At 42.7% G+C, this 71,192-nt stretch overlaps 3 protein-coding genes, 3 long non-coding RNA genes and 1 pseudogene across 13 annotated transcripts; 2 read left to right on the top strand and 5 right to left on the bottom strand.

Annotated features, from left to right (window-relative positions):
• Positions 1–11,713: 11,713 nt before the first annotated feature.
• LOC139837778 (uncharacterized) lies at positions 11,714–18,914 on the top strand. Its single transcript, XM_071827046.1, has 8 exons — positions 11,714–11,762; positions 15,169–15,575; positions 15,672–15,822; positions 16,798–16,902; positions 17,029–17,127; positions 17,368–17,444; positions 17,896–18,029; positions 18,790–18,914. Exons 1-5 carry the CDS (start codon positions 11,714–11,716, stop codon positions 17,043–17,045), a joined length of 729 nt encoding a protein of 242 aa, XP_071683147.1. The 3' UTR covers positions 17,046–17,127; positions 17,368–17,444; positions 17,896–18,029; positions 18,790–18,914.
• A 4,191-nt stretch (positions 18,915–23,105) lies between these two features.
• Positions 23,106–30,470, bottom strand: LOC139830073 (uncharacterized). Of its 4 annotated transcripts, none has more exons than XR_011754569.1 (10): positions 30,353–30,470; positions 29,462–29,674; positions 28,571–29,065; positions 26,257–26,350; positions 26,072–26,151; positions 25,846–25,980; positions 24,916–25,038; positions 24,038–24,180; positions 23,814–23,950; positions 23,106–23,565 (listed from the first exon to the last, which is right to left on the bottom strand). XR_011754569.1 is itself a non-coding variant. In XM_071827778.1 (10 exons), the coding sequence occupies exons 1-10, from the start codon at positions 30,437–30,439 to the stop codon at positions 23,461–23,463; spliced, it is 1,617 nt and encodes a 538-aa protein (XP_071683879.1). In that variant the 5' UTR covers positions 30,440–30,470; the 3' UTR covers positions 23,106–23,460. The 4 variants fall into 4 exon arrangements, 3 of the variants coding, with proteins under 3 accessions (XP_071683879.1, XP_071683880.1, XP_071683881.1); XM_071827778.1 differs by having other exon boundaries at positions 23,814–23,955; XM_071827779.1 differs by having other exon boundaries at positions 23,814–23,955; positions 24,062–24,180.
• A 7,548-nt stretch (positions 30,471–38,018) lies between these two features.
• On the bottom strand, positions 38,019–40,477 carry LOC127325604 (uncharacterized). The gene is made up of 4 exons (XR_011754566.1): positions 40,389–40,477; positions 39,390–39,576; positions 38,663–38,783; positions 38,019–38,473 (listed from the first exon to the last, which is right to left on the bottom strand). It is a non-coding gene; the product is annotated as an uncharacterized lncRNA (long non-coding RNA).
• Positions 40,478–40,489: 12 nt separating this feature from the next.
• On the bottom strand, positions 40,490–43,974 carry LOC139838361 (uncharacterized). The gene is made up of 3 exons (XR_011754565.1): positions 43,789–43,974; positions 42,458–43,295; positions 40,490–40,689 (listed from the first exon to the last, which is right to left on the bottom strand). It is a non-coding gene; the product is annotated as an uncharacterized lncRNA (long non-coding RNA).
• An 8,666-nt stretch (positions 43,975–52,640) lies between these two features.
• Positions 52,641–56,535, top strand: LOC139838360 (uncharacterized). 3 transcript variants are annotated; one of them, XR_011754563.1, is made up of 7 exons: positions 52,641–52,677; positions 53,651–53,755; positions 53,882–53,980; positions 54,221–54,297; positions 54,750–54,883; positions 55,642–55,717; positions 56,459–56,535. It is a non-coding gene; the product is annotated as an uncharacterized lncRNA (long non-coding RNA). The 3 variants fall into 3 exon arrangements; XR_011754564.1 differs by lacking the exon at positions 56,459–56,535 and having other exon boundaries at positions 54,755–54,883; positions 55,642–55,766; XR_011754562.1 differs by lacking the exon at positions 56,459–56,535 and having other exon boundaries at positions 55,642–55,766.
• Positions 56,536–59,525: 2,990 nt separating this feature from the next.
• On the bottom strand, positions 59,526–64,783 carry LOC139837777 (protein-tyrosine-phosphatase PTP1-like; annotated as a pseudogene).
• Positions 64,784–65,048: 265 nt separating this feature from the next.
• On the bottom strand, positions 65,049–68,515 carry LOC127325598 (probable receptor-like protein kinase At5g18500). Of its 3 annotated transcripts, none has more exons than XR_011754568.1 (8): positions 68,150–68,515; positions 67,870–67,960; positions 67,620–67,771; positions 67,106–67,367; positions 66,682–66,901; positions 66,470–66,593; positions 65,580–65,791; positions 65,049–65,184 (listed from the first exon to the last, which is right to left on the bottom strand). XR_011754568.1 is itself a non-coding variant. In XM_071827777.1 (6 exons), the coding sequence occupies exons 3-6, from the start codon at positions 67,758–67,760 to the stop codon at positions 66,425–66,427; spliced, it is 792 nt and encodes a 263-aa protein (XP_071683878.1). In that variant the 5' UTR covers positions 67,761–67,775; positions 67,870–67,960; positions 68,150–68,515; the 3' UTR covers positions 65,869–66,424. The 3 variants fall into 3 exon arrangements, 1 of the variants encoding a protein (XP_071683878.1); XR_011754567.1 differs by having other exon boundaries at positions 67,620–67,775; positions 68,150–68,514; XM_071827777.1 differs by lacking the exons at positions 65,049–65,184; positions 65,580–65,791 and having other exon boundaries at positions 65,869–66,593; positions 67,620–67,775.
• Between the last annotated feature and the right edge of the window lie 2,677 nt (positions 68,516–71,192).

Below are 71,192 nucleotides of genomic sequence, written 5' to 3'. Positions count from 1 at the left end.
ATAGAGACCGCATGGCCAAGGCTGGACGCGTCAGCTTTCCCAGCTTCCGGCGTTGGCCGCGGGGGCGGGGGCGGGCAGGAAGGGGAGGAGCTGCCCGCGCGGAGGGGTGACTTCGAGGAGCAGCTGGTCTATGTCAGAGAGGGAATGGCGGCCGCCGTCGCCTATGTCCGGCTGCGCCTCAATGGGATGAAACAACACGGGTCGACGGCAGGGACAATCGTGCCCTTGTACAATAGGGGCGGCGCGGCGCCCGCGTGGTGACGGTCTGTCAGTTCAGAACGGGAGCTGTGTCGATCATGGCGCTGATACGTCCGGTGATCCACCTCGCGTGGCCAACCTCCATCATGGTGCAAAACACGATTGCCCAAAAACAACTGCCAGGGTTCCTCAAGTTTCTTGAACAAGCAATTTCTGAAACTCCTCGAGCTCCGACACTGTTAATCACTTGACCCTATATCTATATGTTTGTGGCGAATCAAGTTACCACGGCCGGACGGTTTCAGGGAACCAGCCGTGATGCAACTCTCAAGCTCGATCTTCTCTCTTCCCCAAGGGAAAAACAGAGGATAGTTGCGACCAATCTTATTCAGACACATAGGTGTACAAACTCCAGGTTCCATTAGGAGTTCAGACAAACCACTAACTTACTAGTGTTTCAAATGATCAAGACAAGCAAAGCATCTACATCACTAGGTCATTTTGTACCTTTCCATGCAAACTTCCTAGTATCAAGGTTGTGACAACAAAGTCACATAGCTAAAACGATTCATGAATTATCCACAAGACAACACAATCATTATTCGTACCTATTAATTACATGCTAGAACCCTCGATTAGCCACGGGAACATCCTCCCTCGTCAACCTCCTTCTCACAGGGCCGCGCGCCTCCCCTGCAGCCAACACGAAGTTGATAAGGCGCATATAGATTGTTCGACGACCAAGGCGCATATAAGATGACGACGTCCACTATCCCCCGTATGCACTAAGCTGCAGCAGCTACATGTCACAGCTACCCTGGCTCGTCGTTGTCCTTGCCGATCACATATCTTCGTTATGCACAATAACTATGATCTAGCATGCATAAGTACACGCGGACCTTGCATCGCACAACCTCACAATATGAAGGAATAAAAGAATTCGCTTTCCTAGATCTGTCGCATGTCATGGACATCGGGTGATCATTGGAACTGTGGGTACATACTCCATAGAACCAAACCTTGCACCCGGACCGAGCCCGGCGTTGGTTGGCCAAGCCACGACCAGATTGTTGTCAGCAAACATCAGTCTTGATGAACAAAGGAGTCTTCACAGGATGCTGGCCGGTCACCGGAGGGTTCACATCTTCCAGGAAGTAATACACGTGGCCAGTAATCATACCCTAAAACGACAACAAGGTCACTGATTTATTTTAGACGCTAGAGCATACCCAAAATATATAAAAAAACAGTAGCAAATTATCCACAATTAGCTAACCAAACAGTTGCCAATTAGAGTTCATGTACAGCAGGACAATTATTGCTTTCATTTTTATTACTTGAAATAGGTCAGAAGAGGCAGCGGGAGGCACTGCGGGTAGTTATCGTTCCCGTCCCGGCGCAGACCGAGTGGGCTCCTTCCTGATCCATCCTCGCCAACACCACCACCGCCTTTGGCTGCTTGTACCACCACCAGACCCAAACATGAACCCAGAAGAACAGATGAGTTAAGCTAAGGCTTTTCACAGCAACCACAAAAGAAAAGCGTAGCATCAGCAAAGGAGGAACAAATGGCTAGAAAAGACAAGTATCCAGATTATTGCCACTCCTCATTATTAGATAGATAAACTACTACAAACAATAACATTGAACACCACATAATTTTCAATTGCAAGATCAGCACATGTGACATAAGTGCAAACACTCTAGGACTACTAGTGAACTACTTTGAAACCGAAATAAGTCGGAAAGGAACGAAGTCCATCCTGGGAATATTGAGTAAGGCCCATGCAAGACCAATGAATTTATCAATCCATGTATAATGAAGAAATCACTAGATGGCTGCAAGACAATTTAGCAATGCCTGGCCATAATGAAGAAGTATGCTGCTCAGTTTACGAGGAGTGGTTATTAGTAAACAAGTTACGATTAAATACAGCTTCAAATAAACAGACAGATGTGTCAACCAAAAAATGCAGATGCGGTAATTCCAGAAATTCTATGAGCGAGTGGACTTCCAATGCAGCGCATGCACAAATGATCATGAGGATATACGAGGATTAAGTTGGAATAAAGCTTGATGGGCAGAATCTCACATTTCAAGAAGGCATCAAATAGTTTTCGTAATGCCTTCAATCTGTATCACCAATTGGATGAGTGCGGATACAATTCCCATATTTCACGTCGGGTTCTTCCTACGACCTTTTCCATCCTAACTTTAGGCTCCTCATAAGTGTCCTCCGCGCGCAAGGACAATGCAGATAGTGTCTTTCCTCTTCTTACCTACCAAATGTACCAACCAGAATCAGACTACAGCAGCGACATTACGTGTAAATAAGTTGATCGATGGCCATCACGAAATAAACTAGCAAGCGGATGAGCCACTCTAGCAAGTGGAAGTTCCGACAATGATATAAACATTTAGGCCTAGTACAATATGAATATATTATACTCATACAGTCTAAAAATCAACACAGCAAGTGGAGAAGACTTTGAACTCCAAGTGAGGAAACCGGCAGTAGAAATATTAAATGAAGAAGAACCTTTCATCTAATGTTAAATAACAGAGCCCCAACATGCCGGTACTCACATCTGAGACCCCACCCATCCAAGATAAAATCTAACCTCGCACCGAGCCCAGCAGAAAGCCAAAGCTTAATTAAACAATTTGCAGGGCTAAAGACGTTGCAATCCAAGGTTCGAATTAATCATCTGTGGACCAGATGGCACAGCCTCGTAACTTCGTTGAAAAATTCAAAAAAAACAATGAACTTGGCACCACATTAGCACTACTACTACATAGCACTTGCAATGCCAAACTAACTCGAACCATCGATTGGTTTGCAAGACATTAGGCAGCACCAAATAAAACATGACAGATTCATCGGTGGAAGACGGGCGGGCCGCGGGAGGAAACCTTACGGCGACACCCCGGCGGAAGACGGGCGGTCTGTCGTTCTTGTAGCCCGAGTGGAGGAAGTCGCACACAGCTAGCTATGGTTTCTGCCCCACAACCACATACATGCAAGGAAAATAACGCAGCAATCCAGCATGAACATAGATGAGGTGGAGAAGGGAGGTGGTGCTCACCGGCATGCAACAGCAGGAGTTCGGAGTTCGTGGCAGGGAGGTGGTCCGTGTGTGGAGAAGGGAGGTCGGCCTCCCTTTCCGAGCAGCGCCGGCGCACCTGGAGGAGCCGGGTCTCACCGGACCAGCCCACCTTCGGCCGGGAGCAGCAGGAGGTATCTCACGCCGCGCAGCCTGCCGACGAGGGAGGCCGTCGTCGTCGGAGCCGGTACGGCCGGACCTACCCAGACCGGACCGCCGACGTGCGGGGGCTGCTGGGCACGGGCCGCCATTGATTTTCCAGAAAAGTGAATCACAGCCTCGATCCAGCACAACACTAACAAAAAGCCTAATGAGCATACAAAAACAAACAAGCTCGGGAAGATTAGCACATTAATGTCAAGATTCATAACGCAGTGCGGTACAAGTAATCCGTAGAAAAGGCGAAATAATACAACCAAGCTATAATGCATCAGAAACAAACAAACAAACATTCAGTTCAAAATTTTCTAATGCATTTTATGGACAGATCAGAGTTTGATATGCTAAATAATAACGGAACTTTGTATTCCTTTCCAAGACTGGGATTGCCAGGATAAATACATGGAGACAGGCATAACACGGATCAGCAACCAATATAATCTAAGTTGAACCATTTATGCTGAAAAAAACTATCATAATGATGTTTCACGATTTATAGCAGAGCGATCCTGCTAGTACATGTTGGAAAGTTCAATTCTCGATGTGAAACCGAGCTTGAACAGCAAATGCTATTATGCGCCGAAGGAACAGAGAAAAAATGTGAACAGCAGTAGTACACGGGAACTGCATATCTTTATTAGTTCACAGAATCTAGCTAGTAGTCAATCACATCGACCAGGAACACTCACACGGGCAGATCAGTTTTATTTCACACGAAAACCAGACAACAACACAGGCCCATTCATTCCAATTTTCCACATGGCCTTCCCAGATTTTCTAGTACATTCAGGCCAAGACTACCCACCCATGCAAGTCAGCAAACAAAATGAACACGCAAATGAATCCCCCGACCACCAAGGTCGCAAACAATATGCCGTGGCCGTTCCAATCTTCCAAACAGCAGCCAACAGCCAGCAGCGCCACCCGACCACCAACGTCGCAAACGCAAACACCCCAGCGAGGCCTCCTCAACACCAGGACGGCCATCCGCTCCCCTACTAGCAGATGATCAACTACAAAACTAGAGACTCTAAGCCATCAATGGGCTCAAACAGATACATACATCGATGTCTACACGATGCACCACCAGAGCCAGAACGGCTTTACCTAAGCACCCGGAGGCAAGCCGACGCTACCAGCGCCAAGCACGTCTGCGAGGGACTTCGGTGCGCAAGGCCAAGACCCTACCGAAGATGGATGCACAAATACATAAAGTAGAAGAATCTATCAGGTCTGAAATAAAAATAACACAACATCTTTTAAAATGGTGCAGACCAGATATAGAACAAACAGCTACAGATCGTGCCAATCGAACCAAACAGGCACGGACCAAGCCTCTGTGAATTGGCAACAAACTGCAATTGATACTTGTACAAGTATACAGAGAGAAACAGGCAGCAATACATGCTTCTACGGGCTAGCCATCTGTAACAGGAAAACAGAGATAACTATTGCATGTATGGAGTAGAGGCTTAAATCATTCTAAACTGACAGCTTCCTGGGGCTCTAGCTCTTGTACCGCAACCTGAATACAACACACTACTAATCATTTACTCAAACCGCGATGATAACACAATAGAAAACAAAGACACGGTTGCCAACACATCCTTGAGCTAATGAATCAGCTACATCAGGTCACGAAATTTTTTTGGCATGGAATCCTCTAAATTCTCAAACATCCGCATTGATAACATAGCAGCAAATACAGTGAGCAAGTCGCACAAGACCAACTCATTTGGCATCCAAATATGCACAGGTCAAGAAAATCTGCCATAAATTTAAGCTTCATTTGACAGAATCCACTATATCCAAGAAAGCAAACTTCACCTATATTTGAGGCCTATAAATACTACACAAGACTAGGAAATCATAGAGAGGAGCTAGATACTAACCCATAAAACACATGGAGTCGAAGAAGAAGGGGCCACTACGGTCGCTCAGTCCTCCTCGTTATCCTCGGACAAAATAAACAGAGCATGATAAGCAAAGCAAATACAGATATTTCGAAAGGACTGCCAAAATAATAAGGCGACGATATTGTACACAACAGTTCAAGCATGATCGCGGAAGCGCGCGACGATTGGATCAAACGGAACCATGCGACGATTGGATCATACCAGCAGTGCATGCACCTATACTCACAGAGATGCTCAAGTACATATACCAAACTAAATAAGGAACCAAAAACAAATGTATGTGCATTCTGATCCTACATAAGTACAGATACTTATCATGGTAATCTAAATAATCCATGATACAGAAACCAGGGACAATTAACATTATTCCTTAAGAAACAACAAATGTACTAGTTCAGCTAAATCAAGAAACAAAGTGGAGCAAGAAAAAGGCATCAATATTAAATTATGTCAAATCACAAGCACAAAGATTCAATGAATAGCAATCATTTTCGAACTGGTTCGCTTCGAGAAAATATTAGGATTTTAATGGACTATATATACTTCACAATATTAATCTGCATCTAGCAAGTTTGGTAATTATAATGACCATCAAATGAAACACATGAAATAAAATCTACAGGAATCATCTCAAATTATGCATCTTGGAATATACCAAAATAGCAAACGGAGCAGGGAAGCCGGAAGCACCACAAGAGTAAAATTCATGTGATTCCTACCATCGTTCAACTAGAAAAAAGCGACCGAATTTATATCAGCAGCTACCATGTTTTTCAGAATTTCAAGCCCTTCACCAACAGTATCCAAACCTTCACCCTGCACAAACATTGCCAAACAGTGGTCCAGTTAGACAAAAATCTCAATGCATTCTGATCCTACATAATTAGAGATTAAATGCGTATCATGGTAAAGTAAATAATCCATGATAAGAAAACCAGGGACAGTTAAGATTATTCCTTAAGAAACAAATGTACTAGTTCAGCTAAATCAAATCAAAGACAAGAGTAACAGAAAAGAGCTTTCTATGAAGTCAAAAGAAGCTTTTACTAATTAGCCAACAATCATCATAAGCCCATATTACCTATAAGCTCAAATTTTACAAGATAAAATTAAAAGCGGCAAGAAAACCTAACCAATCTGGTTGAAGAAAACAACACATAATTCAAAAGAAAAGCAATTATCTCAAAGGGAGAAGATCGTCAGAAGAACATGTACAGCAAGAAAGGTAAAAAGATGACCATGGTATCTCCCAATCTTTCGATTCCCCAAGAAAATCTTACACCAGCACATATACGCTCAGTATTCTCACCTGGCAAAATCTCCAAACAGCAAAAAGGTGCTGTATATTAGGAGGGAACATCAGTACACATGAGGGAAATTCAAGCGACTCTTAATCCTTGCTTGTAGAAGAGTGATGGTGCCGATGTGGCTGTCATCGTAGTAGAGCAGCGGGTTCAGCCCGGCAAAACGAGTCACGGCCTCGAACCTGCACAACAATAACAACACGCCTAATGAGCATTCAAAAACAAACAAGCAGCTCAGGAAGATTAGCACATTATTGCCAAGATTTATAGCACATTGCAGTACAAGTAATCCGCAGGACAGGCGAAATAAAACCAACCAAGCTAGAATGCATCAGCAACAAACAAATAGTCAGTTTAAAATTTCCTAATGCATTTTGCGACAGATCAGAGTTTGATATGCCAAATAATAACGGAACATTGTATTCCTTTCCAAGACTGGGATTGCCAGTCTTGATAAATACATAGAGGCAGGCATAACACGGATCAGCACCTAATATAATCTAAGCCCAACCATTTATGATGAAAAAAACTAGCATAATGGCGCTTCACGCATTATAGCAGAGCTATCCTGCTAGTACGTGTTGTAAAGTTTCAGCGATTCTAGATGTGAAACCGAGCTTGAACAGCAAACGATATTCTGCACCGAAGGAACAGAGAAAAAACGTGAACAGCACTAGTACTACACGGGAACAACAAATCTTTATTAGTTCACAGGAATCTAGTAGTCAATCACACCTGACAAGCAACACTCACGGGCAGATCTCAGTTTGCATTACACATGTATACAAATAAATTTGTGCTTCGTCAGGGACTAGTAGTATTAGGAGCCATCTCCGCTGCTGGCCGCCCCTGCTTCGGCTCGCGAACGGGTGAGATGGCGGACGGCGGGCCGCCACCGCCGGCGCGTCATTGTGGCCGGCAACCCGCCGCCGTCGTGGAGGACCGCAGTGCAGACCCCGGCCACGGACACGACGCGGTCGGGCGAGCTCGATGGAGCAGCGCACGGCGAGGCCGATGGTGAGTGGTGGGAGGAGGGGAAATGCCCACCAAATTTTGGGACGCATACTAATCCAAAAATCATCATGCATAACAAGGCAAGTTAACTAATGCCAGGCATCCTTTTGGGTAGAAAATAATGGCAGCCTCCTTGATTCCTCCAGCCAAAATCATCCATCAAAGTATACGTAAAATCAACCTCCCCAGAAATCACGGAGCTCTTTATTTTGGGGCCAAAATAAATACTACGTAGCCTCGTCGAGGCAAGTTAATTAATGTCTCGCATCATTTTAGGAGGAAAAATAAAGAGTGGGTCAATAAACAGTCATCCCCGATTCCTCCGATCAAATTCGCCCACTCAGCATCATGCTCGTCGCTTTCCATCCGAGCGCCCCATTTGCCTCTTTCAATACCAATGGCAATGTAATTCCGGGTGGATGCCTCGATTTTCTAGGGGCAGTTATGCTCCTTCCTTTATGTGGGCGCCTGTATTTTCTCAACTTGCATCGCCGCCATCAACGACAAGCAATCATTAGCACATACTAAGTAATACTACCTCCGATTCAAGGAATAAGGCGTCCTCGTTTTACGTGTTTTTTGTTTGACCAAGAATTACTTCAAATATATAAAGATTATTTGTATGAAATTAGCATCATTAGAAAGTGCTTTTCAATACGAATCCAACGATACTAATTACATATAATATAATCAAGATTATGTTGCCCTATTTTTATGGTCAAAGTTCGTCTTGGAATACGTGTGCGCCTTATTCCTTGGGACGGAGGTAGTAATAGTAGTAATATTATATTCATTCAGCAATTTCAAAATAAGACAATTCTGAGATGAAATTGATTTCACTTGCCCTACCATCGTATCCAAATCACACATCGAAATTATATAGAAATCAAATATCTCCGTCAAACTACTTTTCCTTTTTTACTTTCCGATAATCTGAATTTAGTTTCAAAACAAGCTTTCATCTACGGCGCTGGAGGTCTTGCGGTATCATAACATGAGCCGTATCATGGGCAAACTTTCTTTGTCTTATCTATCTTCGGCTTCTCCGCCTTTCGATGTACCGTCACATAAAATAATAATACACAACAATGAGTCGACACATGAAATAAAATGTAGTAGTTGATTCCATGCATATATAAAAGAAGGACCCCTATAATGTGCGGTGACAAGACGAGACATGAAATGATAGATAATAACTATTTTTCTCCATGTCGGTCGTCTCTTCCTTCTTTGGGGGTACCGAATGAGTAGTAGCGTCCAACAATTGTTCATCTACCTCGCTAGACCTCCCGCAGTGCTCCAAGTCTGGTTGCCGCATGGTTCGACTACCACCGCCCACGGCCGCATTGGATCTATTCTTTCTCGACCTCATCTAGGCCGGAACCGATCACCCCCGACATGGCCAAGTGGCGTCTACTAGAGAACTTTGAAGTCCATGTGGCCACCCTCGCCATAACCATTTAGTTCTCTTTTTTATTCTTCTCCTTGTTGTATAGACTTTGGATGTGATTTGCCACCTAGACTAGGCCGATTTTGGCGTGGCAGTGCCGCTGGGAGTTAGATGTCAAGAGTGGTTTGTGTTGTGAAGGCATGATTTTTATGAAACTTATATTTGATGTGTTGCCAATACCGCTTCCAGGTTTGATCTGTGCCGAACACCACATCCATCCCCACAGCCGCCCAAGCTTAGCACAACGTTGCATCTTCTATCATGGTGTAGTTGACAACCCTTCTTCTCTTCACTTTACCCACATCAACCTCGACCACCTCATCGTCGTCCCTTCCACCCCGGCCGCCTCATCCCTCTCACCGCCAACATCATCCCCCACACCGTTACCGCCAACCGGAGCGAGTGGAGGATCAGCAATGTCAAGCTCCTCTAAGAGATCCATGAAGGAAGAATCGCCAGTTCTACAAAATCGGAGATTAATTTCCGCGCACAAATTCAATGGATTCGAGGATATAATTTTCTTAACTTGAAGATCCATCATCGAGAATGTTAGGGCGCCGTTCGAGTTGTTAACATCGGGCGATGGAGAGGCAGTGGACGGTGGCGAGAGGGTGTTGCGGTGGATTGTCTTCTTCAAATTCGTCTCCCTCGGCCCCGACGACTAAATATTGGGGCGGAACTCGGCATACCTCCGCCCGCCCCGGGAGACACGGTCTACCACGGAAGAGGGTGGAAGAAGCTTCGAGTTGAGGCTCATCGCGCCGAGATCCGGTGGCAGCGTTGCATTGAGGGAGGGCCAGTAACACCCACGTCTTGCATGGAGTCCCCATGTTGGTATATAATGATGGCCTGCATGAATATAAATAACCGGTCGACAACTATAGAGTGGCACCACCTTCACAAATATGATTCTATCGCCTAAGATTTTAGACGTATAATGTCAAGCCCACACTTTCAAGGTCGGTGGCCCAAGTCTCGCGGAAGTTTCACTCATGAGGCCACATTTCATGTGCATTGGGTCAAGGACAATCACACTAAAATTTTCAAATCTTGGATTGAAATAATTTTCCTTTCTTTTATTGTTTGTATATATAAATTGACATCTTTTTACGTGATTCATTTTCCTATGACTTATCCCAAATGAAGCATAGAGAAAAGACACATGAAATATAACCACTTTTGACGGAAAATAATGGGATAGATGACACAGGGCCCTCTAGTGAGGGTTTCGTCTCAAAGCGTTAGGGAGGGTCAGTAGCACTCCCTCTTGCATGGAGTCCCAATAGTTGTATATAATGACAGGATGCATGAAGATGAACAACCGATCGAAAACTATAGAGTGGTACCTTCTTCACAAATATGATTCTCCCACCGAAGATTTTGGGCTTATAATGTCAAGCCCCCATTTTCCAAGTCAGTGGCCCAAGTCTCAGGGTCACTCATGAGGTCACATTGCATGTGCATTGGGTCAAGGACAAGGACTCATAAATTTCAAACATTGGATTGAAATAATCTTCCTTTATTTTATTGTTTGTATATATAAATTGAGATATTTTTACATGGTTCATGTTCCTATGACTTGTCCCAACTAAAACAAATATAAAAGTCGCATGAAATATAACCACTTTTGTCGGAAAATAATGGGGTAGATGACAGGAGGCCCACTAGTGGGAGTTTCGTCTCAAAGCGTGAGGTAGGGTCAGTAGCACTCTCTTCTTGTGTGGAGTCCCCATGTTGGTATATAATGATGGTATGCATGAAGATGAATAACCGATCGACAACTATAGAGTGACACCTGCTTCAAAAATATTATTCTCTCGCCGAAGATTTTAGACACATAGTGTCAAGCCCCCATTTTCCAGGTCAGTGGCCCAAGTCTCGCGGTCACTCATGAGTCCACATTTCATGTGCATTGGGTCAAGGACAAGGCTAGGAATTTTTGAAATCTTGGATTGAAATAATCTTCCTTTCTTTTATTGTTTGTGTATACATAAACCGACATCTTTTTACCTGGTTCAATCTCCTATGATTGATCCCAACTAAAACAAAGAGAAAAGTCGTATAAAATATAACCAATTTTGACGGAAAATAATGGGGTAGATGACACCAGGCTCGCTAATGGGGGTTTTGCCTCAAAGCATGAGGGAGGGTCAGTAGCAGTCCCCTCTTGCATGGAGTCCCAATGTTAGTATGTAATGGCGATATGCATGAAGATGAATAACATATCGACAATTATAGAGTAGCACGTGCTTCAAAAATATGATTCTCTCGTTGAAGATTATAGACATATAATGTCAAGCCCCCATTTTCCACGTCAGTGTCCCAAGTCTCGCGGTCACTCTTGAGGCCACATTGCATGTGCATTGGGTCAATGACAAGGACTCAGAAATTTTCGAATCTTGGATTGAAATAATATTCCTTTATTTTATTGTTTGCATATATAAATTGAAATATTTTTACATGGTCATGTTCCTATGACTTATCACAACTGAAACAAAGAGAAAAGTCGCATGAAATATAACCACTTTTGACAGAAAATAATGGGGTAGATGACACAAGGCCCACTAATGGGAACAAGGCCCACTGATGGGGATTTCTTCTCAAAGAGTAGGGAAGGTCAGTAACGCTCGCCTCTTGCATGGAGTCCCAATGTTGGTATATAATGACATTATGCATGAAGATGAATAACCGATCGACAACTATAGAGTGGCACATGCTTCATAAATATGATCCTCTCGCCAAAGATTTTATATATAATGTCAAGCGCAAATTTTCAAGGTCACTAACCCAAGTCTCGCGGAAGTTTCACTCATGAGGCCACATTGCATGTGCATTGACTCAAGGACAAGCACACTGGATTTTTCAAATCCTTGACTGAAATAATCTTTCTTTCTTTTATTGTTTGTATATCTTGGAACTTTTGTAAAGGGGCGGAGTTCTACTAAAATGTTGTGGGGGTTTTGCACCACAGACGCTTGGTAAAAAAGTGGCCTTTTTGTGGGGCTAGGCGTCACGGCGCCCACTAAACATCGTTCTTCTTGAAATACGCAACGCAAAAGTGGCACTTGCTTCGCAAACAAGACTACCCTACATGAAGACCCTCGACTTATAGTGCTAAACTACAACTTCGAGGACACCGACCCAACTCTTGTAATGAATTGACATATTTTTACGTGGTTCATGTTCCTATGACTTATCCCAACTGAAACAAAGAGAAAACTCGCATCAAATATAACCAGTTTTGAAGGAAAATAATGGGGTAGATGACACCAGGCCCACTAGTGGGAGTTTCATCTCAAAGCGTGAGGGAGGGTCAGTAGCACTCCCCTCTTGCATGGAGTCCTAATGTTGGTATATTATAACGGTATGCATGAAAATGAATAACCGATCGAAAACTACAGAGTGGCACCTGCTTCAAAAATATGATTCTCTCGCCGAAGATTTTAGACGTATATTGTCAAGCCCCCATTTTCTCGTCAGTCGCCCAAGTCTCGCGGCCACTCTCGTGGCCACATTGCATATGCATTGGGTCAAGGACAAGGACTTGGAAATGTTCAAATCTTGGATTGAAATAATCTTCCTTTATTTTATTGTTTGTATTTATAAATTGACATAATTTTATATGGTGCATGTTCCTATGACATTTCAAAACTGAAACAAAGAGAAAAGCCACATGAAATATAACCACTTTTGATGGAAAATAATGGGGTAGATGACACAAGGCCCACTAATGGGGGTTTCGTCTCAAAGAGTAGGGAATGTCAGTAATACTCCCCTCTTGCAAGGAGTCCCAATGTTGGTATATAATGACAATATGCATGAAGATGAACAACGGATCGACAACTATATAGTGGCACCTCCTTCACAAATATTATTCTCTCGCCGAAGATTTTAGACTTATAATGTCAATTCCCCATTTTCAAGATCACCGGCCCAAGTCTCGCGAAAGTTTTACTCATGAGACCACATTGCATGTGCATTGGGTCAAGCACAAGCACACTGGAATTTTCTAATCCTGGACTGAAATAATCTTCCTTTCTTTTATTGTTTGTGTATATCTTTGAACTTTTGTAAAGGGGCAGAGTTCTAATAAAAATGTTGTGGGGGGTTTCGCACCATAGTCCCTTGGTCAAAAAAAAAATTGGCATCCACAATCAAATGGCAAAGGCCACATGGAATCACCACTTTTTTTTGGAAAACTAGGGGCAGACATTGTGAGGTCCACATAACAGGTTTTCACCTGAGATAACGTGAGGGAGGGTCAGAACCGTTTCCCTATTTCATGAGGTCCTAACATGGCTCTGTAATGGTGATGTAAAGAGGAAAGGCAAATATACAACCTCGAAGCGGCACCATCTTCACAAATAGGACCAGCCGGTAAGAAACATTATGGACTTACGGGGTGACATTCCAATTTCGATGTCACTGCCCCAACTCTTGTAATAACTTGACCTCTTTTGAGATTCTTTGTATTTGCATGACTTAGAGCATCTCTATGCGAGGTGCCAAAAGATTTAGTGGAGCAAAATTTAGGAAAAAGATTCCCTTTTGATCCTCTAGCGTGCACCTAGATGAGCTCGGTTGTTGAAAAATGCCACTCGTTGGAGGATGGAGACGTCGTAGATCGACCGCCGCGGAGATAGGCGTCCTTGGAACATACCCCCCAAGTTTTTTTTCTTCTTCGACGATTAGTATCCGGACGCGGCGAAGAGTGACGACCGCTAAGACCATTTTTCCGCGACCTCTACGTTGGCATCCGATCATCGCGCAACCCCGACGGTCTTCTCTCTCACCCCTATGCGCCGTGGTTCCCACGTCCTCCACTTCCGAGGTGTTTTACGGAATACTCCCTCCATTATGAAATAGTCTACATTGTAGCTCCAAAATTTGTTCTAAAATACTCTACATTCTAGCTTTTAGTCAACAACAACACTGAAAACGATGTGGTTTTGCTCTCTTTATTGGATGTTGCTATTATCAATGTTGATTTGACTGGTTGTTCACATATCTAAGTAATACTAATAAATGCTATACTAGTTTGTCTCATTTCCCTATAATGTAGACTAAATCAGAACGGAGGGAGTAACTAGGTAAGTCTTTTTTATTTTGCTTATTTTCCAATTTCTTTGCGACCGACTGCTTCAACGATGAATTCTACCTATAGATGAAGAGGTTGACGGAGATGGTCTTCGCCAACCCGTTTTTTTCTTCGGAGGGGGAGGAGGACGACGATGATTTGGACATGCATGTGTTAATGATTATGAACGAGGATACGCATCGTCGTTGGTGTCTCCGTGCAGAATCTTAGCCTTTATTGATGGATTTGAATTTTGATGTGTTTAAATTTGAGCCAGATGATTTGTTACATTTATGAATCTTGTTTTGTATTAATAAACATTCTAGGTTAACGGTTAATGTTTTTAGGTTAAAATTTTATGTTAATTTCCCTCGAATGGAATGAAGGTGTATATTTTTATTTCGATTAGGCGCGGGTGGATTGTTTGTTGTCGCCGCGAAATTACCCCCGCTTCCCTTTTCACCTTGTCCGGAAAACCGGGAGTAGTTAAAGCTATGGACGATCGACGTCCTTCCTTGATATACCCCGTCAATCAAATTCCAAAAATATGGGAAACACGGATTGATTGGCGCCTGGTGAATTAAGGAGTGACTTTATGTGTCTCTTGATGAATAGAGATTTCGTGCAACAAGAAACCATTTACGTAGTAGGAAAGATTTTACGGACAGCAGCAAGATTGGAAAGTACTACGTACTAGTTGTAATTTTCGCTGTGACCTCTCCTTGATATAATCGTGGTGCAAGATTGGAAAGCAGTAACTTCGCTGAGCGGAGAAGAAATGCTAGTTATTGCGTCGCGAGAGAAGGAGAGTAAAGTTAAGGAACAAATCACGGGAAAGATTTCGTGTCAAATTTCCGAAGATTACTTATTGCGTTGAGTTGAGTTGGTTGCAAGTGTATGCGGCGAGGGAAGGCTACTTATTGCGTGACCAAATATTTGCCTCAGATTATTTGCGTGACCCATTTTCTCTCCCAACACCGCGCCTCGCCGCAGCCTACCCAACCTCCGGCCTGTCCCCTCCGGCCGACCACCGCAGCTCCGGCGCCTCGTCCCCAACCTATCCCCTCCGGCCGACCAAGTCCTTCGCGCATTCAATCGCGCCCCCGCGCGAGCCATTGCCGACCGCCGTCGATGCGGCCCGTCCCGGCTCCGGCGACCATCCTCCCGGCCAGACCTCGCAGCGGCTGGAGCTGCGGCGCCGCCGTCCCGCCGCAGACCGCCCCATCCCCGGCTTGACGCCCGCACCCGTGGGCGACCAACCAACAGCCGATGCTGAATCCATCCGGCGCTGCATCAGGGTGGAGCGAGACCCTTCTCCACGGCGACCACGCGCGTCGACCTCACCCGCCACGGTAACCTCCGGATCGATCCCGTCCCCTCTCCGCGTCCAGACCCCGATTCATTTCGTCACCCCCCTACCCCTGTCCCGTGCAGGTAAGCAGAAGCAGATCAAGGACGGCCTACCCACAGCTCCTCCTGCTGCAAGGCCAAGGAGAGGCCGGCGTCCGGAGATGGCCGACGACCACGCACAAGGGCTCGTCCACTCCGACCTCGACCACTCCGACCTCGTCCGGTCAGATGACGCCCACCAAATTAAAGGTTATTTCTTCGCCCCCTGTTCCGTTCTAGTTTCCGTTCCCCATAATCGCTCCACCTGCTGCAAAGTAGCCCGCCTGCCCTCTCTGTGTGTGTCTAGTGCCCCAGCAATTTCCATTTCGACCTAGTAGTATTTCTCGTCTTGCTGGATCACACCGAACGCTACGCTCACCCTGTGCATTCGCAGATGGGGTGGATATCCAACTGACCGAGGAGAGCCGTCACGGCTCAGCACCCGTGTGTTGTTATGCCGGTGGCGTCGACGACGGTGTCGGCACAGCCGCAGCCCCAATCGTTGTTAGGCCGATGTCGGTTGGGGGCGCTGGCTCACTTTGTAGCCCTGTTCCTAATAGTTGGTCTTTTTGCGGTTATACGCTGGCGTAACTAGTACAATGGCCAACTTACCAATCTCTGTATGCCAGCAATGAGGTCACGTACAGGGACCGATTGCTGATCACAGGAATGTATGTTTTGTAGCTGAACATTTCCGAAGCAAGACAATTCTAAGGGTTCAGGGTGTTCGTGTTTCTCTTTTTGCGTAAATCTAATCAGACCAATCAGTCTTATTTGACAAACCTGAAACTAGTCCTTTTTTTTTTAAAAAAATCATGCCTTGGTCATTTTCTAGCAATTGCAGTTGGTGAAAGTACTTATATTTACCATGCTGGGTTAACTACCTAATTCTTGATCATGTTTTAGTAATTGCATGACTCTGTACATGTATAAATGATCGTGCTGAGCATTATTAGACTGCAATAATTTGGCTGGAGTTTTGCTTATTTCAGCATGCCCTGTGCTAAATTTTTTGAATTCTCATGATGGAACTTGAGAATAAATTTTGATGTTACTGTACTAATATTGTGTTCTGTAGTTTTGCAACTGTTTGCTGCATCCTGGAATACTCATAATATATCTCATTATACTAGATTGACATATAATTTTTACTCTTTTTGTACTGAACTATATTTTGTTGAACAGGTCAGTTTATCCTGCATATGGAGCTAATGACTGTAGCCATCAAATGCCCCAGTCTGCTCCTCAAGCGGAACCTTATGGTGACAATCTTCCACACATCAATCCCAGGTACTGAATCTTGTTCATACAACATTTTCTAGCAGTCAAGTTCGTCTTGCAGCTCATCTTACTTAAATGTTCATACTGCACCTCACTAGAATTACCCTATAATTATCATCTTCACATGTGTGATAGGGGCCTACCGAAGCTGAGAAGAAAGAGATGGCGCCACGGTGGCTCTTGGCGACTTCTGGTGACCTTGGCCGGCTTGGAGGCTTGATGGGAGAGCTGCAGGTCTAGCTGTTCTGTCCAAGTTATATATGATAGTATTGGTTTGGCATTTTTAGTTGATTAACATTTAATCGCCACTGCTTAGGCTTATTAGGACAGTGGCTAGATTTATTGGTTGGGTAAATATTTACTTGCTCTACTTTAGCAGTTATGGTTAAATATTGACTTGCTCTGGTTTGAGTGGCGAAAAGGTTCAGACTAGCTCCGTTTTGTTTTTATAATGTGCTTGGTGTTACTTGGCAGGGAACCCGGAGGAAGCCGTTGAGCACCTGACCAAGGCGATCCTACTGAACCTCAAAAACCATATATGGTACAAAGAGGTATGATACGTAGGCAATTTACACAACGTTTCTTAATCCCGCTGTACATAGGGAACATCCTTGTGTTGGCTTTGAATCCACTCCAAAGGCCAAAGCACGTTCATGTTGGATGAATTGGCAAGTCATCCTGGTTATTAGACGTCCTGGCCCTGTTATGTGGGTGTGAATAACACTGGTTGTTATTGTGTGGCCTTTTTCTTTGATTGATAACTATGTATTTTCATCCTAGCACTCCATGGTTTAATTGTTTTCCTTGTCTACTCATTTAGAGAAGTATCATCTCTAGAGGAAGTTGAGTTTTTATCTATTTAGAAAATGAACCATTCAGGTCATTGTTTACAATTTAGAAGAAAAGGGCACATGTTTATCATCATCAGAGCAAATTATTTTACCCTTTTATACGTTACCTTGTGCCAACTCACTTAAAGTTCTTGTAACCCCTGCTTCGTAGGTCAGTCACAATATCAGCAATGCTTGGAGAGCTTCCTGAGTTCAAAATGTCGCGACTCTTTGTATGTGGAGCTGTCCTCCTGAGGAGTTGGATGCAGAGTGAATGAACTTCTCAATCTCGACATGTAGAAGAAGGTGATTATGTTTTACCTGTAGTTTGTTTTAGTTGCACAAAATGCCTTGGACTGTGTGTGCTAGTAAAAAATGCCTTTAAGGTCATTGCAAAAACAGTATAGTTAAACATGCCTCATTTTTTTATATTAAATCAAATATGGTTTCAACATAACAACTGAAGAAATTGTTCTGTAGGTACTAAAACTTATATTGGTTTACAGATTTTGTGGTCACTATTAATTCGTACTAATAGACTAAATGGTCCGCCCAATGTGGACATAGTTGCTTTTAAATCTGAGATTTGGTGATAACTTCTGTGTTGGATTTCTCCTGAGGGATCTTATTCAATGATTTTGTTTAATCATTTTGTTGTTCATTGATCTTGAAGTTATTTTCAGGATTGATGACGGTGGGTCGGATCATGGAACATTATTTTTCATTGGTTTTGCCTTTTCTCATTGATCAAAACGTTTATTACACAAATGCATGATCTTGTTGATGTCATGTTAGAGCTTATACTCATGTTCCTGGTTCTTGTATATACCCAATTTGGGTCTTTCACTGTTACTTATATATGATAGTATTGATCTGGCATTTTTAGTTGACTGACATGCCACTACGAAGAATTATTAGGACAGCATGTAGATTTAGTGGTTTTGGTTAAAATATTTACTTGCTCTGCTTTAGCGGTTATGGTTAAATATTGACTTGTTCTGGTTGGAGTGACGAAAAAGTTCGGACCAACTCTGTTTTGTTTTTATAATCTGCTGTTACTTGGCAGGGACACAGAGGAAGCCGTTGAGCACCTGGCCAAGGCGTTCCTACTGAATCTCAAAAACCATGTATGGTACTAAGAGGTATGATATGAAGGCAATTTACGCAACGTTTCTTAATCCTGCTGTTCATGTTGAATCCACTCCAAAGGCCAAAGCATGTTCATGTTGAATGAATTGATACGTCGTCATGGTTATTATTAGAGGTACTGGCCCTGTTAAGTGGGTGTGAATACCACTGGTTGGTATTGTGTGGCCTTCTTCTTGGATTGATAACTATATATTTTCATCCTAACACTCCATGGTTTAATTGTTTTCCTTGTCTACTGCATCTAGAGAAGTACCATGCCTAGAGGAAGTTGAGTTTTTTTTTTCTCTATTTAGAAAAGGAACCATTCAGGTCATTGTTTACAATTTCGAGTCCATAGTAAGATCGTGATTTAGGAAGAAAAGGGAACAGGGGCGGAGCCAGCAATATGGCGAGGTTTGGCGGCCGCCATACCTAAACTTTTGTACTAATACTATGTATATATATGCTTTAGGTTGAGTCTGTTCAGGTTTGACTTCAGATGCATCGATGGGCATTCTTGCTGTACGTTGAGGAACGAGGAATCAGAAACAGCGAACCGGTAAAGGAACATGTACTCAATCAATCCCGCAATGGGCCTCACTAACTGGGCCATGGTAAAGCACATGGATGCATGATTATCGCGACTCCGGACCATCGATACAGGTGCTGCCATCGTGCCGATCGACAACTTCCCTATTTGGTTTGGCGGAAACCCTCACGAAATCGTGGTCGCGCAGACGCGGCACCGCCACCACGGCAGAGCGCAAGAACCGCCGCCGGCCGACGAGAGGATCGTAGGCCGCGAGGACAATTAGGCGAGTAAGGATATGGTGCCGAACAAGAACACCAAATACATAACCTAAGGTATTTGATTTCAGCACTGAAATAACACTTCGAATTCTGAAACAAATTTCGCTGTTGACTGAAGTAAGCTCCAGTTTAATGTCTGTAGTGCTCTCAAGTCATCAATAATTAATTGATTGGTTTTCTGTTGGCTCCAGTGATTTTGTTGAATTGTTGAACACAAGTAATATTTAGATAGCGGAGTTTTTGCATTCGCCACACCTCAAATTTTTTTCTGCCTCCGCCACTGAAAGGGAACATGTTTATCATCATCAGAGCAAATTATTTAACCCCTCGTTGTGTAATATTTGTGAACCGAAACATAGATTGTGGTCAGTTTGTATGTTTTGTGTTCTCTGATCTTTATTCCTCTGGTCTGTGATCTTGTAACTTAGATTGTTGGATCTAGAGCTTCTTAATCAAATAGATGCTTTATATTCATGTGTTCACTGATCTAGTAACTTAGATTGTTTGGTCTTATTCATGTGTTCTCTACGATATCAGTAACTTAGATTGTTGGACCTGGAGCTTCTTAAACTAAAATTTTATTTAGTTGTTATCTGACTCAAGTATATGCCATTTGCTTATTTTATCTCAAGACTTGCTGCACATTTTCATTTTTCGTCATATAGAAAATGGTCAATGGTGGTAGACTCAAGAGCTGGATGTGTGTGAATTTCGCTCGAAACGTGCAAGACGGTGTTGCTTTGGATTACATCACGAACTGGGTTTCATGTGCCAAGCCTCGGGGTCCCCGACATGCTTCGAAGCCTGTTCTTCCGGCTATATACGTGCATCTGGATCAAGTGGAGCGCAAGGATCAGTTGACTTTGCTCGAAGCTCAGTAACATCATGCGATGACCATACTCAGACTGCAGCGCATGGAGCTTGAACAATGGCTCACTTTACGGTATGTGAACTTTCAGTTAAGATGATTTCTGTACTACTAGACTCAAGGTTCAATCCAAATTAATGATCATATTGTGCTGGTATCCGGGTGACCTGAAGCCTATGTGCATGATCGATCTGGGGCGTCTGTCCCAATGTTGTTTTACCAAGCAAGTGTTTAAGGTGAACAAGCAGATCCATGGCAAGCCTTGCTCTGAAGATAAATGTCAAGGTCGGTGTTCAAGCGAAACTTGCCACTTCTCGTTGTGCTTTGTGTGTTTCTTGAATCGTCGAGTCTAACATGGCACTATATTTTCGAAGGCTGATGCAGTGTCTAAGTTGCATCCCTCTGGTCACCGATAGGCCTGCGATAATATTTGGCGCTGATGCCACTCATCCCCATCCTCATTGTGGTGAAGGCATCATCCCTGGCATCGTCTGCGATCATCCGAGTTCTCCAACGTTGGTGACCATCGCTGTCCTGAGGACCTAATTTCTCGATCTCCATGTACAAGCAAGTTTATATGTTGGTTCAGTTATCTGAAGTGTCTGCTCAGTCCGCAGCCTAGCATAATTGTGTAGATTAGGTAGCTAGAAACTATTATATTAATCTAGCAGGGTTCTAGGTATATAGAGACCGCAATAACGTTGATCTGAAAGAACCCAACCCATTGATGTCAATTCCCCCTGTGGAGATTGAAACTGGTTTACATCTATGTTGTCTGTGATGGCACAGAATAGAACAAAATCCATTTGAGCTCTTTAGTGTTACTGTCGTGCTGGCAACAAATCGATTTCTAAGTGCCAAAATAATTACCATAATTGATATAGTTGTTAGCATAGAAAAGAGGCAAGAAAAAGCCAAGTATAAATGAGTTCGTAGGTAGTGTGCGTGCATGTATGAACGACCGGAGAGGTGAGCATGATACGATCGTCGTGACGATTGAGGCAAACGCATACAGGTTGAATGAGAGGCAACAACCATAGCCAAGCACGAGCTAAACTTAGCGTGCGACATTATTTTGCGGGTGTGACTTTGTGAGAGAAGTTTGTTGTACGATTTCTGACTTTGTGGTGATCACTAGAAAAAATATTGGCATATATTAATTAACAGATGCAGTTCATTTTTTGGCCGTGACTTGCAACTTTGGCTGCAAGGAGCATCCCTAGTAGACTGAGTTCAGCTGCAACAATATCAATTTTCATTTCTTCAAGTGATGTTACTGGCTGAAGATTTGGCTCCAGATTTCATCTGTCTTCACCTGGCAGGATTGGTTAACCTGTAGCAACAACCAACTAGAGCATTGATGATTGATGGATCAGATCGTAGCCACGCAGGTGAATCACGATCGGAGGCTCTGCGGCCGCCGCGGCCACGCAGATGGGCGGCTACTGATAGGCCGGAAAAATATAGTCTCTTCTTTTTTCGTTTGGAACCCCGTAGCTGGCACACGCACGTATGTATTGATGCTTGTACTATCTACCTTGCACGTACCTGGAGTACATACGTATTGCGTATTGATCTTGATATGGTAGCGTGGAACACGTACTTGGGAAACTGGCACGCACCGAGTACCGTCGCGAGCATGGCCTGAATGTGGGGATGGAGGAATGCCACGTCACCGAGGGGGCAGGCGACCGCACCGCTGGGTTTGACCGGGCCGGGAATTAAGGAGGCGCAGCGGCGTACGTACGGCGCCTGTTGGACTCTGAGGAGTGCTTGACCCTCCATCCCTTTCTTAATTTTTCTCGCACAGCCACAGGTGATGCGACCCTCCACCGCCTAGGGTTAGCTCCCGCCGCCACCGAAATCCTCCTGTCCAGTGCCGCCGCCGGCGCAAATGGTCGCCAAGCTGTGGACAGGAGGTCGTCCTCCCGCTGCTCGCCCGCAGGCAGCGCCCTCAAACGTGTCGACCTGCACAACAGCTCGTCTATGGCAGATCCAAGCTCTGTATTGCCCCCATGGCACATCCAGTGATCCAGACCACGCCTGGAGCTCCCATGAATGAAACTGCCGCGTCCAACTCCCTCGTCAGCAGAAGATGACCACGCCCGGAGCGACACTGAATGAAACTGAACGGAACTTGCTGCTAAGCACTCCCTTCGCTGTTAACTGCTACTATTACATCTGATTCTCTAAACTTGAGCGGAAGGTGCAACATTTTCTTGCTCTGGATGCATGCGATATCTTCACTTGTCTATATCGCAAAAAGAAAAACCCTAGGAGCAACATAGAGATCACACATCTAATGACCCAAAACTCCATAAGCTCAAAAGAGGGGATTCATAGTTTCTACGAGCTTATTCAAACCACAACTTATTACCACCGATTTTCCATAAGCTTGCTTCTCCATAAGCATAAGTCCAAAAGAAGGGGGCCTTAGTGGCTCCTCAGTAATGCCAGGAGTGTGAGACATGGCCGGCAGGGATTTGTGGATACACTGAACCGACACACAACAATGATGCGTTTCTTATGCAGGCAGATGATTTGGTTGTGCTGCATTCAAGAAGTGGACAGAAACAAACAAGGAAACACACACAAAAAACCGAGACCATTCAGCACAATTTGAGTTCCATGCATCTGCCATCATACAATGCAAGCTACTTGGTGGCGGTGGTGCACCAGTAGACATGCCAACTATGTGGCGTCAACACAGATATTAAGGAACCAAAGTAAGACAGGTGAAGACATAGCAATGGTGACTCTGGGTGTGTGGCAGCCGTTTGCAAATCGCTGCGAAATACGATCAAAATTTGTGAAATCCTTATATCAGATAAATGTTCGAAAGAGATTCCTTCTGAAACCCAAATCTTCCTTCGTGACGTGCATCAATGCTGTCAGCTAAGCTTAGCAAATCGAGGAAGCAAGAGTAGTATTTCACAAGAGTCTCTGGAAGAAACTCCTCTCGGACCTTGTGCTATAAATTTTAGTCAGATCTTTCAGCTCATCCGCAATGGCCTGATAGCAGAACATGTATTGCTCCTGCAAATCACAAGATGGTCTTAGGGTGGAGTGCTACGATCTGCTTTGCAGTGTTCTGGGACACTACTTCATTAATATATCTTGTACATGAGCTACCGATATATAAATTGAGTAACACGGCTCATTAAATGGTAAACAATTTCCCAATTTGATATTTTTTTTGAAACAGGGGCCCCAATTTGATTTGAGACTTGAGAGAATATTGCGACTGACTCAGAAACAGAAATAATTAAAAAAAACATATATACCTCTGTTTGGACCATCCCAGGACGCTGGGATCTAAACTTATTGACAGTTGCTGCAATATCTATAGAAGATTGTTCACCAAGTAATACCCTCTCTACTGTATTATGGATGGTGATGTAAGCACCAGTTCTCCCAATGCCTGCACTGCAAAAACCAGAAAAGGGAACACAGTATTATCTGAGAGTGTGCAAGGGTGAAAAAGAAATCATGGCATTACAAATCAAACCTGCCATGTGCAACTATTCGGTACCCTTTCGGAATCTTATATAATCTTTTTAGAATGTTCCGTACAGCACTGGTATCATTTGGCACGCCATGGTCAGGCCATGTAGAGTGCTGGATGTGGAGAACATGATGCACTTTAAGTGACTGTAAAATAAAGAGTGATAAGTTGCAAGCTATTTCTTACGCAGTTATGTTTAGAAAACCAGAGGAAAAGTAAACTTGGAAGAAAATAAGTATATGTTGCAAAATAAAGAATCTGCAGAATTTATAGCAGCATGATAAATATTCACCAATTGTGTAAGCTAACGTGTAGTAAAAATTGCTACTCCCTCCTATCTAAAATAAGTGTCGGGGTTTTAGTTCATTTAGTTCAAATTTGAAGTAAAACTCTGACACTTATTATGGATTGGAGGGAGTACATCAAGTAGTGGTAAAAGGAGAAATTCATTCATCAGAGTACAATCAGGACACTAAATGATAAGACTGATGAATCAATGCCTTAAAAGCTGAACTGAAATCTTCACTAGCTCTGTAAGCATGATTGTCATAACAAAATGGAAGAAAAAGTACGGTGATTATATAACTAATGATGAAAGATATCATTCATCAGATATAATCCAGAATGCAATATGAGAGGACCTTTTCCTCAAATGTGAAATACATCAGGTTCCTTCTCACGAAAGCAAAAGCATTACATGCCTCTAAAGGGTACAACTGTACAAGAACTTAAGTCTATGCATTAGTGAACAAGAGTAATGGAATAAAATAGAGTAAAACACAGAATAAAAGAGTCCCTCACTTGTACAATTGCGCAAGATATCTTCAAAATTTGTCAAGACACAAAAGCTACAAATATATAGTATATGTACACATGTTTACCTCATTATGTTGCACCTTCACACTGCGCAAAATTAATTCACCATCTTGTCTGACCTTCGTGATGTTAACAATAAATTTTCCGTATTTTCCTTGGCACTTGCTCAATGGAAGATACTCATCACACTGCCGGTATTTAAATGTAAATCATATTAGATAGAATTTTACCAAAGAAAATGCATGGTTAAAATTTTGAACTGTGTGACTATTTACAAGATTAATGATCTCAGAATTTTATCATGGTACCAAAGCTGCAAGTACACCTGAAATATGTATCTCCCGGAGTGGAAACTTCAAAATGGTAAATGATTGCATAGAAAAAGAATCAAATCTCTCCCTCCCTCCATTCATCTCTCTAGTTAGGGAAATTATGGGTCTATTATTAAGGAAGGAGGAAAAGAAAGATTACATGTTTTGGTTTCTCCTTAATGATACCAAAGGGGCAGACACCCCTTGTTTGTTTCTAAGATGAAGCCAGGATTCCATGATCCATATGTAGGAGAGCTGGGGAAGCATATGTAACATGCTAAAAATACAGATACGGTGTTTCCCTATCCTGTTGAGTTTTGAAAATTTCTCTAGGAAAACCTGACAAGTGTATATGTGCAGGCATGCTTTCATTGTGTACATTTTGTTTTCATGTTCCAAGCAACTGAATTACATATGACAAGCTGAGAAGTCTACATGCAACCACATCCATATAGCGAGGCAAAAATCGCTGAGCATTTAGCATCCTTCAAATATATAAAGCAGAAAATAGACTTGTCAGTAGAATGTGACTTTATGAAAGAAAAAATGAAGTGATAATAAAATAACACATCACTGTATGCAAACATGTAGAGTAAGGTCGTGCTAGAACTATGGAAGACAAGAGAAATTTGATATTAGGTCAACACAACAAAACTGCAAGTCACGAGTGTTCGTTGTTCGTACCTTAATATAGTCAAATTTGCAGAGCATAACAATTACCGGAGAGCTGTTCTCAACGACCATCTGCCAGAAATCTTCTAATGTATTGACTAGTGGTCCTTGAGTAGAAATGAACTTAGTTTGATCTATGTCATAATGCTGCAGATTTTAAATGCAACAATGCTAATTATGATTAGAAAGAAAGAAAAGGGCAAAGAAAAATAATTACCAGGAAATATACTGTTTTTACCTTTATAAGGCTTGCATTGATGTAGTCATTGCTTTTCTGAATGCCTGTTGAGGACTGTAGTCTTATCCTGGTTTCATCAACTAAAGAAAAGAAAAGTCAAGTTACATCCAATAATTTATTCCACATGGAAACATGGTGCTCTTGCAGAATATGCATGACAGCCTTCACAAATTAATACTGCTCACATGGAATGGCATCAGTATAGCGGTTCCTTTTCCTATTATCAGGATTTAGAGCCACTTCAAAATTCTGAGTCGACTGGAGCGTTTTTCTTACGTCCTGAAATAATTCATTGAACCAATAGTTGCATGATTTGCTTCAGATGAAATATTTCTTAATTCTTATAACAGGAAATTTCAAATTATTCTTAATATATACGACCAATAAAATAATTAGTCCACAATCTTCTGTTTCTTGTCAATACTTATATCTTAATTGTTGCTTTTGCTTGCATTGAAAGAAATATGTTGATGAGCTAGTGCGGTACCATGAAGTTAGAATTCAATGGGATCAGGAAACCCTCTCGGCATTCACGGTGACAGATCAATAACCAATTAAAGAAACACAAATCCAGTCTTGCTTTGTCTGGTGGCCTAGATGAACAAAATTGGTGAACTATTTTCCTCCGAAAAAATACCGAGCTACTTCATTGTTCCAGCTTAAGTCCATCTCAGGTAACCGCATGAGAAAAATACAAAGTCCATGGGTAGGTTCATTACTTCATTCCAAGGAAGAGACAATGCCACAAGAGAAGCAGATTATTCGAAGTTCTAGTTTTGTTTGGTGAATGCTAATGTTGATGATGTACTCTGGAGAAAGCAGCATAACTCTTCAGAGTTGAAGCCACATTTTAGATGTAGCTTTGGAAATAGTCTATATTAAATCTTAATCATATCCAGCACATTCATTTCTGGTTGCACACCTATTTTCCACTCTCATGCTTCACTTGGAAACAAGGCTGCGAAGATCATCTGGCACTAACCTTTATACAAAAAGGGGAAAAAGAACACCTCAAACATCGTTCACAACTCAAACTCGACTGATTGCAGAATTAGAGACTCTAGCTACAACCACTTTTGTTAAGTGATGGTCTCATTTTGGGTTGTCATGTCCTTTTAGTGGATCTTTTTGCGGTGTTGTGCTCTTGGGTTGTCGGTTCTAGTTGGCTTAGAGGTTGCTTTCTTTAGGTGTTCTCTCGTGGATGTGCTCTTGGTGTGAGCTTGGCCCTATTGTTGTAGGTTTTCGCTCGGTTTTCTCCTAAAAACTTAGCACCTTCTTCTTAATTAATTGATGAGGCAAAGCTTTTGCCTCCGTTTCAAAAAAAAAGACGGTGTTATTAGTTTCGCAAAGGAAAGAAAAGGTTGGTGATAATTTGGCCATGCATTACCAGAGTCAGACTAGCTCAAATAGGAGGATAAGAGGATGACTATACCGTAAGGTCTATATACTCCCGGTGGATGGCGAGTGGCTGCTTGAGCTTTTTGTCGAATGCCTTGAGCGCCTTCTTGCAGTACTTCACCTCGCTTGGTGCCGGTGCTGCGGGCGGCGGGTCCATGGTGGGGTCGGGAGTGTAAAACATTTGATGCGGTAGCTCGGGCAGGTCAAACTGGATCAGCTCGTTTGAGGTACATGGGCTTGGCTGCCAAGAAAGAACACAGCCGTGGATTAATTGGGTCCAAATATTACCTTCGTCCCAGTTCATAGGGCTTACACGTATCCCTAGGTTCTCAATTTGGTCAACATAATATTAATTGTACAACACAAAAAATATATCATTAGAAAGTAGAACACGTGAGCTTTCTAATGATATATATTTTGTAATATATATCTTGTATTATCATTGTCAAATTTACGACCTAGGAACATGCGCAAACCCTATGAACTGGCACGGAGGAGTAAAATCATCACTTCGCCTTTACTGATTAAATTCGATCACCTGTGACCATATAAACTACCCATCCATCAAAGATGTCTTAGATTTATCTAAATTCAGATTAATGTCTAGATATATCGGAAATTCAATTTGACTCCCGAAAAAATTGTACATGTACATCTCCACAATATATGTGTGCCCGCCAAGGTTCGCAAAAAAGGATAATTTTTATGGTCTATGTAAAAAAGAGAAAAAAAACTTGTGAAAAGCCTTATTTTTAGCATCGTATTTTTTTATACACGTCACACGATAAGTGGATTTTTCATGAAACGACTTTGTGAGCGTGTAGCACATGAAGATATCCATTTACGTCGGGCCGCTGGAGGGCATCTCCAATGCCAAGACACAGTAAATACAATACAAAACTAAGCATATGCTGCTTTTAATGTCAACCACAAAACAAAAGTAGCATATATTTGGACGGTTTATGGTAAGCTGTTAATTAATTTGGCGTATATGTATAGTCATACACTAGTTGACTAGATCTAAATTCTTAAACAATTCTATCTCATTATAATTAAGGAAATTAAACTATTTACAAGTTCAATTAAGTTACTGATGCTCACCTTGGATTCTGCCTCTGTTAGCGGTACATTGGATTCATTTGGGCCATGCAGATTTCTCGTGTCTAAACTAATTAACGGCCCAATTGACACATCCACTTGGGGTACGTCGGCCATATATGTAACTGTCAGATTCACCTCATCAACTAATTTAGGCCCGTCTCTGTTGAATATATCTTCATTTATGTCCTCACTTTTAAGATTGTCATTCACTTTGGTGCTCCGCACGATGAAATCGCCAATAAGCGTATCTTGCGGTGCCTTGTCTATTGGGTGTAATGTTATGTTGACACTATACTTTGATTGCGGAGCAACAATGTCTTTCTTTGGTTCTATACAGTATGGTAGAGGGATTGTCGTTTTGATGCTGAAGGCAATAGAAGAATTTGTCTCATTGGTTAGCTCAAGTGAGCGTGGTATCTTAGTGTTGAGCTCAAACGGAAAGCGTAGCTCGAGCGGCTCGATCCCAAGCATGTCATCCTCCGAGTAGGCACTCATCTGCTAGAACAAAACAATATGCATTATAAAAATGAGTTGTACTTCTCCTACAATATCATATGATTTGTTTTCATGAAGGTTGAAGCTTCTAGAATTTTAAGAGTAGGCAAAAGGTAATGGTGGCTGATTTTATTCTAATTAACTGTTTGGATTAACATTGATGGAAATTAAACATTGGTTCGTGTAATAGGCACACTCTTTTTCATGTATACTACCACTTGCTCCTGTATCATATATGGACGCTTAGCGGAAAGAATCCATCTACATTATGAACCAAATATCTAAGAGTACTCTCCTACAATGTACGATCCACTTTGAAACAAAACAAGAATTCCCTGAGGAGCACATGAGCTTACTACTATTGAAGTTATGAAGTTCTGAGGCACATGGGCTTACCTGCTCTGCAGTAGATTTGTTCTCATTGCTGATTTGCCAATCTGTGCTTTCCAATTCATTGATAACATGTATTATGTCTGATATAAAAGGCCTCCTGTAGGGGTCCTTTTCCTGGCAGAGTAGCCCAATCTCGAGGAGTTTTGCAATTTGTTGGTATCTAAATGGTGTTTCTTTGCCTGATTTACGCAATCTGTGCCTCCATTTTCTAAGTACCTGCCATCAGAGAAAGCTGATATATAATAAAGACAAATTATATAATGCCGGCGATTCATATAAGCATAGGGTACACAAACCATGTCAGCTCGGTTCTCGAAGCAGTGACGGCCTCTTTTAAACTTTAGCACCATGAAAATTCAATATGTCATCCAATGCATGGAATGCAAATTAAGTAGAAGTATACCCGAAATGTAATTCCTATTTCACAAAAAAATATTATGGGGTGCTCAATTACTATTGACCTTATTTACCCTTTCAGAAAAAATTATGGATCTTAAAATCCCTTGAAAAAGTAAGTTCGGTTGTTAACCAACTAAGTTGATATTAGATCTGAAATTTGGCATATATTAGATATGTCACAATATACATGAAGTAACAAGGTCTTGGACAAGGGGTGCCTGGTCCAGACGTCGGGAACCGACTTTACAGAAGAAAAATGAACATCACGAAATCAGGTGCTTATTGTCTAAAAAATAACTGTGGATTATCATGAAGCTAAATATCCATCAACATCCGACTATATGTTCCTTCTTAATCGAAAGAGTACATTTTTATCTTTGCGTTGAACCATAAACTTTATATGGGGTATACCAAACCTCCTAATAATGATAAGCAATAGAAATATTTGGGCTAAATCTGTAAAAAGAGACCATCTACAATGTAAAACACACTTACGTTATTACTATTGGTAACACTCCTGTGTCCTGTCACCAGTTGGATTATTATGATGCCCAAGCTATACACATCATAGCTGGGTGACATGGTGCCACTGTCTATGTATTCTGGGGCGCTGTATCCTCTGCATGAAAATATATTGATTATAGAACACAGAAAATGGAATGTAGCAAAGGTAAAGAAAATGTTTATCGTTTTGGTAAATAGCTTACATGATCGCCGACGTGTTGTTTGTGAACGGCGGTGCCATGGTGGTGATGGGTGAGGTAAGATCACCATGTTGCCATATTTAGGAAATTCTGAAAATACAAAAAAGTGCAAAAATTGCCTTGGATAGATCTCTCTGCTTGCTGAGTTTTATATGGTTTTGATCTGATACAAACTTGTCTTTGGTCTTGATCTAACTTTCCCTTGCGCCCTTGCCAATTTTCTCATGAATTGAAAAAATTGGGCCAATTTCCACTCGAAGTGAATAAATTCCTCGTAAGAAAAAGGGACCGGTACTTCCACCAGCACAACCGGAACTTCCGACCACAAGGACAGAACTTAGGGGCGCCCAAAATTTTGACAGCAACCTTCGATTTTTTTTTTTTTTGAATTTGATTTTTTTTGTTTGAGCTTTTTTGTTGGTTTTCTAACAAGCTTTCGTAACTCATCGACATCGACGACAACACCGCGAAGGTCAAGCGATTCTCTTGACACCATTCATCACCACATGTTCAACATCCTTGTTGAAAGGACGAGATGTCGCATGTAGGGGTGAATAGGCATTTAAAAACAATTACATATTTGGCTTGTAAGAATGTGGTATTAAACTAACATTTATTATACAAGAAAAACCTAAATATACTAGGCTCAACTAAGTGCAACAACAACAACAACAACTAGAGCTAAGCAAGATATGCATAAGCTATATATAGCACAAGTGATAGCAAGATATAAATACTTCAAGCACGGTGGCTGTCACAAGGAAAGTAAACTCAGGTATAGAGATAACCAAGGCACACGAAGACGAAGATGTATTCTCGTGTTCCCTCATATGAAGTGAGGTACGTCACGTTGGTGAGATGTGGGCTACCACGAAGGTCTCCCGAACGCCATGAAGGCTCACCTTCTTCTCCAAGCCAATATCATGATGGACAGAGGACTTTTCCTAATGGCTAGGTGTTCCTCAACTACGGAAATGGCAAGCCCCACAACCACTTAACAACCTCCACAAAGGATAAGCACGGGCCTCTTCACAATCTTACACGAAGAGATCGTCGGAGCACCAACTGCCAACCCAACTAGGAGGTAACCCCTCCAAGAGTAACAAGCTTACGATCTCTCACTCGAACAAATCGTAATGGAGAGATCAACACTTATGCAAGGATGCAAAAGCAAGAATACAAAGGGTGTTCAAATCCTTCAAACACAAATCCTACCCAAGCAATAAATTCTAGGGAGGAACTAGAGAGGAAGAACAAAGAGGAAATCAACAAATAACTCCAAGATCTAGATCGCAAGAGTTACCCTCACTAAGAGGATGAATTGATTGGTGGAGATTGTAGATCTAGATCTCCTCTTCCAAAACCCTCAAGAATATGCAAGATTCATGAGAGGGAATGTAGAGGAAGAAGCTTTTGAGGTTCAACAATGGAGTATGAGAGAGAGAGAGCAAATAGAATGGTTGACCTTACCTCCTCAATGAGGAAGAAATACTATTTATAGTCCAAGAGATAAAACTAACCATTTGGGGTTTTCTACGAGCCAGGCTGGCAGGAAGTCGGCAGCGCCAAGCCTCAAGCTGAACCAACCAGCGAGCAACAAGCGGGACGACTCTACCGCCAACCAACCGCCATGCCGAAACCTAGGTCGGACCAACCAGCGGTCGTCGGCCCACAACATAAATGGTGCCCTACGTTCGGTCGGTCAATCCGGTGGTGGGTCCGGCGATGCCGGTTTGGCCACCAGTCTCGTAGAGAAACCCTCAAACGCAGTTTGCTCAAAAGAACTTGAGCTTTCACATAGTTCCCGAACTCTGATTGATCATAAACCAATTTTTTGGAAAGATAACAACAAATAGAACCCCAACCAAAACAAAATTGGAAGTATTAGGACTCCTCACAAAATGTTTTTGCACATTTTTAGAAGTGAAACCTCTCAACGGTAAAGACGTTCAAAGTAAAAACGCAATAGAAGATGCATACGGATTCCATTTTCGATGAACTTTGGCTTGTTGAAAAGATAGCGGCAAGCTCAAGAACCTCACACGAGGGAACACCAAGAAGCAACAAGAATATAGGTATGCAAAGGATTGAGCTCCCTAAGACGATGTGATCAAGTTACCCAACCAAAAATAAAATCTTGATAGCGCGACTATCTATCCTATAACCCGATCTCCCAACAACCACATTGCGACTGGAAAAGGAAACCTAGCAAGGCCATACATTTTCGTTGCGCATCCCGCTTGATCTTGATGACAATGATTCAAGCAGATCTGTCCGCAGGTGATCTTGTCTCCTATGTGGCTGCCAATGACAACATGGCCAAAGCAGGAGAAAGACTCATGGTGATGAACCGTGTCAACGGACCCTATCACAACCTTGCTTTGAAGTCAAGAGCAGACCAAGAAAGAGAAGAAGTCTATGAGATCGAAGAAGAAGAAGAAGAAGAAGAAGAAGAAGAGATGACTTCAACTAGCTAGTGACATTGGGACAGATTTTGCTTTCTTTGTCAAGAAGTACAAGAAGAAGTTCCCAATCTCCTTCAATGAGAAGAAGAGAATGTGCTACAGCTGTGATGAAGATAAGCACTTTGCAAATGAGTGCCCTTATGAGAAGAGGGCAGACAAGCCAAAGTTTGTCAAAGGTGTCAACATACATAGAGGTGTTCAGTAATTAGCCATGGCAATACAAAACAAATCAAGCCATACATCCAAACCCTAACCCTTCTCCTATTATAGCAAACCCTAACATTAAAAAACTAGGGTTGGGAAATCAACCAAAAGCTAGGGTTTCACATGAAAGTCAACCAAATCCATGCAAATCTTGGATGAAAAGAAGGGGATCAGAGGAGATTACCTTAAGGGACGGGTTGGGAACACAATTCACATACATATGCAGAAATCCAAAGGGATTTGAGAGGTATTTGAGTTGGTGAGAGAGGTAAGGTGTTGGCTAGAGGATAAGGAAGAGGGAAAAGAGAGAATAGTGAGATGGGTCAGGCTAGGGCAACTCGGGCAGCACACATAAGTCAATGTGTGGCACACATGAGAGCGGCACCACACACCCATGCCACGTAGGCAAATGCACACCACACATGCACGCAAGCCACGATGTGTGGTGACGCTCACATAGGAATTCTGATGGATGGAATTCTCTCTCAGACTGGACATCCAATCTGGATGCTAGAAACGAGGAGTATGGGAGAGAATTGATTCGAGGGAAAGAACGAGTAATTAGGAGCAGTTTTGGAATGAGAATTAGGAGCGAGGAGTGTGGCTGAAAAGAAGGGAAAGATTTAAATAGGTATCCAAAACGATTAGCACCTGCTGTTATTAAACTAAAAATAAATAAACAATGGTGGTTCTGGATTAACTATGCTGTAAAAACAAAAGAGAAATTATAAGGGTCCTCGCTAAAAAACAGGTTTATCCATGTATACTAAATCGAGAAACAAGCAGGAAATAGGAAATATGGTACTACGTCCTTTCCCCTCGTATACTTACCTGAAAAATAGGCCTACCTAAGAAGGAATGCCAAATATGAGTGTGGCATTTTGTAGCTCGAGCTACATGTAGCCTGTTTTTCTCAAAAAATTAAAAATGTCATTTCATAGTTTCAAAAAAAAAATGAACGAAAATTGTTGAGATAGTTAATGTTGTACTCTACCACTCTGGAAAAAAAAACAATACGAAAGACTGAGTATTTTGGGCTGTGCAAAATCACAAATCCATAGATCTGAATAAGTGAACAGTGCAAATTTTGAAACCTCCAAAATTTGTCAGAATTTATCATTGTTCTGTAGCCTCAAATATAATGTATTTCATCCTGAGATTTTGCACAGTAGTAGAGTACATCATTGCCTACATCAAGATTCATTTTAAAAAATTAAAACTTCAAAATGTTGAATTCGAATTTTGTAAACAGAAGAGAGCCATGCAGCTCGTGCTACATTTGAACTTTCTGTGCCAAACATCATAACTGCCGCCCTTTTAGAAAGGGAAGGCAGCCGGGAAGTTATGCTGATTGATTACATGCCACATAATTCAGGGGGATTAAACATGGCCACCCCTATGATTAAATGTGGCATGCCCAATTTACGGGTTAGCTTGACCAGCTCTGTCAACACGCAACTAGCAGGCGGAAACAGATTGGAGAAGGCGCTCACATTCTTCTTCCCTCAAGAACTTAAACACACACGCGGAGACCAAATATTTTCCTTCATCCCGCCATGTTCTTTCCCTCCCTCGAAATTTGAATCGCTCCAAAAGCTTGCTTGTTGTATAGCGATTGCTACCATGCATATATGCGACTCGGTATGGAGCTAGCATTTGAAGCATTGGCTCCAGTTTATATTTGTATTCACATACACGGTGGTATTGGTTAACTAAAGGCAACAACCATCGCCAAGCACGAATGATCTTGTGACATTATTTCGTGGGTGTGATTTTGTGAGAAAAATTTGTTTTGTGCATGATTTCCGATCGTGTGATGATCACTAGAACAATACCGGCATATACGATTGGTGCAGTTCATTTTGTCGTTCTGACTTGCAGCCTGGAGCATCCCTACTAGAATGAATTCAGCTGCAATGATTAACCTGAAGCAACATCCAACTAGGGCACTGGAGCATCCATAGTAGATGAAGTTTTGGCTCGAGTTTACATTTGTTTTCACCTGGAAGCATTGGCTAACCTAAAGCAACAACCAACTAGGACGCTAATCGATGAATCATATGGTTGCCACATAGGTCAATCAAGAGCCGATTGCTAATTGCAAAATTAATTACTGTAATTGATATAATTAGCAAAGAAAAGAGGCAAGGAAAAGAGTAGGTAGTGTGCATGAAAAAGAGCTCCAGTATAAAGATCGTCATTGATGCGTAATCCTATTGTATACCACCACTGATAAACTCCAGAATAGGCGATATTAACTGGACCAGCAGCACCTCCTCGAGTAAAGGCTTCCACAGCGGGTTGACCAAAATGAGGATCCCAAATAGCATGAGCAATAGGTCTTACGTGTAAAGGATCCTATATCCATGATTCAAAATTTCCTTGCCAAGCTACATGAAACAGATTTCCAGACGTCCATAAAAAGATTATTGCTAACTATCCAAAGTGAGAAGCAAAAATGTTCTGATAAAGACGTTCTTCAGTAATATCATCATGACTTTCGAAATGTTATTTCACGGCCAGGAGAGCTGAGCATGATACAGTTTGTACGATTAAGGTATGAGTCACTGTACTGTGGGCATCCGCTAATGTCGCACCAGCCGTTTCGGTAGAATACGGGATCTAATTATAGCATGCAAAAGCAATTATTACTAGAAGGAAATCAATCAGCAATTAATGCGAGAGAACTAATCGTGGCTATCCATGCGCCCCAGCATCGGCTTCTGCCAATGTCTTCCGTTAGTGCCGCTCCGGCCGTTCCGTAGAACATGAGATGCGATTAGTGTGGAAATGTAGTTATTAGGAAAAAAACAATCAGCACTTAATGCTACAGAATCAATTGCCGGTAGCCATGCACCCCAGCGTTTTTTAGGCTCACGATTGAGGCCTCCACGTCACCGATCCAGGCAATGCGCGAGGTATCCGAATCTTGGCGGTCGATTGCTTCTAGCTCAGCCGGGCCAAAAGGGAGGACCGAAAATTATCTCATCTCATCTTTACGATTTTTTCCATGTGCCAAGCATTTATCTCCAAAATTTCGAACCTATATGTCTTCACCTTTTTCGCTCCATAATAACTAAAAACCCAGGCGTGGGGACCGAATATTTTCCTTCTTCCCGCCATTTTCTTTCCCTCCCTCGAAATTTGAATCGCCTCCAAAAGCTCTATATATACTAAGGGAGGTTGAGCCAACGCGTGCGTCGTGTGTGACGACTTAGACTTTGACTCTTTACTCGTCGAGGAGAGGAGAGGAGAGGAGAGCGGGCACTCTGGTGTTCACCCGGTTTCATCGTCGTCGCGGCGGCCCGGTAATTCTTGGATTATTCATTTCGATTTGGTTGAGGAATCCGGCCATATCCATCCATCTAGCTAGCGCGCCACGACCGAGTGCATCATCGACCATGTGTCACCGCGTCTGCTCAGGTTCGTTTCATGCAGGTTCGCCGAAAAGTGAGCCAGTGCTGCGCGCGGCGGCGAGTCACCGGCATGGATGGATCATCGGCGGAGGTTCTGCTGCGCAGATCGGATGGGGCCGGCCGGAGAAGCGTGGTCAGTTTTGTTTTGTGTCTTGTTTTGGATTCCCGTACGTAGCTGCTGCTAGCTAGGCATGCAGGGGCGGGCGTATCCTTGTACCGTGTAACCTTAGTACGCACGTATACGTACGTAGTGATCTGGATGGGTCTGGGGTAGGAGGCAGCTGATTGCGTTGTTTTGGGAAAAAAATCGATGAATTCCTTGATTAGGGAGCGAGCGAGACAGACAATACGTATTAAGGTCTGAAGCAGCCGGTCCATCTCGCGGCGAGATGGACCAGCACGGCCTGAGTTGCACCGATCGGCCGGTTCGCTGGAGCCAGCCTGGCAGCTGATAGAGACCGCATGGCCAAGGCTGGACGCGTCAGCTTTCCCAGCTTCCGGCGTTGGCCGCGGGGGCGGGGGCGGGCAGGAAGGGGAGGAGCTGCCCGCGCGGAGGGGTGACTTCGAGGAGCAGCTGGTCTATGTCAGAGAGGGAATGGCGGCCGCCGTCGCCTATGTCCGGCTGCGCCTCAATGGGATGAAACAACACGGGTCGACGGCAGGGACAATCGTGCCCTTGTACAATAGGGGCGGCGCGGCGCCCGCGTGGTGACGGTCTGTCAGTTCAGAACGGGGAGCTGTGTCGATCATGGCGCTGATACGTCCGGTGATCCACCTCGCGTGGCCAACCTCCATCATGGTGCAAAACACGATTGCCCAAAAACAACTGCCAGGGGTTCCTCAAGTTTCTTGAACAAGCAATTTCTGAAACTCCTCGAGCTCCTGACACTGTTAATCACTTGACCCTATATCTATATGTTTGTGGCGAATCAAGTTACCACGGCCGGACGGTTTCAGGGAACCAGCCGTGATGCAACTCTCAAGCTCGATCTTCTCTCTTCCCCAAGGGAAAAACAGAGGATAGTTGCGACCAATCTTATTCAGACACATAGGTGTACAAACTCCAGGTTCCATTAGGAGTTCAGACAAACCACTAACTTACTAGTGTTTCAAATGATCAAGACAAGCAAAGCATCTACATCACTAGGTCATTTTGTACCTTTCCATGCAAACTTCCTAGTATCAGGTTGTGACAACAGTCACATAGCTAACACGATTCATGCATTAGCCACAAGCCAAAACCATCATTATTCGAACCTTTTAATTACATGCTAGAACCCTCGATTAGCCACAGGAACATCCTCCCTCGTCAACCTCCTTCTCACAGGCCGCGCGCCTCCTGCAGCCAACACGAAGTTGATAAGGCGCATATAGATTGTTCGACGACCAAGGCGCATATAAGATGACGACGTCCACTATCCCCCAGATGCACTAAGCTGCAGCAGCTACATGTCACAGCTACCCTGGCTCGTCGTTGTCCTTGCCAGTCACATATCTTCGTTATGCACAATAACTATGATCTAGCATGCATAAGTACACGCGGACCTTGCATCGCACAACCTCACAATATGAAGGAATAAAAGAATTCGCTTTCCTAGATCTGTCGCATGTCATGGACATCGGGTGATCATTGGAACTGTGGGTACATACTCCATAGAACCAAACCTTGCACCCGGACCGAGCCCGGCGTTGGTTGGCCAAGCCACGACCAGATTGTTGTCAGCAAACATCAGTCTTGATGAACAAAGGAGTCTTCACAGGATGCTGGCCAGTCACCAGAGGGTTCACATCTTCCAGGAAGTAATACACGTGGCCAGTAATCATACCCTAAAACGACAACAAGGTCACTGATTTATTTTAGACGCTAGAGCATACCCAAAATATATAAAAAAACAGTAGCAAATTATCCACAATTAGCTAACCAAACAGTTGCCAATTAGAGTTCATGTACAGCAGGACAATTATTGCTTTCATTTTTATTACTTGAAATAGGTCAGAAGAGGCAGCGGGAGGCACCTGCGGGTAGTTATCGTTCCCGTCCCCGGCGCAGACCGAGTGGGCTCCTTCCTGATCCATCCTCGCCATCACCACCACCGCCTTGGGCTGCTTGTACCACCACCAGACCCAAACATGAACCCTGAAGAACAGATGAGTTAAGCTAAGGCTTTTCACAGCAACCACAAAAGAAAAGCGTAGCATCAGCAAAGGAGGAACAAATGGCTAGAAAAGACAAGTATCCAGATTATTGCCACTCCTCATTATTAGATAGATAAACTACTACAAACAATAACATTGAACACCACATAATTTTCAATTGCAAGATCAGCACATGTGACATAAGTGCAAACACTCTAGGACTACTAGTGAACTACTTTGAAACCGAAATAAGTCGGAAAGGAACGAAGTCCATCTGGGAATATTGAGTAAGGCCCATGCAAGACCAATGAATTTATCAATCCATGTATAATGAAGAAATCACTAGATGGCTGCAAGACAATTTAGCAATGCCTGGCCATAATGAAGAAGTATGCTGCTCAGTTTTACGAGGAGTGGTTATTAGTAAACAAGTTACGATTAAATACAGCTTCAAATAAACAGACAGATGTGTCAACCAAAAAAATGCAGATGCGGTAATTCCAGAAATTCTATGAGCAGAGTGGACTTCCAATGCAGCGCATGCACAAATGATCATGAGGATATACGAGGATTAAGTTGGAATAAAGCTTGATGGGCAGAATCTCACATTTCAAGAAGGCATCAAATAGTTTTCAGTAATGCCTTCAACTGTATCACCAATTGGATGAGTGCGGATACAATTCCCATATTTCACGTCAGGTTCTTCCTACGACCTTTTCCATCCTAACTTTAGGCTCCTCATAAGTGTCCTCCGCGCGCAAGGACAATGCAGATAGTGTCTTTCCTCTTCTTACCTACCAAATGTACCAACCAGAATCAGACTACAACAGCGACATTCTGTGTAAATAAGTTGATCAGGTGGCCATCACGAAATAAACTAGCAAGCAGATGAGCCACTCTAGCAAGTGGAAGTTCCTGACAATGATATAAACATTTAGGCCTAGTACAATATGAATATATTATACTCATACAGAGTCTAAAAATCAACACAGCAAGTGGAGAAGACTTTGAACACCAAGTGAGGAAACCGGCAGTAGAAATATTAAATGAAGAAGAACCTTTCATCTAATGTTAAATACCAGAGCCCCAACATGCCGGTACTCACATCTGAGACCCCACCCATCCAGTATAAAATCTAACCTCGCACTGAGCCCAGCAGGAAAGCCAAAGCTTAATTAAACAATTTGCAGGGCTAAAGACGTTGCAATCCAAGGTTCGAATTAATCATCTGTGGACCAGATGGCACAGCCTCGTAACTTCGTTGAAAAATTCAAAAAAAACAATGAACTTGGCACCACATTAGCACTACTACTACATAGCACTTGCAATGCCAAACTAACTCGAACCATCGATTGGTTTGCAGCACATTAGGCAGCACCAAATAAAACATGACAGATTCATCGGTGGAAGACGGGCGGGCCGCGGGAGGAAACCTTACGGCGACACCCCAGCGGAAGACGGGCGGTCTGTCGTTCTTGTAGCCCGAGTGGAGGAAGTCGCACACAGCTAGCTATGGTTTCTGCCCCACAACCACATACATGCAAGGAAAATAACGCAGCAATCCAGCATGAACATAGATGAGGTGGAGAAGGGAGGTGGTGCTCACCGGCATGCAACAGCAGGAGTTCGGAGTTCGTGGCAGGGAGGTGGTCCGTGTGTGGAGAAGGGAGGTCGGCCTCCCTTTCCAGGCAGCGCAGCGCACTGGAGGAGCCGGGTCTCACCGGACCAGCCCACCTTCGGCCGGGAGCAGCAGGAGGTATCTCACGCCGCGCAGCCTGCCGACGAGGGAGGCCGTCGTCGTCGGAGCCGGTACGGCCGGACCTACCCAGACCGGACCGCCGACGTGCGGGGGCTGCTGGGCACGGGCCGCCATTGATTTTCCAGCAAAGTGAATCACAGCCTCGAACCTGCACAACAATAACAACACGCCTAATGAGCATACAAAAACAAACAAGCTCAGGAAGATTAGCACATTAATGTCAAGATTCATAACGCAGTGCAGTACAAGTAATCCGTAGAAAAGGCGAAATAATACAACCAAGCTATAATGCATCAGAAACAAACAAACAAACATTCAGTTCAAAATTTTCTAATGCATTTTATGGACAGATCAGAGTTTGATATGCTAAATAATAACGGAACTTTGTATTCCTTTCCAAGACTGGGATTGCCAGGATAAATACATGGAGACAGGCATAACACGGATCAGCAACCAATATAATCTAAGTTGAACCATTTATGCTGAAAAAAACTATCATAATGATGTTTCACGATTTATAGCAGAGCGATCCTGCTAGTACATGTTGGAAAGTTCAATTCTCGATGTGAAACCGAGCTTGAACAGCAAATGCTATTATGCGCCGAAGGAACAGAGAAAAAATGTGAACAGCAGTAGTACACGGGAACTGCATATCTTTATTAGTTCACAGGAATCTAGCTAGTAGTCAATCACATCTGACCAGGAACACTCACACGGGCAGATCAGTTTTATTTCACACGAAAACCAGACAACAACACAGGCCCATTCATTCCAATTTTCCACATGGCCTTCCCAGATTTTCTAGTACATTCAGGCCAAGACTACCCACCCATGCAAGTCAGCAAACAAAATGAACACGCAAATGAATCCCCCGACCACCAAGGTCGCAAACAATATGCCGTGGCCGTTCCAATCTTCCAAACAGCAGCCAACAGCCAGCAGCGCCACCCGACCACCAACGTCGCAAACGCAAACACCCCAGCGAGGCCTCCTCAACACCAGGACGGCCATCCGCTCCCCTACTAGCAGATGATCAACTACAAAACTAGAGACTCTAAGCCATCAATGGGCTCAAACAGATACATACATCGATGTCTACCTGATGCACCACCAGAGCCAGAACGGCTTTACCTAAGCACCCGGAGGCAAGCCGACGCTACCAGCGCCAAGCACGTCTGCGAGGGACTTCGGTGCGCAAGGCCAAGACCCTACCGAAGATGGATGCACAAATACATAAAGTAGAAGAATCTATCAGGTCTGAAATAAAAATAACACAACATCTTTTAAAATGGTGCAGACCAGATATAGAACAAACAGCTACAGATCAGGCCAACTGAACCAAACAGGCACGGACCAAGCCTCTGTGAATTGGCAACAAACTGCAATTGATACTTGTACAAGTATACAGAGAGAAACAGGCAGCAATACATGCTTCTACGGGCTAGCCATCTGTAACAGGAAAACAGAGATAACTATTGCATGTATGGAGTAGAGGCTTAAATCATTCTAAACTGACAGCTTCCTGGGGCTCTAGCTCTTGTACCGCAACCTGAATACAACACACTACTAATCATTTACTCAAACCGCGATGATAACACAATAGAAAACAAAGACACGGTTGCCAACACATCCTTGAGCTAATGAATCAGCTACATCAGGTCACGAAATTTTTTTGGCATGGAATCCTCTAAATTCTCAAACATCCGCATTGATAACATAGCAGCAAATACAGTGAGCAAGTCGCACAAGACCAACTCATTTGGCATCCAAATATGCACAGGTCAAGAAAATCTGCCATAAATTTAAGCTTCATTTGACAGAATCCACTATATCCAAGAAAGCAAACTTCACCTATATTTGAGGCCTATAAATACTACACAAGACTAGGAAATCATAGAGAGGAGCTAGATACTAACCCATAAAACACATGGAGTCGAAGAAGAAGGGGCCACTACGGTCGCTCAGTCCTCCTCGTTATCCTCGGACAAAATAAACAGAGCATGATAAGCAAAGCAAATACAGATATTTCGAAAGGACTGCAAAATAATAAGGCGACGATATTGTACACAACAGTTCAAGCATGATCGCGGAAGCGCGCGACGATTGGATCAAACGGAACCATGCGACGATTGGATCATACCAGCAGTGCATGCACCTATACTCACAGAGATGCTCAAGTACATATACCAAACTAAATAAGGAACCAAAAACAAATGTATGTGCATTCTGATCCTACATAAGTACAGATACTTATCATGGTAATCTAAATAATCCATGATACAGAAACCAGGGACAATTAACATTATTCCTTAAGAAACAACAAATGTACTAGTTCAGCTAAATCAAGAAACAAAGTGGAGCAAGAAAAAGGCATCAATATTAAATTATGTCAAATCACAAGCACAAAGATTCAATGAATAGCAATCATTTTCGAACTGGTTCGCTTCGAGAAAATATTAGGATTTTAATGGACTATATATACTTCACAATATTAATCTGCATCTAGCAAGTTTGGTAATTATAATGACCATCAAATGAAACACATGAAATAAAATCTACAGGAATCATCTCAAATTATGCATCTTGGAATATACCAAAATAGCAAACGGAGCAGGAAGCCGGAAGCACCACAAGAGTAAAATTCATGTGATTCCTACCATCGTTCAACTAGAAAAAAGCGACCGAATTTATATCAGCAGCTACCATGTTTTTCAGAATTTCAAGCCCTTCACCAACAGTATCCAAACCTTCACCCTGCACAAACATTGCCAAACAGTGGTCCAGTTAGACAAAAATCTCAATGCATTCTGATCCTACATAATTAGAGATTAAATGCGTATCATGGTAAAGTAAATAATCCATGATAAGAAAACCAGGGACAGTTAAGATTATTCCTTAAGAAACAAATGTACTAGTTCAGCTAAATCAAATCAAAGACAAGAGTAACAGAAAAGAGCTTTCTATGAAGTCAAAAGAAGCTTTTACTAATTAGCCAACAATCATCATAAGCCCATATTACCTATAAGCTCAAATTTTACAAGATAAAATTAAAAGCGGCAAGAAAACCTAACCAATCTGGTTGAAGAAAACAACACATAATTCAAAAGAAAAGCAATTATCTCAAAGGGAGAAGATCGTCAGAAGAACATGTACAGCAAGAAAGGTAAAAAGATGACCATGGTATCTCCCAATCTTTCGATTCCCCAAGAAAATCTTACACCAGCACAGATACGCTCAGTATTCTCACCTGGCAAAATCTCCAAACAGCAAAAAGGTGCTGTATATTAGGAGGGAACATCAGTACACATGAGGGAAATTCAAGCGACTCTTAATCCTTGCTTGTAGAAGAGTGATGGTGCCGATGTGGCTGTCATCGTAGTAGAGCAGCGGGTTCAGCCCGGCAAAACGAGTCACGGCCTCGAACCTGCACAACAATAACAACACGCCTAATGAGCATTCAAAAACAAACAAGCAGCTCAGGAAGATTAGCACATTATTGCCAAGATTTATAGCACATTGCAGTACAAGTAATCCGCAGGACAGGCGAAATAAAACCAACCAAGCTAGAATGCATCAGCAACAAACAAATAGTCAGTTTAAAATTTCCTAATGCATTTTACTGACAGATCAGAGTTTGATATGCCAAATAATAACGGAACATTGTATTCCTTTCCAAGACTGGGATTGCCAGTCTTGATAAATACATAGAGGCAGGCATAACACGGATCAGCACCTAATATAATCTAAGCCCAACCATTTATGATGAAAAAACTAGCATAATGGCGCTTCACGCATTATAGCAGAGCTATCCTGCTAGTACGTGTTGTAAAGTTTCAGCGAGTCTAGATGTGAAACCGAGCTTGAACAGCAAACGATATTCTGCACCGAAGGAACAGAGCAACAACGTGAACAGCACTAGTAATACACGGGAACAACAAATCTTTATTAGTTCACAGGAATCTAGTAGTCAATCACACCTGACAAGCAACACTCACGGGCAGATCTCAGTTTGCATTACACATGTATACAAATAAATTTGTGCTTCGTCAGGGACTAGTAGTATTAGGAGCCATCTCCGCTGCTGGCCGCCCTGCTTCGGCTCGCGAACGGGTGAGATGGCGGACGGCGGGCCGCCACCGCCGGCGCGTCATTGTGGCCGGCAACCCGCCGCCGTCGTGGAGGACCGCAGTGCAGACCCCGGCCACGGACACGACGCGGTCGGGCGAGCTCGATGGAGCCGCGCGCACGGCGAGGCCGATGGTGAGTGGTGGGAGGAGGGGAAATGCCCACCAAATTTTGGGACGCATACTAATCCAAAAATCATCATGCATAACAAGGCAAGTTAACTAATGCCAGGCATCCTTTTGGGTAGAAAATAATGGCAGCCTCCTTGATTCCTCCAGCCAAAATCATCCATCAAAGTATACGTAAAATCAACCTCCCCAGAAATCACGGAGCTCTTTATTTTGGGGCCAAAATAAATACTACGTAGCCTCGTCGAGGCAAGTTAATTAATGTCTCGCATCATTTTAGGAGGAAAAATAAAGAGTGGGTCAATAAACAGTCATCCCCGATTCCTCCGATCAAATTCGCCCACTCAGCATCATGCTCGTCGCTTTCCATCCGAGCGCCCCATTTGCCTCTTTCAATACCAATGGCAATGTAATTCCGGGTGGATGCCTCGATTTTCTAGGGGCAGTTATGCTCCTTCCTTTATGTGGGCGCCTGTATTTTCTCAACTTGCATCGCCGCCATCAACGACAAGCAATCATTAGCACATACTAAGTAATAGTAATAGTAGTAATATTATATTCATTCAGCAATTTCAAAATAAGACAATTCTGAGATGAAATTGATTTCACTTGCCCTACCATCGTATCCAAATCACACATCGAAATTATATAGAAATCAAATATCTCCGTCAAACTACTTTTCCTTTTTTACTTTCCGATAATCTGAATTTAGTTTCAAAACAAGCTTTCATCTACGGCGCTGGAGGTCTTGCGGTATCATAACATGAGCCGTATCATGGGCAAACTTTCTTTGTCTTATCTATCTTCGGCTTCTCCGCCTTTCGATGTACCGTCACATAAAATAATAATACACAACAATGAGTCGACACATGAAATAAAATGTAGTAGTTGATTCCATGCATATATAAAAGAAGGACCCCTATAATGTGCGGTGACAAGACGAGACATGAAATGATAGATAATAACTATTTTTCTCCATGTCGGTCGTCTCTTCCTTCTTTGGGGGTACCGAATGAGTAGTAGCGTCCAACAATTGTTCATCTACCTCGCTAGACCTCCCGCAGTGCTCCAAGTCTGGTTGCCGCATGGTTCGACTACCACCGCCCACGGCCGCATTGGATCTATTCTTTCTCGACCTCATCTAGGCCGGAACCGATCACCCCGACATGGCCAAGTGGCGTCTACTAGAGAACTTTGAAGTCCATGTGGCCACCCGCGCCATAACCATTTAGTTCTCTTTTTGATTCTTCTCCTTGTTGTATAGACTTTGGATGTGATTTGCCACCTAGACTAGGCCGATTTTGGCGTGGCAGTGCCGCTGGGAGTTAGATGTCAAGAGTGGTTTGTGTTGTGAAGGCATGATTTTTATGAAACTTATATTTGATGTGTTGCCAATACCGCTTCCAGGTTTGATCTGTGCCGAACACCACATCCATCCCCACAGCCGCCCAAGCTTAGCACAACGTTGCATCTTCTATCATGGTGTAGTTGACAACCCTTCTTCTCTTCACTTTACCCACATCAACCTCGACCACCTCATCGTCGTCCCTTCCACCCCGGCCGCCTCATCCCTCTCACCGCCAACATCATCCCCCACACCGTTACCGCCAACCGGAGCGAGTGGAGGATCAGCAATGTCAAGCTCCTCTAAGAGATCCATGAAGGAAGAATCGCCAGTTCTACAAAATCGGAGATTAATTTCCGCGCACAAATTCAATGGATTCGAGGATATAATTTTCTTAACTTGAAGATCCATCATCGAGAATGTTAGGGCGCCGTTCGAGTTGTTAACATCGGGCGATGGAGAGGCAGTGGACGGTGGCGAGAGGGTGTTGCGGTGGATTGTCTTCTTCAAATTCGTCTCCCTCGGCCCCGACGACTAAATATTGGGGCGGAACTCGGCATACCTCCGCCCGCCCCGGAGACACGGTCTACCACGGAAGAGGGTGGAAGAAGCCGAGTTGAGGCTCATCGCGCCGAGATCCGGTGGCAGCGTTGCATTGAGGGAGGGCCAGTAACACCCACGTCTTGCATGGAGTCCCCATGTTGGTATATAATGATGGCCTGCATGAATATAAATAACCGGTCGACAACTATAGAGTGGCACCACCTTCACAAATATGATTCTATCGCCTAAGATTTTAGACGTATAATGTCAAGCCCACACTTTCAAGGTCGGTGGCCCAAGTCTCGCGGAAGTTTCACTCATGAGGCCACATTTCATGTGCATTGGGTCAAGGACAATCACACTAAAATTTTCAAATCTTGGATTGAAATAATTTTCCTTTCTTTTATTGTTTGTATATATAAATTGACATCTTTTTACGTGATTCATTTTCCTATGACTTATCCCAAATGAAGCATAGAGAAAAGACACATGAAATATAACCACTTTTGACGGAAAATAATGGGATAGATGACACAGGGCCCTCTAGTGAGGGTTTCGTCTCAAAGCGTTAGGGAGGGTCAGTAGCACTCCCCTCTTGCATGGAGTCCCAATAGTTGTATATAATGACAGGATGCATGAAGATGAACAACCGATCGAAAACTATAGAGTGGTACCTTCTTCACAAATATGATTCTCCCACCGAAGATTTTGGGCTTATAATGTCAAGCCCACACTTTCAAGGTCGGTGGCCCAAGTCTCAGGGTCACTCATGAGGTCACATTGCATGTGCATTGGGTCAAGGACAAGGACTCATAAATTTCAAACATTGGATTGAAATAATCTTCCTTTATTTTATTGTTTGTATATATAAATTGAGATATTTTTACATGGTTCATGTTCCTATGACTTGTCCCAACTAAAACAAATATAAAAGTCGCATGAAATATAACCACTTTTGTCGGAAAATAATGGGGTAGATGACAGGAGGCCCACTAGTGGGAGTTTCGTCTCAAAGCGTGAGGTAGGGTCAGTAGCACTCTCTTCTTGTGTGGAGTCCCCATGTTGGTATATAATGATGGTATGCATGAAGATGAATAACCGATCGACAACTATAGAGTGACACCTGCTTCAAAAATATTATTCTCTCGCCGAAGATTTTAGACACATAGTGTCAAGCCCCCATTTTCCAGGTCAGTGGCCCAAGTCTCGCGGTCACTCATGAGTCCACATTTCATGTGCATTGGGTCAAGGACAAGGCTAGGAATTTTTGAAATCTTGGATTGAAATAATCTTCCTTTCTTTTATTGTTTGTGTATACATAAACCGACATCTTTTTACCTGGTTCAATCTCCTATGATTGATCCCAACTAAAACAAAGAGAAAAGTCGTATAAAATATAACCAATTTTGACGGAAAATAATGGGGTAGATGACACCAGGCTCGCTAATGGGGGTTTTGCCTCAAAGCATGAGGGAGGGTCGATGTGTCCCCTCTTGCATGGAGTCCCAATGTTAGTATGTAATGGCGATATGCATGAAGATGAATAACATATCGACAATTATAGAGTAGCACGTGCTTCAAAAATATGATTCTCTCGTTGAAGATTATAGACATATAATGTCAAGCCCCCATTTTCCACGTCAGTGTCCCAAGTCTCGCGGTCACTCTTGAGGCCACATTGCATGTGCATTGGGTCAATGACAAGGACTCAGAAATTTTCGAATCTTGGATTGAAATAATATTCCTTTATTTTATTGTTTGCATATATAAATTGAAATATTTTTACATGGTCATGTTCCTATGACTTATCACAACTGAAACAAAGAGAAAAGTCGCATGAAATATAACCACTTTTGACAGAAAATAATGGGGTAGATGACACAAGGCCCACTAATGGGAACAAGGCCCACCGATGGGGATTTCTTCTCAAAGAGTAGGGAAGGTCGGTAACGCTCGCCTCTTGCATGGAGTCCCAATGTTGGTATATAATGACATTATGCATGAAGATGAATAACCGATCGACAACTATAGAGTGGCACATGCTTCATAAATATGATCCTCTCGCCAAAGATTTTATATATAATGTCAAGCGCAAATTTTCAAGGTCACTAACCCAAGTCTCGCGGAAGTTTCACTCATGAGGCCACATTGCATGTGCATTGACTCAAGGACAAGCACACTGGATTTTCAAATCCTTGACTGAAATAATCTTTCTTTCTTTTATTGTTTGTATATCTTGGAACTTTTGTAAAGGGGCGGAGTTCTACTAAAATGTTGTGGGGGTTTTGCACCACAGACGCTTGGTAAAAAAGTGGCCTTTTTGTGGGGCTAGGCGTCACGGCGCCCACTAAACATCGTTCTTCTTGAAATACGCAACGCAAAAGTGGCACTTGCTTCGCAAACAAGACTACCCTACATGAAGACCCTCGACTTATAGTGCTAAACTACAACTTCGAGGACACCGACCCAACTCTTGTAATGAATTGACATATTTTTACGTGGTTCATGTTCCTATGACTTATCCCAACTGAAACAAAGAGAAAACTCGCATCAAATATAACCAGTTTTGAAGGAAAATAATGGGGTAGATGACACCAGGCCCACTAGTGGGAGTTTCATCTCAAAGCGTGAGGGAGGGTCAGTAGCACTCCCCTCTTGCATGGAGTCCTAATGTTGGTATATTATAACGGTATGCATGAAAATGAATAACCGATCGAAAACTACAGAGTGGCACCTGCTTCAAAATATGATTCTCTCGCCGAAGATTTTAGACGTATATTGTCAAGCCCCCATTTTCTCGTCGATCGCCCAAGTCTCGCGGCCACTCTCGTGGCCACATTGCATATGCATTGGGTCAAGGACAAGGACTTGGAAATGTTCAAATCTTGGATTGAAATAATCTTCCTTTATTTTATTGTTTGTATTTATAAATTGACATAATTTTATATGGTGCATGTTCCTATGACATTTCAAAACTGAAACAAAGAGAAAAGCCACATGAAATATAACCACTTTTGATGGAAAATAATGGGGTAGATGACACAAGGCCCACTAATGGGGGTTTCGTCTCAAAGAGTAGGGAATGTCAAGAATACTCCCTCTTGCAAGGAGTCCCAATGTTGGTATATAATGACAATATGCATGAAGATGAACAACGGATCGACAACTATATAGTGGCACCTCCTTCACAAATATTATTCTCTCGCCGAAGATTTTAGACTTATAATGTCAATTCCCCATTTTCAAGATCACCGGCCCAAGTCTCGCGAAAGTTTTACTCATGAGACCACATTGCATGTGCATTGGGTCAAGGACAAGCACACTGGAATTTTCTAATCCTGGACTGAAATAATCTTCCTTTCTTTTTATTGTTTGTGTATATCTTTGAACTTTTGTAAAGGGGCAGAGTTCTAATAAAAATGTTGTGGGGGTTTCGCCCCATAGTACCTTGGTAAAAAAAAAAATTGGCATCCACAATCAAATGGCAAAGGCCACATGGAATCACCACTTTTTTTTGGAAAACTAGGGGCAGACATTGTGAGGTCCACATAACAGGTTTTCACCTGAGATAACGTGAGGGAGGGTCAGAACCGTTTCCCTATTTCATGAGGTCCTAACATGGCTCTGTAATGGTGATGTAAAGAGGAAAGGCAAATATACAACCTCGAAGCGGCACCATCTTCACAAATAGGACCAGCCGGTAAGAAACATTATGGACTTACGGGGTGACATTCCAATTTCGATGTCACTGCCCCAACTCTTGTAATAACTTGACCTCTTTTGAGATTCTTTGTATTTGCATGACTTAGAGCATCTCTATGCGAGGTGCCAAAAGATTTAGTGGAGCAAAATTTAGGAAAAGATTCCCTTTTGATCCTCTAGCGTGCACCTAGATGAGCTCGGTTGTTGAAAAATGCCACTCGTTGGAGGATGGAGACGTCGTAGATCGACCGCCGCGGAGATAGGCGTCCTTGGAACATACCCCCAAGTTTTTTCTTCTTCGACGATTAGTATCCGGACGCGGCGAAGAGTGACGACCGCTAAGACCATTTTTCCGCGACCTCTACGTTGGCATCCGATCATCGCGCAACCCCCGACGGTCTTCTCTCTCACCCCTATGCGCCGTGGTTCCCACGTCCTCCACTTCCGAGGTGTTTTACGGAATACTCCCTCCATTATGAAATAGTCTACATTGTAGCTCCAAAATTTGTTCTAAAATACTCTACATTCTAGCTTTTAGTCAACAACAACACTGAAAACGATGTGGTTTTGCTCTCTTTATTGGATGTTGCTATTATCAATGTTGATTTGACTGGTTGTTCACATATCTAAGTAATACTAATAAATGCTATACTAGTTTGTCTCATTTCCCTATAATGTAGACTAAATCAGAACGGAGGGAGTAACTAGGTAAGTCTTTTTTATTTTGCTTATTTTCCAATTTCTTTGCGACCGACTGCTTCAACGATGAATTCTACCTATAGATGAAGAGGTTGACGGAGATGGTCTTCGCCAACCCGTTTTTTTCTTCGGAGGGGAGGAGGACGACGATGATTTGGACATGCATGTGTTAATGATTATGAACGAGGATACGCATCGTCGTTGGTGTCTCCGTGCAGAATCTTAGCCTTTATTGATGGATTTGAATTTTGATGTGTTTAAATTTGAGCCAGATGATTTGTTACATTTATGAATCTTGTTTTGTATTAATAAACATTCTAGGTTAACGGTTAATGTTTTTAGGTTAACATTTTATGTTAATTTCCTCGAATGGAATGAAGGTGTATATTTTTATTTCGATTAGGCGCGGGTGGATTGTTTGTTGTCGCCGCGAAATTACCCCCGCTTCCCTTTTCACCTTGTCCGGAAAACCGGGAGTAGTTAAAGCTATGGACGATCGACGTCCTTCCTTGATATACCCCGTCAATCAAATTCCAAAAATATGGGAAACACGGATTGATTGGCGCCTGGTGAATTAAGGAGTGACTTTATGTGTCTCTTGATGAATAGAGATTTCGTGCAACAAGAAACCATTTACGTAGTAGGAAAGATTTTACGGACAGCAGCAAGATTGGAAAGTACTACGTACTAGTTGTAATTTTCGCTGTGACCTCTCCTTGATATAATCGTGGTGCAAGATTGGAAAGCAGTAACTTCGCTGAGCGGAGAAGAAATGCTAGTTATTGCGTCGCGAGAGAAGGAGAGTAAAGTTAAGGAACAAATCACGGGAAAGATTTCGTGTCAAATTTCCGAAGATTACTTATTGCGTTGAGTTGAGTTGGTTGCAAGTGTATGCGGCGAGGGAAGGCTACTTATTGCGTGACCAAATATTTGCCTCAGATTATTTGCGTGACCCATTTTCTCTCCCAACACCGCGCCTCGCCGCAGCCTACCCAACCTCCGGCCTGTCCCCTCCGGCCGACCACCGCAGCTCCGGCGCCTCGTCCCCAACCTATCCCCTCCGGCCGACCAAGTCCTTCGCGCATTCAATCGCGCCCCCGCGCGGAGCCATTGCCGACCGCCGTCGATGCGGCCCGTCCCGGCTCCGGCGACCATCCTCCCGGCCAGACCTCGCAGCGGCTGGAGCTGCGGCGCCGCCGTCCCGCCGCAGACCGCCCCATCCCCGGCTTGACGCCCGCACCCGTGGGCGACCAACCAACAGCCGATGCTGAATCCATCCGGCGCTGCATCAGGGTGGAGCGAGACCCTTCTCCACGGCGACCACGCGCGTCGACCTCACCCGCCACGGTAACCTCCGGATCGATCCCGTCCCCTCTCCGCGTCCAGACCCCGATTCATTTCGTCACCCCCCTACCCCTGTCCCGTGCAGGTAAGCAGAAGCAGATCAAGGACGGCCTACCCACAGCTCCTCCTGCTGCAAGGCCAAGGAGAGGCCGGCGTCCGGAGATGGCCGACGACCACGCACAAGGGCTCGTCCACTCCGACCTCGACCACTCCGACCTCGTCCGGTCAGATGACGCCCACCAAATTAAAGGTTATTTCTTCGCCCCCTGTTCCGTTCTAGTTTCCGTTCCCCATAATCGCTCCACCTGCTGCAAAGTAGCCCGCCTGCCCTCTCTGTGTGTGTCTAGTGCCCCAGCAATTTCCATTTCGACCTAGTAGTATTTCTCGTCTTGCTGGATCACACCGAACGCTACGCTCACCCTGTGCATTCGCAGATGGGGTGGATATCCAACTGACCGAGGAGAGCCGTCACGGCTCAGCACCCGTGTGTTGTTATGCCGGTGGCGTCGACGACGGTGTCGGCACAGCCGCAGCCCCAATCGTTGTTAGGCCGATGTCGGTTGGGGGCGCTGGCTCACTTTGTAGCCCTGTTCCTAATAGTTGGTCTTTTTGCGGTTATACGCTGGCGTAACTAGTACAATGGCCAACTTACCAATCTCTGTATGCCAGCAATGAGGTCACGTACAGGGACCGATTGCTGATCACAGGAATGTATGTTTTGTAGCTGAACATTTCCGAAGCAAGACAATTCTAAGGGTTCAGGGTGTTCGTGTTTCTCTTTTTGCGTAAATCTAATCAGACCAATCAGTCTTATTTGACAAACCTGAAACTAGTCCTTTTTTTAAAAAAAAATCATGCCTTGGTCATTTTCTAGCAATTGCAGTTGGTGAAAGTACTTATATTTACCATGCTGGGTTAACTACCTAATTCTTGATCATGTTTTAGTAATTGCATGACTCTGTACATGTATAAATGATCGTGCTGAGCATTATTAGACTGCAATAATTTGGCTGGAGTTTTGCTTATTTCAGCATGCCCTGTGCTAAATTTTTGAATTCTCATGATGGAACTTGAGAATAAATTTTGATGTTACTGTACTAATATTGTGTTCTGTAGTTTTGCAACTGTTTGCTGCATCCTGGAATACTCATAATATATCTCATTATACTAGATTGACATATAATTTTTACTCTTTTTGTACTGAACTATATTTTGTTGAACAGGTCAGTTTATCCTGCATATGGAGCTAATGACTGTAGCCATCAAATGCCCCAGTCTGCTCCTCAAGCGGAACCTTATGGTGACAATCTTCCACACATCAATCCCAGGTACTGAATCTTGTTCATACAACATTTTCTAGCAGTCAAGTTCGTCTTGCAGCTCATCTTACTTAAATGTTCATACTGCACCTCACTAGAATTACCCTATAATTATCATCTTCACATGTGTGATAGGGGCCTACCGAAGCTGAGAAGAAAGAGATGGCGCCACGGTGGCTCTTGGCGACTTCTGGTGACCTTGGCCGGCTTGGAGGCTTGATGGGAGAGCTGCAGGTCTAGCTGTTCTGTCCAAGTTATATATGATAGTATTGGTTTGGCATTTTTAGTTGATTAACATTTAATCGCCACTGCTTAGGCTTATTAGGACAGTGGCTAGATTTATTGGTTGGGTAAATATTTACTTGCTCTACTTTAGCAGTTATGGTTAAATATTGACTTGCTCTGGTTTGAGTGGCGAAAAGGTTCAGACTAGCTCCGTTTTGTTTTTATAATGTGCTTGGTGTTACTTGGCAGGGAACCCGGAGGAAGCCGTTGAGCACCTGACCAAGGCGATCCTACTGAACCTCAAAAACCATATATGGTACAAAGAGGTATGATACGTGAGGCAATTTACACAACGTTTCTTAATCCCGCTGTACATAGGGAACATCCTTGTGTTGGCTTTGAATCCACTCCAAAGGCCAAAGCACGTTCATGTTGGATGAATTGGCAAGTCATCCTGGTTATTAGACGTCCTGGCCCTGTTATGTGGGTGTGAATAACACTGGTTGTTATTGTGTGGCCTTTTTCTTTGATTGATAACTATGTATTTTCATCCTAGCACTCCATGGTTTAATTGTTTTCCTTGTCTACTCATTTAGAGAAGTATCATCTCTAGAGGAAGTTGAGTTTTTATCTATTTAGAAAATGAACCATTCAGGTCATTGTTTACAATTTAGAAGAAAAGGGCACATGTTTATCATCATCAGAGCAAATTATTTTACCCTTTTATACGTTACCTTGTGCCAACTCACTTAAAGTTCTTGTAACCCCTGCTTCGTAGGTCAGTCACAATATCAGCAATGCTTGGAGAGCTTCCTGAGTTCAAAATGTCGCGACTCTTTGTATGTGGAGCTGTCCTCCTGAGGAGTTGGATGCAGAGTGAATGAACTTCTCAATCTCGACATGTAGAAGAAGGTGATTATGTTTTACCTGTAGTTTGTTTTAGTTGCACAAAATGCCTTGGACTGTGTGTGCTAGTAAAAAATGCCTTTAAGGTCATTGCAAAAACAGTATAGTTAAACATGCCTCATTTTTTTATATTAAATCAAATATGGTTTCAACATAACAACTGAAGAAATTGTTCTGTAGGTACTAAAACTTATATTGGTTTACAGATTTTGTGGTCACTATTAATTCGTACTAATAGACTAAATGGTCCGCCCAATGTGGACATAGTTGCTTTTAAATCTGAGATTTGGTGATAACTTCTGTGTTGGATTTCTCTGAGGGATCTTATTCAATGATTTTTTTTAATCATTTTGTTGTTCATTGATCTTGAAGTTATTTTCAGGATTGATGACGGTGGGTCGGATCATGGAACATTATTTTTCATTGGTTTTGCCTTTTCTCATTGATCAAAACGTTTATTACACAAATGCATGATCTTGTTGATGTCATGTTAGAGCTTATACTCATGTTCCTGGTTCTTGTATATACCCAATTTGGGTCTTTCAACATTACTTATATATGATAGTATTGATCTGGCATTTTTAGTTGACTGACATGCCACTACGAAGAATTATTAGGACAGCATGTAGATTTAGTGGTTTTGGTTAAAATATTTACTTGCTCTGCTTTAGCGGTTATGGTTAAATATTGACTTGTTCTGGTTGGAGTGACGAAAAGTTCGGACCAACTCTGTTTTGTTTTTATAATCTCTTGTTACTTGGCAGGGACACAGAGGAAGCCGTTGAGCACCTGGCCAAGGCGTTCCTACTGAATCTCAAAAACCATGTATGGTACTAAGAGGTATGATATGAAGGCAATTTACGCAACGTTTCTTAATCCTGCTGTTCATGTTGAATCCACTCCAAAGGCCAAAGCATGTTCATGTTGAATGAATTGATACGTCGTCATGGTTATTATTAGAGGTACTGGCCCTGTTAAGTGGGTGTGAATACCACTGGTTGGTATTGTGTGGCCTTCTTCTTGGATTGATAACTATATATTTTCATCCTAACACTCCATGGTTTAATTGTTTTCCTTGTCTACTGCATCTAGAGAAGTACCATGCCTAGAGGAAGTTGAGTTTTTTTCTCTATTTAGAAAAGGAACCATTCAGGTCATTGTTTACAATTTCGAGTCCATAGTAAGATCGTGATTTAGGAAGAAAAGGGAACATGTTTATCATCATCAGAGCAAATTATTTAACCCCTCGTTGTGTAATATTTGTGAACCGAAACATAGATTGTGGTCAGTTTGTATGTTTTGTGTTCTCTGATCTTTATTCCTCTGGTCTGTGATCTTGTAACTTAGATTGTTGGATCTAGAGCTTCTTAATCAAATAGATGCTTTATATTCATGTGTTCACTGATCTAGTAACTTAGATTGTTTGGTCTTATTCATGTGTTCTCTGATACTGTAACTTAGATTGTTGGACCTGGAGCTTCTTAAACTAAAATTTTATTTAGTTGTTATCTGACTCAAGTATATGCCATTTGCTTATTTTATCTCAAGACTTGCTGCACATTTTCATTTTTCGTCATATAGAAAATGGTCAATGGTGGTAGACTCAAGAGCTGGATGTGTGTGAATTTCGCTCGAAACGTGCAAGACGGTGTTGCTACCGGATTCATCACGAACTGGGTTTCATGTGCCAAGCCTCGGGGTCCCCGACATGCTTCAAGCCTGTTCTTCCGGCTATATACGTGCATCTGGATCAAGTGGAGCGCAAGGATCAGTTGACTTTGCTCTGAAAGCTCTGTAACATCATGCGATGACCATACTCAGACTGCAGCGCATGGAGCTTGAACAATGGCTCACTTTACGGTATGTGAACTTTCAGTTAAGATGATTTCTGTACTACTAGACTCAAGGTTCAATCCAAATTAATGATCATATTGTGCTGGTATCTGTCAGGTGACCTGAAGCCTATGTGCATGATCGATCTTGGGCTTCTTTCCCAATGTTGTTTTACCAAGCAAGTGTTTAAGGTGAACAAGCAGATCCATGGCAAGCCTTGCTCTGAAGATAAATGTCAAGGTCGGTGTTCAAGCGAAACTTGCCACTTCTCGTTGTGCTTTGTGTGTTTCTTGAATCGTCGAGTCTAACATGGCACTATATTTTCGAAGGCTGATGCAGTGTCTAAGTTGCATCCCTCTGGTCACCGATAGGCCTGCGATAATATTTGGCGCTGATGCCACTCATCCCCATCCTCATTGTGGTGAAGGCATCATCCCTGGCATCGTCTGCGATCATCCGAGTTCTCCAACGTTGGTGACCATCGCTGTCCTGAGGACCTAATTTCTCGATCTCCATGTACAAGCAAGTTTATATGTTGGTTCAGTTATCTGAAGTGTCTGCTCAGTCCGCAGCCTAGCATAATTGTGTAGATTAGGTAGCTAGAAACTATTATATTAATCTAGCAGGGTTCTAGGTATATAGAGACCGCAATAACGTTGATCTGAAAGAACCCAACCCATTGATGTCAATTCCCCCTGTGGAGATTGAAACTGGTTTACATCTATGTTGTCTGTGATGGCACAGAATAGAACAAAATCCATTTGAGCTCTTTAGTGTTACTGTCGTGCTGGCAACAAATCGATTTCTAAGTGCCAAAATAATTACCATAATTGATATAGTTGTTAGCATAGAAAAGAGGCAAGAAAAAGCCAAGTATAAATGAGTTCGTAGGTAGTGTGCGTGCATGTATGAACGACCGGAGAGGTGAGCATGATACAGTCGTCGTGACGATTGAGGCAAACGCATACAGGTTGAATGAGAGGCAACAACCATAGCCAAGCACGAGCTAAACTTAGCGTGCGACATTATTTTGCGGGTGTGACTTTGTGAGAGAAGTTTGTTGTACGATTTCTGACTTTGTGGTGATCACTAGAAAAAATATTGGCATATATTAATTAACAGATGCAGTTCATTTTTTGGCCGTGACTTGCAACTTTGGCTGCAAGGAGCATCCCTAGTAGACTGAGTTCAGCTGCAACAATATCAATTTTCATTTCTTCAAGTGATGTTACTGGCTGAAGATTTGGCTCCAGATTTCATCTGTCTTCACCTGGCAGGATTGGTTAACCTGTAGCAACAACCAACTAGAGCATTGATGATTGATGGATCAGATCGTAGCCACGCAGGTGAATCACGATCGGAGGCTCTGCGGCCGCCGCGGCCACGCAGATGGGCGGCTACTGATAGGCCGGAAAAATATAGTCTCTTCTTTTTTCGTTTGGAACCCCGTAGCTGGCACACGCACGTATGTATTGATGCTTGTACTATCTACCTTGCACGTACCTGGAGTACATACGTATTGCGTATTGATCTTGATATGGTAGCGTGGAACACGTACTTGGGAAACTGGCACGCACCGAGTACCGTCGCGAGCATGGCCTGAATGTGGGGATGGAGGAATGCCACGTCACCGAGGGGGCAGGCGACCGCACCGCTGGGTTTGACCGGGCCGGGAATTAAGGAGGCGCAGCGGCGTACGTACGGCGCCTGTTGGACTCTGAGGAGTGCTTGACCCTCCATCCCTTTCTTAATTTTTCTCGCACAGCCACAGGTGATGCGACCCTCCACCGCCTAGGGTTAGCTCCCGCCGCCACCGAAATCCTCCTGTCCAGTGCCGCCGCCGGCGCAAATGGTCGCCAAGCTGTGGACAGGAGGTCGTCCTCCCGCTGCTCGCCCGCAGGCAGCGCCCTCAAACGTGTCGACCTGCACAACAGCTCGTCTATGGCAGATCCAAGCTCTGTATTGCCCCCATGGCACATCCAGTGATCCAGACCACGCCTGGAGCTCCCATGAATGAAACTGCCGCGTCCAACTCCCTCGTCAGCAGAAGATGACCACGCCCGGAGCGACACTGAATGAAACTGAACGGAACTTGCTGCTAAGCACTCCCTTCGCTGTTAACTGCTACTATTACATCTGATTCTCTAAACTTGAGCGGAAGGTGCAACATTTTCTTGCTCTGGATGCATGCGATATCTTCACTTGTCTATATCGCAAAAAGAAAAACCCTAGGAGCAACATAGAGATCACACATCTAATGACCCAAAACTCCATAAGCTCAAAAGAGGGGATTCATAGTTTCTACGAGCTTATTCAAACCACAACTTATTACCACCGATTTTCCATAAGCTTGCTTCTCCATAAGCATAAGTCCAAAAGAAGGGGCCTTAGTGGCTCCTCGTAATGCCAGGAGTGTGAGACATGGCCGGCAGGGATTTGTGGATACACTGAACCGACACACAACAATGATGCGTTTCTTATGCAGGCAGATGATTTGGTTGTGCTGCATTCAAGAAGTGGACAGAAACAAACAAGGAAACACACACAAAAAACCGAGACCATTCAGCACAATTTGAGTTCCATGCATCTGCCATCATACAATGCAAGCTACTTGGTGGCGGTGGTGCACCAGTAGACATGCCAACTATGTGGCGTCAACACGAGATATTAAGGAACCAAAGTAAGACAGCTGAAGACATCGCACTGGTGACTCAGGGTGTGGGGCAGCCGTTTGCAAATCGCTGCGAAATACGATCAAAATTTGTGAAATCCTTATATCAGATAAATGTTCGAAAGAGATTCCTTCAAACCCAAATCTTCCTTCGTGACGTGCATCAATGCTGTCAGCTAAGCTTAGCAAATCGAGGAAGCAAGAGTAGTATTTCACAAGAGTCTCTGGAAGAAACTCCTCTCGGACCTTGTGCTATAAATTTTAGTCAGATCTTTCAGCTCATCCGCAATGGCCTGATAGCAGAACATGTATTGCTCCTGCAAATCACAAGATGGTCTTAGGGTGGAGTGCTACGATCTGCTTTGCAGTGTTCTGGGACACTACTTCATTAATATATCTTGTACATGAGCTACCGATATATAAATTGAGTAACACGGCTCATTAAATGGTAAACAATTTCCCAATTTGATATTTTTTTTGAAACAGGGGCCCCAATTTGATTTGAGACTTGAGAGAATATTGCGACTGACTCGAAACAGAAATAATTAAAAAAAACATATATACCTCTGTTTGGACCATCCCGTGACGCTGGGATCTAAACTTATTGACGATTGCTGCAATATCTATAGAAGATTGTTCACCAAGTAATACCCTCTCTCTTGTATTATGGATGGTGATGTAAGCACCAGTTCTCCCAATGCCTGCACCGCAAAAACCAGAAAAGGGAACACAGTATTATCTGAGAGTGTGCAAGGGTGAAAAGAAATCATGGCATTACAAATCAAACCTGCCATGTGCAACTATTCGGTACCCTTTCGAATCTTATATAATCTTTTTAGAATGTTCCGTACAGCACTGGTATCATTTGGCACGCCATGGTCGAGCCATGTAGAGTGCTGGATGTGGAGAACATGATGCACTTTAAGTATTTGTAAAATAAAGAGTGATAAGTTGCAAGCTATTTCTTACGCAGTTATGTTTAGAAAACCAGAGGAAAAGTAAACTTGGAAGAAAATAAGTATATGTTGCAAAATAAAGAATCTGCAGAATTTATAGCAGCATGATAAATATTCACCAATTGTGTAAGCTAACGTGTAGTAAAAATTGCTACTCCCTCCTATCTAAAATAAGTGTCGGGGTTTTAGTTCATTTAGTTCAAATTTGAAGTAAAACTCTGACACTTATTATGGATTGGAGGGAGTACATCAAGTAGTGGTAAAAGGAGAAATTCATTCATCAGAGTACAATCAGGACACTAAATGATAAGACTGATGAATCAATGCCTTAAAAGCTGAACTGAAATCTTCACTAGCTCTGTAAGCATGATTGTCATAACAAAATGGAAGAAAAAGTACGGTGATTATATAACTAATGATGAAAGATATCATTCATCAGATATAATCCAGAATGCAATATGAGAGGACCTTTTCCTCAAATGTGAAATACATCAGGTTCCTTCTCACGAAAGCAAAAGCATTACATGCCTCTAAAGGGTACAACTGTACAAGAACTTAAGTCTATGCATTAGTGAACAAGAGTAATGGAATAAAATAGAGTAAAACACAGAATAAAAGAGTCCCTCACTTGTACAATTGCGCAAGATATCTTCAAAATTTGTCAAGACACAAAAGCTACAAATATATAGTATATGTACACATGTTTACCTCATTATGTTGCACCTTCACACTGCGCAAAATTAATTCACCATCTTGTCTGACCTTCGTGATGTTAACAATAAATTTTCCGTATTTTCCTTGGCACTTGCTCAATGGAAGATACTCATCACACTGCCGGTATTTAAATGTAAATCATATTAGATAGAATTTTACCAAAGAAAATGCATGGTTAAAATTTTGAACTGTGTGACTATTTACAAGATTAATGATCTCAGAATTTTATCATGGTACCAAAGCTGCAAGTACACCTGAAATATGTATCTCCCGGAGTGGAAACTTCAAAATGGTAAATGATTGCATAGAAAAAGAATCAAATCTCTCCCTCCCTCCATTCATCTCTCTAGTTAGGAAATTATGGGTCTATTATTAAGGAAGGAGGAAAAGAAAGATTACATGTTTTGGTTTCTCCTTAATGATACCAAAGGGGCAGACACCCCTTGTTTGTTTCTAAGATGAAGCCAGGATTCCATGATCCATATGTAGGAGAGCTGGGGAAGCATATGTAACATGCTAAAAATACAGATACGGTGTTTCCCTATCCTGTTGAGTTTTGAAAATTTCTCTAGGAAAACCTGACAAGTGTATATGTGCAGGCATGCTTTCATTGTGTACATTTTGTTTTCATGTTCCAAGCAACTGAATTACATATGACAAGCTGAGAAGTCTACATGCAACCACATCCATATAGCGAGGCAAAAATCGCTGAGCATTTAGCATCCTTCAAATATATAAAGCAGAAAATAGACTTGTCAGTAGAATGTGACTTTATGAAAGAAAAAATGAAGTGATAATAAAATAACACATCACTTTGTATGCAAACATGTAGAGTAAGGTCGTGCTAGAACTATGGAAGACAAGAGAAATTTGATATTAGGTCAACACAACAAAGCGCAAGTCACGAGTGTTCGTTGTTCGTACCTTAATATAGTCAAATTTGCGAGCATAACAATTACCGGAGAGCTGTTCTCAACGACCATCTGCAGAAATCTTCTAATGTATTGACTGGTGGTCCTTGAGTAGAAATGAACTTAGTTTGATCTATGTCATAATGCTGCAGATTTTAAATGCAACAATGCTAATTATGATTAGAAAGAAAGAAAAGGGCAAAGAAAAATAATTACCAGGAAATATACTGTTTTTACCTTTATAAGGCTTGCATTGATGTAGTCATTGCTTTTCTGAATGCCTGTTGAGGACTGTAGTCTTATCCTGGTTTCATCAACTAAAGAAAAGAAAAGTCAAGTTACATCCAATAATTTATTCCACATGGAAACATGGTGCTCTTGCAGAATATGCATGACAGCCTTCACAAATTAATACTGCTCACATGGAATGGCATCGGTATAAGCGGTTCCTTTTCCTATTATCAGGATTTAGAGCCACTTCAAAATTCTGAGTCGACTGGAGCGTTTTCTTACGTCCTGAAATAATTCATTGAACCAATAGTTGCATGATTTGCTTCAGATGAAATATTTCTTAATTCTTATAACAGGAAATTTCAAATTATTCTTAATATATACGACCAATAAAATAATTAGTCCACAATCTTCTGTTTCTTGTCAATACTTATATCTTAATTGTTGCTTTTGCTTGCATTGAAAGAAATATGTTGATGAGCTAGTGCGGTACCATGAAGTTAGAATTCAATGGGATCAGGAAACCCTCTCGGCATTCACGGTGACAGATCAATAACCAATTAAAGAAACACAAATCCAGTCTTGCTTTGTCTGGTGGCCTAGATGAACAAAATTGGTGAACTATTTTCCTCCGAAAAAATACCGAGCTACTTCATTGTTCCAGCTTAAGTCCATCTCAGGTAACCGCATGAGAAAAATACAAAGTCCATGGGTAGGTTCATTACTTCATTCCAAGGAAGAGACAATGCCACAAGAGAAGCAGATTATTCAAGTTCTAGTTTTGTTTGGTGAATGCTAATGTTGATGATGTACTCGAGAAAGCAGCATAACTCTTCGTGAGTTGAAGCCACATTTTAGATGTAGCTTTGGAAATAGTCTATATTAAATCTTAATCATATCCAGCACATTCATTTCTGGTTGCACACCTATTTTCCACTCTCATGCTTCACTTGGAAACAAGGCTGCGAAGATCATCTGGCACTAACCTTTATACAAAAAGGGAAAAAAGAACACCTCAAACATCGTTCACAACTCAAACTCGACTGATTGCAGAATTAGAGACTCTAGCTACAACCACTTTTGTTAAGTGATGGTCTCATTTTGGGTTGTCATGTCCTTTTAGTGGATCTTTTTGCGGTGTTGTGCTCTTGGGTTGTCGGTTCTAGTTGGCTTAGAGGTTGCTTTCTTTAGGTGTTCTCTCGTGGATGTGCTCTTGGTGTGAGCTTGGCCCTATTGTTGTAGGTTTTCGCTCGGTTTTCTCCTAAAAACTTAGCACCTTCTTCTTAATTAATTGATGAGGCAAAGCTTTTGCCTCCGTTTCAAAAAAGACGGTGTTATTAGTTTCGCAAAGGAAAGAAAAGGTTGGTGATAATTTGGCCATGCATTACCGAGTCGGACTAGCTCAAATAGGAGGATAAGAGGATGACTATACCGTAAGGTCTATATACTCCCGGTGGATGGCGAGTGGCTGCTTGAGCTTTTTGTCGAATGCCTTGAGCGCCTTCTTGCAGTACTTCACCTCGCTTGGTGCCAGTGCTCTGGGCGGCGGGTCCATGGTGGGGTCGGGAGTGTAAAACATTTGATGCGGTAGCTCGGGCAGGTCAAACTGGATCAGCTCGTTTGAGGTACATGGGCTTGGCTGCCAAGAAAGAACACAGCCGTGGATTAATTGGGTCCAAATATTACCTTCGTCCCAGTTCATAGGGCTTACACGTATCCCTAGGTTCTCAATTTGGTCAACATAATATTAATTGTACAACACAAAAAATATATCATTAGAAAGTAGAACACGTGAGCTTTCTAATGATATATATTTTGTAATATATATCTTGTATTATCATTGTCAAATTTACGACCTAGGAACATGCGCAAACCCTATGAACTGGCACGGAGGAGTAAAATCATCACTTCGCCTTTACTGATTAAATTCGATCACCTGTGACCATATAAACTACCCATCCATCAAAGATGTCTTAGATTTATCTAAATTCAGATTAATGTCTAGATATATCGGAAATTCAATTTGACTCCGAAAAAATTGTACATGTACATCTCCACAATATATGTGTGCCCGCCAAGGTTCGCAAAAGGATAATTTTTATGGTCTATGTAAAAAAGAGAAAAAAAACTTGTGAAAAGCCTTATTTTTAGCATCGTATTTTTTTATACACGTCACACGATAAGTGGATTTTTCATGAAACGACTTTGTGAGCGTGTAGCACATGAAGATATCCATTTACGTCGGTCGCTGGAGGGCATCTCCAATGCCAAGACACAGTAAATACAATACAAAACTAAGCATATGCTGCTTTTAATGTCAACCACAAAACAAAAGTAGCATATATTTGGACGGTTTATGGTAAGCTGTTAATTAATTTGGCGTATATGTATAGTCATACACTAGTTGACTAGATCTAAATTCTTAAACAATTCTATCTCATTATAATTAAGGAAATTAAACTATTTACAAGTTCAATTAAGTTACTGATGCTCACCTTGGATTCTGCCTCTGTTAGCGGTACATTGGATTCATTTGGGCCATGCAGATTTCTCGTGTCTAAACTAATTAACGGCCCAATTGACACATCCACTTGGGAGTACGTCGGCCATATATGTAACTGTCAGATTCACCTCATCAACTAATTTAGGCCCGTCTCTGTTGAATATATCTTCATTTATGTCCTCACTTTTAAGATTGTCATTCACTTTGGTGCTCCGCACGATGAAATCGCCAATAAGCGTATCTTGCGGTGCCTTGTCTATTGGGTGTAATGTTATGTTGACACTATACTTTGATTGCGGAGCAACAATGTCTTTCTTTGGTTCTATACAGTATGGTAGAGGGATTGTCGTTTTGATGCTGAAGGCAATAGAAGAATTTGTCTCATTGGTTAGCTCAAGTGAGCGTGGTATCTTAGTGTTGAGCTCAAACGGAAAGCGTAGCTCGAGCGGCTCGATCCCAAGCATGTCATCCTCCGAGTAGGCACTCATCTGCTAGAACAAAACAATATGCATTATAAAAATGAGTTGTACTTCTCCTACAATATCATATGATTTGTTTTCATGAAGGTTGAAGCTTCTAGAATTTTAAGAGTAGGCAAAAGGTAATGGTGGCTGATTTTATTCTAATTAACTGTTTGGATTAACATTGATGGAAATTAAACATTGGTTCGTGTAATAGGCACACTCTTTTCATGTATACTACCACTTGCTCCTGTATCATATATGGACGCTTAGCGGAAAGAATCCATCTACATTATGAACCAAATATCTAAGAGTACTCTCCTACAATGTACGATCCACTTTGAAACAAAACAAGAATTCCCTGAGGAGCACATGAGCTTACTACTATTGAAGTTATGAAGTTCTGAGGCACATGGGCTTACCTGCTCTGCAGTAGATTTGTTCTCATTGCTGATTTGCCAATCTGTGCTTTCCAATTCATTGATAACATGTATTATGTCTGATATAAAAGGCCTCCTGTAGGGGTCCTTTTCCTGGCAAGTAGCCCAATCTCGAGGAGTTTTGCAATTTGTTGGTATCTAAATGGTGTTTCTTTGCCTGATTTACGCAATCTGTGCCTCCATTTTCTAAGTACCTGCCATCAGAGAAAGCTGATATATAATAAAGACAAATTATATAATGCCGGCGATTCATATAAGCATAGGGTACACAAACCATGTCAGCTCGGTTCTCGAAGCAGTGACGGCCTCTTTTAAACTTTAGCACCATGAAAATTCAATATGTCATCCAATGCATGGAATGCAAATTAAGTAGAAGTATACCCGAAATGTAATTCCTATTTCACAAAAAAATATTATGGGGTGCTCAATTACTATTGACCTTATTTACCCTTTCAGAAAAAATTATGGATCTTAAAATCCCTTGAAAAAGTAAGTTCGGTTGTTAACCAACTAAGTTGATATTAGATCTGAAATTTGGCATATATTAGATATGTCACAATATACATGAAGTAACAAGGTCTTGGACAAGGGGTGCCTGGTCCAGACGTCGGGAACCGACTTTACAGAAGAAAAATGAACATCACGAAATCAGGTGCTTATTGTCTAAAAAATAACTGTGGATTATCATGAAGCTAAATATCCATCAACATCCGACTATATGTTCCTTCTTAATCGAAAGAGTACATTTTTATCTTTGCGTTGAACCATAAACTTTATATGGGGTATACCAAACCTCCTAATAATGATAAGCAATAGAAATATTTGGGCTAAATCTGTAAAAAGAGACCATCTACAATGTAAAACACACTTACGTTATTACTATTGGTAACACTCCTGTGTCCTGTCACCAGTTGGATTATTATGATGCCCAAGCTATACACATCATAGCTGGGTGACATGGTGCCACTGTCTATGTATTCTGGGGCGCTGTATCCTCTGCATGAAAATATATTGATTATAGAACACAGAAAATGGAATGTAGCAAAGGTAAAGAAAATGTTTATCGTTTTGGTAAATAGCTTACAGTGTAAAAAAGCGGTTTGTAGTTTTGGTTTGTGAGTTTTCCACCATTCTAGACAAACCAAAATCAGTAATTTTCGCTACCATGTTATCATCTATTAGTATGTTTGCTGGCTTCAGATCCATATGCATAATACTCTTTTCCATATGAAGATACTGCAGACCCTCGCAGATTCCTTTTATTATTGAATAACGAGTGTCCCATTGGAGCCCTCTTAATTCATCTGCATAATAAAGAAGGCAGAAGAACGTGAGGTTTTTCAACCTTTATTTTGTGAACTTTATGTGTGATTTGCTCTAAAAATATATTTGTGCACTGTTAAACATAAAAATATATATAGCCCCTTATACTGTGGCCCTTTACTGAAGAGTAGTAGTTAACAAGAAACACAAGAGTTGACAGGAACTAATCACATTCGAGAGTGTACCTGCAATATAGTTTTCAAGACTTCCATTGTTGACGTACTCAAAACAGAGTATTCTTTCTCTATCCTCAAACAAAATGTATCCGCCTGACCCTTCATTTTTGAATGGTTTATGTACCGTATGAGAACAGAAGCCAAGAAACCGAAATATGTTTTTATGGTTGACCATCAATAGGCTGTTAACCTCCCGGTGAAATAGCTTCTCATCTATTGTATGCATGTTGTGTATCCTCTTCACTGCAACTACTCCATTAAGGAGGACACCCTGTTTAAACTTGGATCGCATCAGAAAATATTTGAACATGCAATGCAACAGTGTGAAAATCAAGCATACATGAAACTCCAAAGTATTTTTGGCGTGGCAGTATAGCACATGGACACATTGGTAATTTGATAAAATTCTGCATCTACCAATGAAACATTTTTCCAGTACTTTTGTTTTCCTGTTTTGTGGAAACAAATAAAAAGATATACCTAGGTTGTTCAAACCATATTTTCTGCGAAAAGTAAAGTTTACCTTGTAAACAGTTCCAAATCCACCCTTGCCAATTATTTGGTCCTCGGAGAAATTTTTAGTTATGCTCTGTAAATCTGATAACTTTATATCTCTTGGTTCGATGCTTCCGTCGAATATCTGCTCCAATACGTCAGGTTCCATGTTCTCCTCGTCTTTCTAAGTGCACAGCCGAGACATATTTACGTACATAGATAAATCTAATGCAGTTCATGAGCCATGAAACTAAGCATCCAAACAAGGAGTTGCTTACCTATTGGAGACGGGCTGAGCCCTGTAGGTGGTCAACGGACCACAAACTGGAACTGTTTGTGGAGATGTCCAATGATTCGATCAAACAAACCCTGCACTTTGATGAAGATGCTGAGATGTAGACTAAAAGACATCTATGCCTGAGAAGATGGGATCTTGTTGTTTCTACTTTTTACACGCAAAAATTCACGGCGTGGAGTGTAAAGCATGATGGGCGATGCAAACATCATGCTGACTGAGATTTCAGCAGATCTTGGAGAAGTATTGACTCGAGTGCATACCTGTTAGCAATGGACCGGCTGCAGGATGAAGAAGATATGGACTGTATTCTAAATTGAGCAATGAAACACTATCATGATTATTGTCCTCAGGGGGAGCCTAGGTACCCTCGAAGTCTCCCTTGTTTCTTTATTATGATATTTGGAAGGCCCCAAAGTCTGGTCACGCTTTCATGGACTGCATCCCGTACAGTATACTACAATACTAAGACAACTTGTAAACCGAACCATTTCTATATAGAAATTACTCCGCCTCTCGTGACGTGCGGTAGAGTACACGGACTGTCAAATGGATCCAGCTGATGAAGGGAACATGCTGTCATCTGCTGCCTAAGGCAATTTGGTCATTTTGAACTGTCCTAACTGCTGAAAAGGATGATATTAGAAACAAATAGATACAGTAATTGACATCTGCATAACTAGCGGCCCATATATGTTGCGTCTGAATATATTTTTTTCTTTTAAATTAGTAGGTATACTACTTTGCAAGTTTGCCTGCAGTAAAATTGAAGGAATAATTAGTTTCGTGTCGCGAGTTCCTGATTTGATCTGAATCTGATAGGTTAAGTGTCCAAGAGATGCTATATTGAAGTACTAGCACCTAACGATCAGTATTGTGCATTATGGTGGACACGCATGTGACATTGACGGTGCATTTATCTGGGCGCTTTGGCTATGTAGAAATGACAAGATCTTTAATGACAAAAATTGTTCTTTGTTGCAGGTCATCTACAGATGTACATGTATTCTCCGTTCATGGTTACCTCTACAGCGAGTGGAGAACCGACAACTATGTACGGAGGTCTGTACACGGTTGGAGGCTACGGCGAGGGATACTTTTTCCCTACATGGGTGGCAGCATAGTCTACGGATAGATGCCCCACCTACACTTTAGGCGTTATATGATTCATCGTTCCGATATGTATTTCACCTAGTTTTTATTATTTATTCTTTTAGACTTGAGACAACAAAACGGCTGTGTGCATCCTAGTTATGCAGAGGCTGGATGTAATTGCTTATTAAAGTAATAAAATATCCTTTATCGAAAACTGAACAACATGACATTTAATATAATCCTGACAGGACCTTTGATTAAATTAGTATGCACATCAGTGCTGGGAGCTCTGACGTGGTCCGCTCACCATGAATTTACATTTGGTTTGATCCCTCCTACTCATGCCGTGAATCGAGCCATGCCGCTTGGTTTTGTTCTATTCTGCTCGCTGAGGCCGTCAGGCCATGGATTCGTTGCATACCGGCTGCTGTCTCTGCCCATGGAGAGACTTGGCATCGGCACGTAGGCGCAATGTAACAGGGTGGGCATCAAATAAATTGATCTGGACTATTAATTTTCCATCCAACTGTTCACATAGGCTAAGTCAGCATTCAACAACCTGTAGCCCTGACTGGCCTCTTTAAAGTCAGCCAAGCTGTCTGACTAAATCATCTTTTGGTGTTCGTGCGGGCTTTGTCTTCAGGTTATATGTGTCTTCTGAGTTATGTGCTGTGTTGTTTATTTGTGCTATTGTTCAATAGGTTTTTCTTGTGTGGCCTTTGTTGTTCCTGCTAGGAGTCACTGCCAAGAGATGAAGGAGATTTCTTTGTTGCTCCAGAGTACGAAGATTTCTTTGTCAAAAAATTAGTTGAAAAAAACCAACACTGTATGTGCAGTTGTGCACTGGAGTCCGCCTGAAGGAGATGTACTATGCCTGAATATAGATGGGATTTTTTATGCCGGTACTGCTTCAGGCGGCTAGGGCTTTTTGTTAAGAGATAACACAGGCTACGCAGTTCTGTCTGGTGCTGGGAAAATGCAGTTTGTACACGACGTCGTGCAGGCCGAAGCTGAAGCATGAAGCAGGACACTCCAAGAAGGACAGATGCTTGGCATATCACGTATCAAGATTGAGACTTGATTCTCAGCTGCTGGTCCAGTCATTGACGAGTCATTCCATGGATCTTACTCCAAATGGATCTTCATGGATATTAGAGCATCCATGTCTTTGTTTTTTTATGTCTTTTTTTTACCGGGTCTACGGCGGGCTTACGCCAGCCTGAACATTGATCAGTAACAAGAGTACATGGGGATCATTACAATATTTTAGAGGGAGGCGAGAGAGGGGGGAGAGAGAGCTTCAAGGGGAGTCGAATCCGTTACACCAATTATTAAGAATGAGAGAGGGAGAGGAGGTAGTACAGCGATGCACCCACAACCTAATATCCTTAATGCACCTATGGGAGACAAGACGCATGTCCTCGTCCACGCCATTGAAAGTCCTGGCGTTTCTTCTCTTCCAGATATTCCAGGTGATGGCGGCGACGATCGTTGTTTCTTCAAAATCCCTACATTGCATGGCCCAGAGGTCGGCGAGGTTGGAAGGTCTCCCAGCGCTGAATTCCGGAAAGAAGAAGGTCCAGACTTCCCAGGCACGGGGGCAGAGCAGCAGCATGTGGTCTGTGTCTTCATCTTGGGGGCAGGAGAGGCAGGTAGCGGTGGTACTGAGACGATGGCGAAACCGGCGTTCATTGGTCAGGAGACGCTTCTTCAGGGAAATCCAGCCAAAAACTTTGCACTTCAGAGGGGCAGCACTCCTCCAAACCTTTTCAGCAACCGCGTCTATCCGCAAATGCCTGAAAGAATTGACATAGATACTTTTGTTCGAGAGCTTTTTGTTAGTGAGGCGGTCACAGCGGTCATCCGGGGAGTCGTGATGCAAGACCACAGAGGTGAGCTCGTTTGCAAGGGTACGAAGGTCGGTCTCCGCAGCAAGCGAGAGGCGCAGTCCAAGGGTGCCGCGGAAATCGGACGTCAGAGCGGCGGCAACGTTAATGTTTGTGCGAGTGGAGTGGGAGAAGAGGACAGGGAAGCGGTCCTGAAGGGTGGCGTCGCCAGTCCAATGGTCGGCCCAGAAGGCAGTCGAGGGGCCATTTCCTACAGAGACCTTAGTGACTGAACGGAAAACCTTGAGACCAGCGACAATGTCCTTCCAGACATGGGTGTCGAGGCGGTGCGTGTCCCCGAGGTCCCTGGAGCCGTTCCAGCCGT

The sequence above is a fragment of the Lolium perenne genome, chromosome 3 (assembly GCF_019359855.2).
Source record: "Lolium perenne isolate Kyuss_39 chromosome 3, Kyuss_2.0, whole genome shotgun sequence".
NCBI classification, from domain to species: domain Eukaryota; kingdom Viridiplantae; phylum Streptophyta; class Magnoliopsida; order Poales; family Poaceae; genus Lolium; species Lolium perenne.
Note: the sequence above shows the minus strand (reverse complement) of the source record. Positions and strands in the feature narration are given on the sequence as shown.

What these genes read in the sequence shown, in the direction of transcription:
- LOC139837778 (XM_071827046.1), top strand. Translation starts at nt 11,714, where the DNA reads ATGGGAACAAGGCCCACTGATGGGGATTTCTTCTCAAAGAGTAGGGAA. An exon ending in CTTCTCAAAGAGTAGGGAAG is followed by an intron (nt 11,763 to 15,168) that starts GTCAGTAACGCT and finishes TATTTGCCTCAG; the next exon opens with ATTATTTGCGTGACCCATTT. An exon ending in CGTCGACCTCACCCGCCACG is followed by an intron (nt 15,576 to 15,671) that starts GTAACCTCCGGA and finishes AAGCAGAAGCAG; the next exon opens with ATCAAGGACGGCCTACCCAC.
- LOC139830073 (XM_071827778.1), bottom strand. Translation starts at nt 30,439, where the DNA reads ATGTCACCCAGCTATGATGTGTATAGCTTGGGCATCATAATAATCCAA. An exon ending in CTATACTGATGCCATTCCAT is followed by an intron (nt 26,152 to 26,256) that starts GTGAGCAGTATT and finishes TCTTTTCTTTAG; the next exon opens with TTGATGAAACCAGGATAAGA. An exon ending in GCAAATTTGACTATATTAAG is followed by an intron (nt 25,039 to 25,845) that starts GTACGAACAACG and finishes AAATACCGGCAG; the next exon opens with TGTGATGAGTATCTTCCATT.
- LOC127325598 (XM_071827777.1), bottom strand. Translation starts at nt 67,760, where the DNA reads ATGGAACCTGACGTATTGGAGCAGATATTCGACGGAAGCATCGAACCA. An exon ending in GATTTGGAACTGTTTACAAG is followed by an intron (nt 67,368 to 67,619) that starts GTAAACTTTACT and finishes AAGTTTAAACAG; the next exon opens with GGTGTCCTCCTTAATGGAGT. An exon ending in ACAAACCGCTTTTTTACACT is followed by an intron (nt 66,594 to 66,681) that starts GTAAGCTATTTA and finishes ATTTTCATGCAG; the next exon opens with AGGATACAGCGCCCCAGAAT.